At 32.7% G+C, this 60,948-nt stretch overlaps 10 protein-coding genes across 12 annotated transcripts in view; 5 read left to right on the top strand and 5 right to left on the bottom strand.

The window, feature by feature from the left end:
* Window positions 1-446: 446 nt before the first annotated feature.
* LOC100775610 (uncharacterized) lies at window positions 447-1,502 on the top strand. Its single transcript, XM_014763672.3, has one exon. The coding sequence runs from the start codon at window positions 480-482 to the stop codon at window positions 1,350-1,352; it is 873 nt and encodes a 290-aa protein (XP_014619158.1). The 5' UTR covers window positions 447-479; the 3' UTR covers window positions 1,353-1,502.
* Window positions 1,503-4,233: 2,731 nt separating this feature from the next.
* On the top strand, window positions 4,234-5,306 carry LOC100820514 (uncharacterized). The gene has a single exon (XM_003537624.3). It carries the CDS (start codon window positions 4,285-4,287, stop codon window positions 5,158-5,160), a length of 876 nt encoding a protein of 291 aa, XP_003537672.1. The 5' UTR covers window positions 4,234-4,284; the 3' UTR covers window positions 5,161-5,306.
* A 4,306-nt stretch (window positions 5,307-9,612) lies between these two features.
* LOC100816620 (uncharacterized) lies at window positions 9,613-10,794 on the top strand. The gene has a single exon (XM_003538850.5). It carries the CDS (start codon window positions 9,637-9,639, stop codon window positions 10,588-10,590), a length of 954 nt encoding a protein of 317 aa, XP_003538898.1. The 5' UTR covers window positions 9,613-9,636; the 3' UTR covers window positions 10,591-10,794.
* Window positions 10,795-13,550: 2,756 nt separating this feature from the next.
* Window positions 13,551-21,450, bottom strand: LOC100819979 (general transcription factor 3C polypeptide 5). Its single transcript, XM_003537623.5, has 14 exons — window positions 20,292-21,450; window positions 19,985-20,228; window positions 19,773-19,865; window positions 19,577-19,667; window positions 19,335-19,401; window positions 18,396-18,438; window positions 17,327-17,498; window positions 17,139-17,237; window positions 16,099-16,167; window positions 15,654-15,792; window positions 15,061-15,259; window positions 14,445-14,542; window positions 14,303-14,339; window positions 13,551-13,943 (listed from the first exon to the last, which is right to left on the bottom strand). Exons 1-14 carry the CDS (start codon window positions 20,424-20,426, stop codon window positions 13,786-13,788), a joined length of 1,644 nt encoding a protein of 547 aa, XP_003537671.1. The 5' UTR covers window positions 20,427-21,450; the 3' UTR covers window positions 13,551-13,785.
* Window positions 21,451-26,774: 5,324 nt separating this feature from the next.
* On the top strand, window positions 26,775-31,222 carry LOC100819452 (amino acid transporter protein). The gene is made up of 5 exons (NM_001354291.1): window positions 26,775-27,411; window positions 28,488-28,624; window positions 29,008-29,435; window positions 30,202-30,333; window positions 30,455-31,222. The coding sequence occupies exons 1-5, from the start codon at window positions 26,966-26,968 to the stop codon at window positions 30,941-30,943; spliced, it is 1,632 nt and encodes a 543-aa protein (NP_001341220.1). The 5' UTR covers window positions 26,775-26,965; the 3' UTR covers window positions 30,944-31,222.
* A 2,058-nt stretch (window positions 31,223-33,280) lies between these two features.
* On the bottom strand, window positions 33,281-38,912 carry LOC100818912 (protein S-acyltransferase 10). Its single transcript, XM_003537621.5, has 11 exons — window positions 38,479-38,912; window positions 38,238-38,352; window positions 37,979-38,053; window positions 37,783-37,854; window positions 37,566-37,679; window positions 37,444-37,477; window positions 36,710-36,819; window positions 35,651-35,737; window positions 34,882-34,965; window positions 34,064-34,129; window positions 33,281-33,831 (listed from the first exon to the last, which is right to left on the bottom strand). The coding sequence occupies exons 1-11, from the start codon at window positions 38,570-38,572 to the stop codon at window positions 33,657-33,659; spliced, it is 1,026 nt and encodes a 341-aa protein (XP_003537669.1). The 5' UTR covers window positions 38,573-38,912; the 3' UTR covers window positions 33,281-33,656.
* A 2,280-nt stretch (window positions 38,913-41,192) lies between these two features.
* On the bottom strand, window positions 41,193-43,077 carry LOC100818380 (Sec14p-like lipid-binding domain-containing protein). The gene is made up of 3 exons (NM_001254423.2): window positions 42,823-43,077; window positions 42,457-42,721; window positions 41,193-41,754 (listed from the first exon to the last, which is right to left on the bottom strand). Exons 1-3 carry the CDS (start codon window positions 42,944-42,946, stop codon window positions 41,532-41,534), a joined length of 612 nt encoding a protein of 203 aa, NP_001241352.1. The 5' UTR covers window positions 42,947-43,077; the 3' UTR covers window positions 41,193-41,531.
* Window positions 43,078-48,536: 5,459 nt separating this feature from the next.
* Window positions 48,537-51,537, bottom strand: LOC100817843 (uncharacterized). Its single transcript, NM_001254284.1, has 6 exons — window positions 51,160-51,537; window positions 50,787-51,043; window positions 50,560-50,672; window positions 49,710-49,857; window positions 48,866-49,003; window positions 48,537-48,760 (listed from the first exon to the last, which is right to left on the bottom strand). The coding sequence occupies exons 1-6, from the start codon at window positions 51,479-51,481 to the stop codon at window positions 48,689-48,691; spliced, it is 1,050 nt and encodes a 349-aa protein (NP_001241213.1). The 5' UTR covers window positions 51,482-51,537; the 3' UTR covers window positions 48,537-48,688.
* A 2,116-nt stretch (window positions 51,538-53,653) lies between these two features.
* On the top strand, window positions 53,654-56,690 carry LOC100499831 (senescence-associated protein). Its single transcript, NM_001249678.2, has 7 exons — window positions 53,654-54,105; window positions 54,220-54,300; window positions 54,723-54,833; window positions 54,958-55,031; window positions 55,608-55,678; window positions 55,777-55,830; window positions 56,269-56,690. The coding sequence occupies exons 1-7, from the start codon at window positions 54,014-54,016 to the stop codon at window positions 56,341-56,343; spliced, it is 558 nt and encodes a 185-aa protein (NP_001236607.2). The 5' UTR covers window positions 53,654-54,013; the 3' UTR covers window positions 56,344-56,690.
* Window positions 56,691-58,296: 1,606 nt separating this feature from the next.
* Window positions 58,297-60,948, bottom strand: part of LOC100816767 (serine/threonine-protein kinase STY17) — a 9,081-nt gene continuing 6,429 nt past the window's right edge. For 2 of the 3 annotated variants that reach the window (XM_003537617.5, XM_014763898.2), the window contains exons 11-16: window positions 60,894-60,948; window positions 60,125-60,220; window positions 59,081-59,161; window positions 58,931-58,984; window positions 58,704-58,838; window positions 58,297-58,620 (exon numbers count right to left, since the gene is read on the bottom strand). The exon at window positions 60,894-60,948 is cut by the window's right edge and continues 121 nt beyond it. In XM_003537617.5, coding sequence (XP_003537665.1) covers window positions 58,555-58,620; window positions 58,704-58,838; window positions 58,931-58,984; window positions 59,081-59,161; window positions 60,125-60,220; window positions 60,894-60,948 — 487 coding nt within the window. In that variant the 3' untranslated portion in view covers window positions 58,297-58,554. Of the gene's footprint in view, window positions 58,621-58,703; window positions 58,839-58,930; window positions 59,162-60,124; window positions 60,221-60,893 lie in introns of all 3 variants that reach the window. The other variant, XM_041006648.1, reaches the window with a different exon arrangement.

Here is a 60,948-nt window from a genome sequence, read left to right as displayed (position 1 = left end):
AGCAATCCAAAAGGCCATTTATTACACCATTTGCAGTTCTAGCTCCTTACCATTGAGACAAGCCAGGTAATGGATAGCCTTGAAGCTCAAACAACAGCATTTTTATATTTTGAAATCAAGAGGCAATGTGGCAGCAAAGGAGGCAAACTAGCTGATGACTAATGAGGGGTTTCTGATTGCCAACACTCGGAGGACATGCCAGCAATACACATCATTTTGGCATGTATTATATCACAACTAAAAGTTAACAATGTTTGGCAGAGATGTGACAAGTTCACCAAATTAATAGGAAACACATGCTGGTACCACATGCCCACGTTCATTATGAAAGGATAGCTGTGCTGTCTATTTTCTTGACCAATTAGAATGAATCATGACATGCCGTTGTTTGCACTTATATATAAAGAGAGTTAAGGACTTGATGAGAGAACAAAAACATTGAGCTTCCTTTGAAAAAGAACAAAATACAAAGAGTAACCATGGCAAACAAGTTCCATGTTCGCTCAAATAGTTTTCCCACTGGATCTCATCCTAGCACCATTACAGTAGAGGAAGAGCTGAGCAAGCTCAAAACATGGGAAGCCACTTCCACATCCACATCAAAGTCAATTGGCACTGGCTTGTCCTTGCTTCAAGACTTGCATATTGACTTGGAAGATCTTCTCAACATGGCATCAACCCAAAAGCTGATTTCCAACCATCAAGGTGAGAAATGCATGGAAGAACTACTTGATGGATCAGTGAGAATTTTGGATATCTGTGGCATCACAAGGGACACCATTTTACAAACTAAGGAAAATGTCCAATCCCTTCATTCTGCTCTTAGAAGGAGAAAGGGGGATTCAAGCATTGAAAAAATTGTAGCCGAATACAATTTCTTCTCAAAGAAGATGAAGAAGAATGCCAAGAAAATGATCTCAACTTTGAAGCAAACGGAGAGCAAATTTGTAGCATCCCCACTCTTGAATCAAGACCAACAACTTGTTGCTTTGGTTAGAGTGCTTAGGGAAGTCATTGTAATGAACATGTCTATCTTCCAATCCTTGTTAACTTTCTTGGCCGCGCCTGCTTCAAAGTCAAAGGCAACCAAATGGTTATTCGTAGCAAAATTAATGCATAAGGGAGTGATAGCATGTGAAGAGAAACAAGAGAATTCCAATGAGTTGCAATGTGTGGAAGCATCTTTAAGCACCCTTCTAAGTGATGGTACTAATGTTGAAAAGATGCAGGCTGCACGTGAAAGATTGGAAAAATTGGAGAATGCCATTGAAAGCATAGAAAATGCTTTGGAGATCGTCTTTAGGCGCATGGTTAAAACAAGAGCCTCCCTTTTGAACATCATGACTCAATAAGATTAGAGAGTCATGATTTTCTCTCCAAATCCTTCAAAGCATCCAAATTTTAGGGATCTGCTGAGGTTTGAAAAAAATTTCCTTATCAATTTGTACATGTATACAATTCAATAGTTATACAATCAAATACAATTAAATGTTTATACTCTATATTTAGATATATTTTTGTTTTTAAGTCACCTTTGCCCTTTAGAATATTCCTTTGCATTTATCGTGTTTCTCCAGCCAAACATTATAGTTACTATTTACTAAAATTGGCTGGAGAATAGTGTCTAACTAGCTAACCTCTTTACAAAATCTTCCTCAAAAGCGGAATAAAAAAGCAATGCCCCTTGACAAACCCTCCAAAACACACTACAGAATCTGATAAATACTCCCATATAGAGGATTACAGAAGAAGAAAAAAGCAATAATTGATAACATTCGAGCAATTCTAACTTGCAAAACCCCTGCATCTACACTTCTTCTACTCAACACTTTGTAACAGAAAAACCATTCATCAGATATAGCCTATCTCTTCCTTAGGACAGTCTCCCAAGCGATAATTGTTATGCATACGTAATTCGAATATTTAAATCATATAGTAATTATCTAATTTTCCTCTCTTTTATTGTTCTTGTGTTAAAACATTAGGAATTTAGCTTCTTCTGAGTTTTTATCTAATAGATGCTAAAGTTAGTTAATTTATAGTGTTTTTTATCGTATATTTTTGCAGAATAACATGGCAGGAGGCCTCAAGAGGATTGAAGAATTGGAGCAGCACGCTCAGCGCGTCAACAATCGCTCAACACGAAGAGCCAACTGGGAGGTTAGGCTTAGGATACATATGACGGCTTAGTGCGCATCTGGTAGCTTAGCCCACATCTGTCGGCTCAGCGCGCACTCACTTATGCCAATTGAACTTTGCATGTGCGCTCAGCGCCCATAGGCTTAGCATACCGTCAATGTCAAAAAATATAACTGTGTTACATTAAAAAGGGGAGAAATCAAAAGGAAGTTTTTTTGAGACCAAATAAGGAGCTAGGACATGAGAGAAGAGGGAGAACTCACTCACTTGTGAATCCTTTCCTCCATTTTCTTTCGTTCTCTTCCGTACCTCTTGTTTCCTTTTTGTATTAGTAAGTCTCTCATGACAATGAGAGACTAAATCACCCATTGTTGGGAGCTCAGCAACCAATCACTCTTAATGTAATGATTCTAGGAATTATGAGTGAAATTAGGTAATTTAGGCTATTTCACATGAGAGATCATGATTAGGGTAGGTTAGCGGATGAAGGTAATTATCGGAATAAGTTAAATAGTAAAAAATCTTTAATGTTGCGTCAAGAGTAGTTTTAGTAGACTGAATCCCAACACGTTCCGTAAGTCTGCTTCAACCGACAACTCACCCCTCGAGTGTTTATATTCTATCTCTTTAATGTACTCTACTTAATTATCTTTATTTATGTTGAATTTTACATTTTGTATCATTATTCGACCAATATCGAATTTAATTCATTAATTGCTTAAAATTGAACATATACAAACTCTGAGTAGACAAAGTACATGTGGACTCGACACTCAATCTTACTGTTTTAAAATATTACTTGAGCGAATTGATATACTTGTCAAAAAGTTAACACCAAGTAAAGAACACTACATAATTTTCATGTACACTAGTTGCCTATGCCAAACAATAGGCATACTAGCAACAGTATGTCATCCAAGACTGCAGCAGCCAATAACATAGCTCCAAACCAGCAGCATCATCTCTCACATTTATTTAAAAATATACTTATATTTGGTTATATCTTTAAAATATATGTATATGAATAAAATTATCAATTTATAAAATATTTAATAGTATATTAATTATAATTATTAATTACATTAAAGTTGAAGAAAATGATTAATAATATTTATATTTGAATAGTTTTAACCTTTCACTCGGGGCCGTTGGATCACTAAGGCCGACTTTCATCCTTGCTCTTGATGGAGATGTTATGCCTACTCAAATTTATGATATTTTTCTCTAAGTAATAATAGTGATGTAATACCAATATAAAATATATAAGTTTAAAAATAATATAAATATATAATTATTTAAATTTGAGTTTTATTTTTTATTATTATGGATTTTTTATGTTAACATGTAGTTGATTTTTGCATGTTTATAGTTAATAAATTTGTTGAAGTAGTGTGATTTTTATTAAATAAAAAATTATTTGATAAATATAATTGTTAGTTATTTTAAAATGATACTTATATTTTTAAGATATTAATTTTAATTATGTAATTATTGAAGTTTTGAGCAAATGTCACTCGTGCACACACCTAACTAATCTAATGCTATAATTTGTGCATCATTTTGTCCTTTGAATTGTAATCAACTTATCTGTCACTTGAATTATTGCACATTTACTAGTATATCTCATGAGATCAAGATCTCAACCTTGCAAAAACAACTCAATTCATGTTACTGTTCGAGCTCCTTCATATTGAGACAACTCAGTGGACATCTCTGAACCAACAAGCAGCAACAATTTTATATTTTGAAATCAAGAGGGTAAGGTGGCAGCAGAGGAGGCAAACAACAAACTTGTTGATGAATAATAAGGTTTTCTGATTACCAACACTCGAAAGACACAGTTATATACCAAAAACCCATTTTACTATCATTATGTCCTGCAGAATATCACATGTAATATCACAATGTTAGGCAGAGGTGTGACAATCTTACCTAATTCAAAGGGAATCCATGCGGGCACCACATGCTTTCTTTGCATATTGATTAATGAGCTTGTCCTTTTTTTGGCATATTAGAATGATTAATGAATTATCAATGGCCAGTTGGCCACTATATATAAAGAGATGAAGGACCTAGCTAGGTAAGAGCACAAAAACATTGAACTTTCTCAGAAAAAAAGAACAAACAAGAAAAGAGAAAGTAACCATGGCAAACATGTACCATGTTCGCTCAAATAGTTTTCCTTCTGGATCTCATCCTTGCTCCATTAGAATAGAGGAGGAGCTAAGCAAAATGAAGACATGGGAAGCCACATCCACTTCCACATCTGAGTCAATTGGCACTGGCCTATCCTTACTTGAAGATTTGTATATTTGCTTGGAAGATCTTCTCAACGTGGCATCAACGCAAAAAGTGATTTCTAACCATAAAGGTGAGAAATGCATGGAAGAATTGTTTGATGGTTCTGTGGGAATTTTGGATATCTGTGGCATCACAAGGAACACCATGTCACAAGTTAAGGAAAATGTTCAAGCCCTTCATTCTTCTCTTAGAAGGAGAAAGGGTGATTCGAGTATTGAAAAAAGTGTAGCCGAATATAACTTCCTCACAAAAAAGATGAAGAAGAATGCCAAGAAGTTGATGGCATCTTTAAAACAGATGGAAAGCAAATTTGGAGTATCCCCAATTTTGAATCAAGATCAAGACCTTGCTTCTGTGATAAAAGTTCTTAGGGAGGTCATCACAATGAACATGCTCATCTTCCAATCCCTTTTGTCTTACTTGGCTTGGCCAGCTTCAAAGTCAAAGGCAACTAAATGGTTGATGGTGGCAAGATTGATGCATAAGAAGAGGGTAATATCATGTGATGAAGAATCTCAGAATGTCAATGAGTTGCAGTGTGTTGAAGCATCTTTAAGCACCCTTCTAAGTGAAGGTACTAATGTTTCCAAGTTGCAGGGTGTGCGTGACAGATTGGAGGCTTTGGAAAACGCCATTGAAAGCCTAGAAAATGGTTTGGAGAGAATGTTTAAGCGGTTGGTCAGAACAAGAGCCAACCTTTTGAACATAATGACTCAATAGAGAGTGCTAAATTTTAATTTAGTCTCCAAATCCTGCAAAGCATCCAAATTGTAGGGTTCTGCTGAGGATGCAAAAATTGACTCATCAATTTGTACATGTATATATATACAATTCAATAGTTACACAATCAAATACAACGAAGAGTTCATAGACTATATTTTGATTTCTTCCGTTTTAAGTCACCTTTTTTCTTTTTAAGACCTTACATTTACTTATATCATGTTCTCTACCTAGACACTATAGTTACTAATATTGGCTAAAGAATAATGTCTAATAAGCAAGTGGAATAATTAATGTCTTCAGCATTATAAAGAGAAACTTAGAAAAACGATCAATTCACTAATACTTTAGGCAAGAGTTTGAAGGGAAGAAAGTAGTCAAGCACCATAATTATGTGAGGGATTTTCAAACTAATAGAAGTCCAAAAACATTAAAGAAGGATACCAATGAAAGAGGACACAATTTCAAAGCAGGGAAGACACTGCAACAGGTTGCTGAGCAGCGTAAGGGCTGCTGAACACTTATGAGCAACTTTTGTAGAAGGATTGCTTCTGTGTGTTGTGAGATGATTTTTTGTGTGATTTTTTAAATTGACTTTGTTTACCTCTGTCTTGGTATCAATTTCTTATATTGAAAAATTGTTTTGGACCATTTAGCAAGTGTATTACGATGAAATTAGCAATGGAATTGATTTCTTCAATGTTTTGCCTATTTTTAAAGGAGTTGTTACTTCATTGTTCTAATCATTCATATCAGTTTCATAAAATGAAAATTTTATATTGATAAATTAGATTAACATTTGTCCCAAAATAGATAGTTTTACCAAAAAAAAACATTATTTTTTTATTTCTTGAAAGATATGTTCAGAACTAAACACAAATCTTTAATATCTGTCTGTCTAAAATATAATTTGCGACAAAGCTTTTTCAAACAAAATATATTTGGTAAAAAATTCCTTCTAAATTTAGTTTTCATGTCCGAAATTCATGAAAAAGTGTTTAAAATATGTCTGAAAAGACATTTTTCTAGTTAGAAAAATAAAGAAAAAGAAAAGTCACATAGCATCAACTTCTAACACGAATGGTCATGGATTTGATTTTTCCTTCCTGCTAATAAAAAAATTAATAACTAATAACTAATATTTACGAAAAGAAGGAAAGAAGTGTAGGAATTTAGTGAGCTAGCAAAAGAGAAATTTCTCGAGGTTAATAATGCGAATAGCAAGGGTTAATAGTGGGAATAGTAGTTCCCATATTCTTTTTCTCCTCACATAAACCCCAACTCCTTCGGCCCATTATCGTAACTCAGTCTATGATCTATGGATTGGACTTGTGTATCACAAAGGCCCTGTATTGATCTTATGGCTATAGTTTTCACATTATTGATGCATCCTATAAATTGAAAAGTGACATAATAGAAAAAGAATTCCACAAGCAATGGTATAATTGCATCCCAATAAAAAAAAATGGCATCAAACTAGATTGACACACCAAGTCCCTATTGATCCCTGCAATATACCAAAATAATATAAATATTTCGAACAACGATCAAAAGAAGCAATAACTTACATTAAAATTATATTATTAACACAAAACACAATATTTTTATGAATATTATTTTATTCTTACGTATCACACATCGTCTATTTTATCTCCTTTTTATTGTCTTTCTCTTTGTTGTATACAAATATACTGTACAAAGACAATTTCTTTCAATATTATCAATTGTATTATTTTTTCTTGTAAGGTAAAAAAAAGAAGAATAAATTATTACTTTGGTCCCTTGACCATATATTTTTATTCAATTTGATTCATCTTTTAATAAAAGATTCAATTTAATATCTTATTTTTTAAAATGTTTCAATATAATCCTTTCCTTACTCAATTTAATTCTTTATTTTTTTAAAAATGCTTCAACACAACATTATATAGTCTCAATTGGACGAAAAAGTTACATTCAAACATATTTTAAAAATTAAGAATTAAATTAAAATTTTCATTAAAAGAAGAACCAAATTAAGTACAGTAAATAAATAGAGAGACTAAATTAGTAATTTAGGCAAAAGAAAATCAAATTATTTTGCTGTTTTGTAAAGTGTGGATAGATTGCTAGTTGTGCATGTCATCGAAGGACAATTTCTTACGAGGTGACAAGCATAGATGTGATAATTAGCAATTCATGCTGGCTTTTCGGAGCTTCTACACTGATGCGAAGGTGATGTTATGTCTAAACTCCCTAATTATTCCCCATATGTGGTCTAAAAGAAAGATTTCAAGGTCAAGTGAAAGAGAAGTAATATTTTGTTGCAGGCAGATATGAACCATTGGAGAATAATACAGTTCTAGTTACGTAGCATATTTCAGTATTAAACCAGGGTTATGCTTTGGCAAGTTAACAGTCCTCACGCCAATCTTTACATACATTAATTTTATCATTTTATTGCAATGAACCAAAAACTATGTTTAATAAAAGATATTGGCCCTTTATAAAGTGATGAGTTAAGGTTCCAATTTCATTAGAAGACACATCCACATTAGTGTCCGTCACCGTTTCGAAAACAATGTCTCTTCCGAATGATACATATACACGTGAACACGTTTTAGGTGTAACAACTAATGATGATTATTGCAATCCTTAAAAGGGAACGGCATGGAAGTGTCGCTCGTGCAATACAAAAGTATACTAATTTTTTTTGTCAATCTTTATAGCCACCACTCAATAACATGAAAGACAGAAAAAAAAAAGGTACTGAAATATATTGAATCTGAATTTGTCATATATATCTTCAATCATATAGCTCAATACAAGTCCATAAACTTTCGAAGACAATTCATAGGTATCATGCATCATGAACAGGGATTGATGAGTACATTGACGATAAAAACTTGGAGATCTTTCAAATAGCTTTAAATAAATTTTTTTCTCGCAACGAGAAGAGAAAAAAAAGAAAAGAGAGGGATAGATTAATTAGAGAAAACGAGAAAGAAAGTGATCTAAATCATTTTCTTTGAGAAAAAAGAGTTTATTAAATTGATAAATACAGTTAATTACTATAAATAATTATAGGCATGGAAGTTTGTGACGAAGTTGCAAAAACTATACATCTAATCATTCTAACATTAGTAAAAACAGAAATCAAGGCGGACCTTAAAGTATATTAAACGTGAAATCTTTTTATTTAAAAATATCTCTTTTATGCTATTGTTTTTGTATTTTAACTATAATACTACCGCTACTAGGAAAAGGTAAAAGAGCAATAGAATGAATTTGTTGCTAAATATATAAACAATTTCAGCCACAAGTAGTTCGTGATTGAATTGGTGACCAATTAGATGCCGTTGCCCAATCCTCCATCGCTAATGACTGTAGCGATCGATTTGATTGTCAGTTGCAAAAATTGTAATTTAGCTTCAGATAATAGTTGGTTGTTCATAACAAAAAATATTAGTCATTATAATTGGTTGCAAGTGATTCTTGGTTACCAATTTAGCCACCATTATAGTATTTGTTAACTAAAATTTAACCAGTCATTAAATCAATTGCTAATCAGATTATTTATTAAGATGTGAATAATGATTGACTGAATTAGCAACTGATTTTGTTTGTTGCTAAATTAGTTTTATTTTTTAATTCTTTTTATTTACATTTTTATTTATTGAATATGTCATTAGTATAAGTGAAATTACATTTGAATATTTCAAATTCTCAAATTTGAATAGTGTAAATAAAAAAAAACAAACATAATAATTAGAATATGAAATCTAATTAAAAAATAATCAGTTAAATTTCACTAAAATTAAGATATGTTTGTATAACCGTTGTAAACTTAAGTTGGCTGTAAAAGGAGATTAGCAAAGACATCTATCATCATTCATTTATTAAAAAAAATTTAAGTTTTATATTGACTAAACATAAAGTCAAATTAAAATATATAAGTGAATGATAATTCTCACCTCTTAATCTAATTCTTAGAGTTTAATTAAACATAAATTCACATTCTAATATTATAAGAAAATTAATCCACAAGTTGGATAATAAACCAAACATGTAATATAATGCCACAAATTCTCATGCATCTTAAAAATAAAAAAATTAAAGTTTAAGACAAGATAATGTTGAGTCATTCCCCACAGAAATCTCACCTAACTAGAGGATTACTAAACTGTGTTGCGCCCCAGCATGGGCCCTTCATGTGCATGATTTTGTATGGAAGTTGAGTGACTCTGCATGAGGGACGGTGAGATCAAAAAGACATCAGAGCCAATTTGGGAGGTCCACCTTACACCCTTATGTAAACACATGAGAAGACGTGACAACAACATCCAAAAACCACAAAAATATTATTATTATAACTTTAAAAACCCACAATATGGGAAAACCACACGTACATGCCTTGGTATTGGTAATAGGAGAATATATATAAGCACTCACCAGTGCCATATAACTTATAATTAAACACCCTTTCTCTTATAAGATATGAAAAGAGCAACTATGGCTTCTACCTTTTCTCCAAAACATTCTCGTGGCTATGCCATTCGATCCATAAGCTTGCCAACTAGATCACATCCAAGCACAGTTCCAATTGAAGAGGAGCTGAACAAGCTCAAATCATGGGAAACATCATCTTCCTCTGAGGTGGAGAGAATTTTCTTTGGTCTTTCAGGCCTTGCAAACTTGTACGAGTGCATGGAGGATCTTTTGAAGTTGCCACTCACCCAACAAGCACTATCTCATCACCACAACCAAAAATGGGTCGATGAGTTGCTAGACTGTCCAGTGAGATTCTTGGACATATTGGGAGAAACAAGGGATGCAATCATGCTAATGAAGGGAAATGTTAGAGACCTTCAATCAGCACTTAGAAGGAGAAAAGTTGGAGACTTGGTGATTGAAAGCCATGTTTCTTCATATTGGAGTCTCAGAAGAAACACAAGGAAACAATGCACAAAATCTCTTGTTTTGTTGAAGCACAGTACTGAAGGGTCATCATTTGGGGCCTCTTCTCCTTTGGATCTTAATCACCACCTATCAGCAGTTGTGCGGGTTCTAAGAGAAGCTAGTTTGATCACTAGCTCCATCTTTCAGTCACTAGTGGCGTTTCTTTCTTCACCAATCTTGAGGTCAAAGATTAATAATAAGTGGACATTTGTGTCAAAAGTGATGCGGAAAGGGGTGCTTCAGCTTCAATGCAACAATCAAGAGGAGAATGTGAATGAACTTGAAAAGGTGGACCTAGCACTTTGTAGAATGGTCATGGATAATGCAACCAAGGATTTTGAGGCTGAGAATATTCAATTTGCACACAAAGAGCTTGAGGCTGTGGTGGTAGTCATTGAAGGGCTTGAAAATGGATTGGATTGCTTGTTTAAGCACCTTATTAATACTCGTGTGTCCTTTCTGAATATAGTTTCTCCCTCAGGTAGAATATGATGATACACAAGTAGATGTCACAATGTCAGAGGATCTATACAAACAAATTAACCTTATTGACATTTTGTACTAGTAACCAAAGAAAGTTGTAATTGATGCAATTGTACATTTTCTTTTCTTTCTTATTCCTTGTTTATTAGCTCTGCACACATTGGTCATTTTTCTTTGGACTTGGTTTTGTTTATTGAATTTTTGTTTTATCTTTCCTACTTTATTTTTCTTCAGCATATTCATCATCTTCCGTTTTAAAAGAAAAAAACAAACACATTTGCTTGCAATCAAGGAAACAGGAACTATTAATGTAACTGGTGGTATTACTTTTTTTGCAGAATTAAGTGGAATGTATAAACTGAAGAGCGTATCAGCATGGTACTAACATACCACATGGTTAGAGTGAATGGAAATTAATATAGAAATGATATATTGAAATCATTGTAACAAGTCCCAAAAAACACTTAAGAAATCACTGAGATTGGGTAAGTGGTGAAAAAAAATTGGAAAATTTGTATGAGATTAAATTTTCAAATAGGGTATTAAAAAGAAAAGGAAAGATTGAGAAAAAGAAAAAACCTAAGAATACAAATCATTAATTAATAAACACAGTAGGACTATCATCCACACTAGTATCTGTTTTTATGCTAAAGATATTCTCTTATTTACTTTTCTAAAATTTTAGTTTATAAAAATGCTTAATTTTTTTTTCTTTTTTTTCCTCAGCTTACTGAGAAGTTTTATCTAATAGGACTTAATTATATTACTCTAGTTCTTAATTTCTACAAATAACTTGATAAGCCACCGTAGTATCTGCTTTTATGCACCCTTAGTGTTTGCAAGAATATGGACCTTTCAAGCTAAACTTCATATCCATTATAATAAAATCTTCCTTCTCATACTCTCATCCATTTCCTTTCTCTCAAACCCCGGAAACTTCATTTTCCAGTCACTTTCAGAGTGTCATTATTCAACTTATGGACTATCATCCATCCATCACCCCTTGGTCCCATCAACTACATAATTATTGCAGTTATAATTGTGCACAACTGCATGGTAAATCATTGAATCTATTTTTTTAACTGGAATAATTAAGGATAAGTTGAGCACTTAAAAAGGAGACTTGCATGTAAATTAAAAAGTTAATTTTCGTTTTTTGGCTTAGAATGAATAATTAAATTGAACTGAATTAATATTATTCCAAATATTATTCCAAATATTATCTGATTTCTCATTATGCAACTAAAATTATTAGAACAGAAGCACTAAAGAATAAAATCAGAGTGTGACAAAGTAATTACCTGACCACACACTCAGAAAAATATGATGGTTTTAGCAACATCAACATGTGTCAAATAACTGCAAAAGCACTAGCAGGGATGAATGTGACAAGACTATACCAATATGCATCTCATCAGTTAACTACAATCAGTATCTTCAACTACCAACTAGAAAGAGCGTGACTAGAAAATTATAGTGAAGTTGGGGAGGGGTTGGGAAAGGAATTGTGTGCATTTAATAAATAAGGAGTATAGAATATCTTTTTACGTGTAATCACTAGTGAGAAAGAAGAAGAAAAGAATCATTGATACTCATTTATTACAAATTTTCACACAAATATCTGCTCGCAATTAATCAGCTTTTATTTAATATCAAAGCATGACTAAGACGATATACTCGTGTCAATGGTGAATATCGTCGTTATATCATATTTATAAACTGAAGAGAGAAGTAAATGAATACCCTGTTATTTTTATTATGATAGACTTCATCTGATTAATCTCTACAACCGCTAGGCTTAATTCGGTAGGAGGGGGTTTCTTTAATGGTTACTGATCCAAAAAGACCCAATTGGGCCTCAATTTGTACAATACCCATTCAAAAACTAGTATATAATTCTGTAGATATTGTTTATATCCTTCTTCGATTAAAATTCAAGTTCTACTTGATAATTTGTCTAATAAATATTTGTATTAAAAACTATCATGCATTACCTGAATCTCTAATTTCTATTGATGAGCATGACAAAATAAAATGAACTTTACATATTCAAATTGATGTAGCTTCAAACAACTATTATTAATATTCATTAAATATTACAAAACAGAATTTAAATATTTTTTAATTCTTACGATATATCACTTTTTAGTTTTGGTCCTTGTAATTATTTTAAAGTATTTTTTATTTTATTCCTTTTTTAGTTCTAATATGTTTTATAATATTTTTTATTTATTTCATAAAAAAATATTTAGTTCATTTTGAGTTAACCCTTGAAAAAAAAAGTAGTAGAGATTAAAAGAAAAATTATTCACATGTTACAAGAAAAAACAAAAAAAAAGTATATTATAATGATTAAAACAAAAAAAAACATAATAAAATAATTTATTTTACAGAAACTATATTTAAAATAACTCTATAAAAACCATTAAAAACTAAAAATATATTTAATCTTATAAAAAAAATATCGACAATTTTTTGTCAAACATTAGTGAGATGTGACTCACTTTTATTTTTAATTGTTACAAGTATCATAAAACTTTGATCACCCGAATACTAATTTATTTCAATTTAATACAATGTTCAACATTCATTTTTTTTCCAAGTCAAAGACCATAAGTATCCTCCAACACATTGGATTAGAGACTAATTTCACTTCACTCATGGTGTATAATTATTGTTAGTCCCAGAAAATTTTACACACGGAAGAAATCGAACATAGATTATCCCACTAAATAAATTATTTCCACTCATATGAACATAACAAAATTTTAAACTATTATGTCAACCCTTTGCGCCAAGTCTTTGGATTGTTCAATGTTCAATCTAATCCTTCACAAATCATGTTTCCAACACCAAAATACATTTTAAATTTTTTTTCTCATATTTACTAATAATTATTTTCATCCTTCTGGGCAGACATCTTGAAAAACAAAATAAAAATTAAAAATAGAAAATAAAATGAAAAACGGTTTTCTTCAATCAACCATGTCCATTTCTCTTCTATTTTCCATCATCTACTTCTACTATTTTTTTCTCCCGTGTTTCTCTAATGTAATTAGAGATACTTGTTCTTATACGTAACAGTGAATACTAGGATCTATGATGATATTTAATCAACAAATCTAAAAGATGATATCTACCCTCCTATGTAACTTCTACAAATATTGACATTCCTGTGTATTTGATGACTCCAAATGCCAGAAATCATTCATCAGAGTAATTGTCCTCACTATCTTCCCCGTATATTTGATATTCTTCTTCGCTGCCATTTGCTTGCACATTGTCACAATCAATTTCATTAGGAGGGAAGTTAACAAAAAGATCCTGTAAATGAGTCCTTGAAAGATTCTCAAAGTTGATGTCTGAATATTATAAAGGAATTCAAAAGTGCCAGTTGAAAAGCCTTGATGAATGATGAAACCTGACTTTTAGGATAAAAATCCATCTTTGTTCTCTTAACACCTACTCAACCATGCATTGCCATGTGACCAGTAAATAAGTTCAATGTATGTCTAATCTAATAGCTTAACAATGTGAAACATTTTTAACTACTACATACAATATAATAAAAAAGCAGCAATGAGGAAACGTGAATTATGTTATGAATTTCCTAGTTCCATCGTCTCGTCAGAAAAATTTGTGTGATGAAATAATGATGTTTCAATCTCTATAAACTTAAAGAGTACATGACTAAATTTAGAGTTGGAATAGAAAAGGATACAGGAATCAGATGGCAGAGGCATTTCATTATCTCCAGCCTGCATGTGTCAACAACATAAGTTAAAAAATATCCAATTTAAAAGCCATTATTAACACAATCTAAACAGAAAAACATAAAAGCAGAAAGTATAGGCAAGAATTACCAAATCATGCTCTTCTTCCCATTCTTCATCACTATCATTACCCTCAGCTGCCTCCTCTTCATCTTCACCATTATCAAGTTCTTCATTCTCTTCCAAACCTGTGTTCCAGATAAAAAAAAATTATCAATAATTACTCGATTAAAATATTATTTAACAGATCAGAAAATAGTAAATTTTACTTGGAAAAGATATTAAATTTATTTTACAACAAGAACAACAACAAATCTTCCAATTGGTTCGCAATCATATTAGATAACAAATTAATTGAATAAAATGTGTTCTAATTCTAACTTCGTTAATGAATTCTGCTACTAATAGCCTTTTGAGGAAACAAAAAACTTTGCCTCGGAACTTGGAAGTAATCTGAATAGAATTCTTCCTTACAAGTTTCAATAATAAAATACTCGAAATAAATTATGTAGGGACCTCTTGAGAAATAGAAGTGTAATAAGTAATAACTAATAAGGGACTAGTAACTAGACAGAAGTTTGAAAGTGGTTTGAAATTAATGATTCTTCTTATATCATTGGCAATAATTTGTTGGCTCTATCACTATACTAAAACAATATCAATATATAGAATCGGGAAGATAAGGAAAAAATAAAAGGGAGACAACCTAAATTAGCTTGTTGGCATTCTTCTCCATCGAGCTTCATGGCATGCCTATAGCACTCCCTCTTCAATTTTTCAAACTTTAAAGTGGCAGCTCTGAGTAAATTCTCAGCACCAGGCTTGGGGAATACTGATAGATATCGCACCATAAGACGTTGTCTAATACAATTGATCATGTGTTGTGAGAACCACCCAGTTCCAGACTGCAAAAGTAGCATTTTGGATGCAACTTAGATAATGGAATTTCTTATAAGTTCAAGCATGAAAGATAAAATCAAGCAATTTTTCTGATATTTTATCTTTTGTGGCAAAAATTGCACAACAATTTTAACCTGCACAAACTTCAGAATAAAACAAGATTATATAGAATAAATCAGCTAATCCTTGATTGTTCAAGCAAAAAGGAAAAAAGAGCATTTTTGCATCACCCTTAGATAACCATTAAGGGACCTTAATGCTAGGGAATAGGAAAACTATGAAATATGTTAAACGCAGAGTAAACAGTAAAGCATGTTTGTCTTTTAAATGTGTGGGCAATATCAAGTGTGTCAACATAATAAATGAGATATTAAATAAAAATTCATATAAAAGAAGTACAGTGCAAGTTGGTCGGAAAGGAGGCTTATTTATTTCTGATTGAATATAATCATCAACAAGGTCGAAAAACTGTAAAGAAGTCTGGAACTTGTAAGGGAAAACACGAAAGGCACATATATCCTTCCATCTATGTTTTGATCTGCATGAAACAACAGCCAAAACAAATGAGAAAACAACTAAAATGGCAAGATAATAATCATATATAGTGACAATAACCAGATATGTTATATAAGCTAGAGGTCAGCAAATAAATTTAATTGAGATTGTAATAAGTTCCAGTGATCTCTTTTTTCTCTTCACTTTTGATTGTCTATATATATATTAATCTGCATTGTGATTTTCTATTTCCCCTTTCTTGTGCATGCACTTGAATGGAACTGCTTCCAAATTACAGCGAACAGCTTTCTAAACACAGTTAAGAGATAAAATGAAGAAAAAGACTTACTTATTGGCTGAATGAGCATCACAGTAACTTCGTAATGGAACAGGTACTCGATAATCAATTCTTTGATAACTGCTAAACCAAAAATATAAGCTTAGTCAAGATTGAAGATTCAGTTTTTTCAAACAATAAAAATTCACTAAAATAATTGACAGAATGAAGATTGGGTTATTAGAACCCCGGTAAAAATGTATAAATCGTTCATGTTTATTTTGTATTTACAGGTGAGTGAAGATTCAATATTTTTATATGCAAATATCGTAGGAGGCTCATGGGTGGTTGACTGGTTGGTCAAATCAGTTGTGTCTAATACTATAGTTCATAGAAAATGCCAAATAGCAACACAAGGAACCACAATCAACGTGGGAGGAGTAACAATAGCATTCATATAACAGTCAGGGATGCATTCTCATCCTCACAAACAAAAACATGAAAATAGTATTTAAAGAGCCCCATTCTTTTAATGACATTAGTTTAGGATGAAAACAACCAATGGATTCAAGCTACTTAGAGAACAAATTGAATGTTGTATGAAATAGCTGACCAAATTGCATAGAAGCATGGACCACCAGTGAGAAAAAATAGCCATTTCTTTCTAAGCCAGTGTCCAGCGAACCCATTTGCACTAACTATATTCTAATCAAGATTCAATAAACTGATTCCCCATCTTATAAACTAGTCTGAAATTTCAGCAGACAACTAACTATCCCTCACCCCAGATAAACTTAAGCCAGATGTTTCCAAAGTTCAAAATATGTCATCAACTCCCTGATTCATGGTTGATAATGATAAAAAATTAGACAGGCTTCTAAAATCATCATGATCCCCATTCTAGATCTACCTCTTTTATTGTTACAGTGTTAACTGTAAATTGAAAGGTACAAAGGAATTACATGATACCATGACATACTGGTAGTTAAATAATATTTCCAAACCGAACAATACATTAGAAATATATTATCACAGGAACCAAACACTTTTTTTAGTGCAAATGTATGACTAAAAAATCCACGAGATTATTTAGAAATTAGGAGATGACTTACATTCGAGAATTAGGATCTTTGCGTGGATCATATCCTTTCTTGATCCAAAACCTCAGAAATGGTCCACTAGAAAAGTAGTAAGAAATTCTAGATAGAAGCCTGCAAGAGAGAATGATGGTCACTGGCACCATTAGCAATTCAATTGTTGCAAGTTAAAAAAGCTAATCAGCAGAATTTACTTCAGTCACCTTCTGAGCATGCTGTGCGAAAAGCTTAAGCCCTTATCAAGCAAGAGTTCGGTAAGCGAATTTTTGGACCATATAGGCCGCTCATCAAACATTCTAGATACAACCATCTGTAACTCCCACTGATCTGAGCCTTGGGGTATGTATTCCTCCCAATTCACTTTCTTAGGAATCTGTAGGACAGCTAAGTAATACTAGAACCACAAAGTGCAATTTGGTTGCAATGTGTTTTAAGATTTTTTTTTCGTTGCAAAACCTTTGACTATGTTCAAAAAGTGAAAAAATTGTAAACACAAAGAAAACCTATAATGTTTATACAAAGTGAAAAAAAAAATTAATAGGTCCCGACGGAAAAATAGAATGAGCAGGTATTCATAGTGTGATACTAATTACTAAAAAATAGTACTAATTTGCAAGCTCTGTGTTGATATGTCAGCAATGTGTTAAAATTAATCAAGTAATCATAGTAATGATTCAAATGTAGCAATAAACAGCTTGTATAAAAATAGATTAAAACTTAGAAGTCATGAAGAGAACTTTCAGTTTTATTCCATCTCTTTATCTCTTGTTTAGGAAGAAGAAAATAGAACATTAAAGAGCAAATTAAGGAAGGAATGCAACTAATTTACTATATTATATTTAATTACAAATTAATATGTATAAATCATCCCATTAAATATAAGTTTTTCACTGACAAAAGCTACAAATTTTCTGACTCCTGGGAGAGGGTTGACGGGAAACTGTGATCCCCATGCATAATCACTAAGGCTGGCCAAAAAATGATATTTGAGCACATCTATTTTGTATACAAGTAATTCAAATAATGTTGCCAGGAAATCAGCAAATCAATGGCGAAGCTATAATTAAATTTAAAAAACTCCACATATTTAAGTATGGAATTAGATGTATACTTTGAGAGTAAATTTAAGGGGGGGGGGGGGGGGGGGGGGGGGGGAAATTAACATCCCCAGGAAGCAAAAAAACAATAAAAATAGGCATGATATAATCACATAGAACTTTCAACTTAAATACGCTTGAAATATGATGGTTCTACCACTTGAGAAAAGGATATCTTTAATGTCAAAATCAATTGCAAGAACTGGCTCCATGTCCATCTGCACACATCACATGAAAAGTTTTGCTAAAAATATTGCATGACTAATGGCATCCAGACAAAAAATAAGAATTCTTCTAATTCTTATTAAGGTATATGTCACCTAGTATCTACAGATTTTCAGAATGTGATATTTTTCATCACTGGCTGAAAATAAATGTCAAATTAACTTTTATCAACTTCAAAAATAAATTGTCATTCAATTTAAGTAACAATGTTTAACTAGAAATAGAAAAAAAATGTCAAATTTTTTAACCAATGTTGTGTCATTCCTTTGTTTGAAGCTTGACAAGGTATGAGACTTGAGTCCCACATTGGAAGTATAGAATGCTAGGGTGGGGTTTATAGGGAGTGGGTTAATGAAATAGAGACCTTCAATTTCTAGGACTTGAGAGAGTGCATTAGAACCTAAAAGAAGGATTTAGAAGTAAACAAACTGGACTCAAGTCTCAAGAACACTCCCTATAAACCCCACACTAGCATTCTATACCTACTAAACTTTGTTGTGTTCTTGAGTTTTTATTTTTATTTTTTCCTGTCCAATGTTATATTTAGTTTGGAGGGTATTTCATTCTCCTCTCTCTAGCTGTATCTTGCCTCTTTTCTCATTAATGTAGTTTATTTTCCTACCCTACACAAAAAGGTATTTACATGTTTATGATGTATGGAATTCCAGGATGATAGAAGATTGTATATTCAACAAATGGGGTAAGACAAATTAATAAAAACCTTGAATGAAGAGACTCATATTAATGATTCTGCAAACAAGTGTTGTGATTGAGAGTCAAAGAGATGCGGATCAGTCATCAACACTTATCAATGATTATTAATATGTTTTAATATACCAAAAGGATTAAATTATATCCTATTAAGAAAATTTATCTGAATTATCCTTACCTCAAAATGGGGTTGTACAACTTCCTCTGGTTTCTTTTTCGAACTCGACATGGTAGCTGGTCTTAAGCTGAAATAAGAAAATGACCAAGTCACTTCAATGTAGAGTTAACAATTGCCAGTCATATAGGACCCTGCCATAATTTTCTTCAAATGTGGAACAAATATGGTATTGTCTGCTGATTCCAGACTTCTCTCTTAAAAACGAGTATATGATCACTGAACAAGAAATGTCAGAAACTTACACTAAATTTTCTGGCACATCTTTTGGAGCGAAAATTGGAGGCACTATAATCATAACATCCTCGTGATCCAGATCCATGAAACCACCTTTATCTATGACAGAGCACAACACAAGCCACTAATTTTGTAAAAAACAGACATTAAACACATCTGAAACATGGAGTTAAAGTAACAGAAACATTGAAACAAAATATTCACCAAAATGCAGTTCTTCTAGCTCTGACCAGTTCCGCTTCTTCCTCCGGGCAACATCAGCATGAACTGGAATCACATGTTGGTAGTCCGCCATCCCTTCATCATTTAGAAACACAAAACAAACGCAACCACGTAACTTGCTTAAGAAACCGCATAAAGCTAATTAATTTATACACAAAACACCAAAAGAAAAAAACTCATTTAAAGTGTCAAACCATAAAAAAAATAAGCCTCGGGAAAACGAGCGACGATATCAGCACAAAGACTTCCCTCTTGGTCTTGCTCCCCATTTGTAGAGCTGCTAGAAGCTTCGGCATCATGAACAGGTGGTGGTGGTTTTGTCTTGGATATTTTGAGAAGCAGAGAGTTGGTGGGACGAAGCTCCCCAAATGCAGGGTGAGAATAGGGGTCTTCAGGACGGAAACGAAGCTCTAATTTGTTGGATTTGGAACAGCGAGCCTAAAAATGAACAGAAATTGGCAATGAGATGAATGAATAAAATGAAATTTGGCTAGGCTTTACCTTCTGGATGGCTTGAATTCCCCCAAGAGTATCAACAGCTCGAGAGATGGATGATGGATAAGCAGGATAGTGCACCATAAATCCTTGAGGTTCCGGTAGAACCCCTGAGATTGTGCCATCCTTTATCACTCCCATTATTACCTCTCTCTCTCTGATGGGTTAATTATTTCGTCTTCGTTGCGCTTTTTCTTTAGATTAGCGTCCTCTACTCAAGCAAAGAAACTTGGGGTTTGGGCCTTGGGGGACTGCCAAAGAATAACTTGGGTTGGGCCCCAACAGCCTCCTTTTGACAATTACTTCCTCAACCTCTCCAGATTTTATAACAATAACAATTCTAAGGTGGACCAGTGAAAAATCTGGCCCATTTTACACTACGTATTACTTTCCACTGGATATATTAGTATAATATTGGACGACTAAGATAGTTTTTTTTAATATTATTAAATAATTAAACTTTTATTGGGATAGATTAATTTACTCATTTGCCCTTTTGTAATTTTAGCAATTAAAATATTTTTAATTATTACGTATCAATTAATTAATTACACTACCTAAAAATATGTTTATATACAGTGTCTCATAAATGATGTCGTTGAATAGAGGCCAGCATCGGTTGATAGTGGAGTAATCTGTGAGGATGTTGATGCAAGATCCGTTTAAGGAAAGTGAAAGGGTATTTTGTTGAGTCTACCTGAGCATGAATTATTGCCTAAGAGAGGAACAACAAAGGAAGGAGACTTGGAGATTGGGTGGAATGGGTGAATGAGAGAAGCAGCAAGAGTTACACAACGGTGAAAGGAAAACATGTAGTGGCATAATCATTGCAGCGCACCACCATGATGGTGTGATGAGAAGTGGTGCACCACCGTTGTGTCAGCCATGGGTGGTAGCCACTGCTGATGACAGAGGACAAACGGAAAGCTTGCTTTGAGGAATGCTAAGAGATGAAAGTGGAGGGAAAGAGGATTGTCACCGTGTGCGGTTGCTACCCTTTTCAACAGCGGGTGACAACCTTGATTTAGGTTTTCAATTCCTTAATATAATAAAGTCATTGTCTTTTTATATATAAAAAAAAACCAGAAAACAACCCTTGATAGTAAATAAAATCAAGTTATCTATTTAAGACCACATGTTTTAGTGGTCCAGAGAGTGTTGGCCACTGATTTTCTTCTATTTAATCTATATTCTTTCTTTTACATTTTCATTTGTCAAAAATAATTATTATAACTAATAAATGTGGTTTCTATTTTTACATTCAATCGTTCACTATTTTTTAAGTTAAAATGTAATTTCCATCCTCTTATTTTTCAAAATTCAAAATTTTAGTCTTTATATTTTTTAATTAAGACATTTCTTTCTTCATTTTTAAAAAAATTCACAATTTTAATTTCTCATTTTTCAATTGAGATATCACTTTTAAAAAATTCATGATTAAACTCATTTTAAATGTCAATATGTATACTTGGTTAAGGTCATACATCTGTTTATTAGTCATGTGATAGATTTTTTTATATTATTTAATTTCTGATAAGTTTAATTTATATAAAAAATTAAAAAAGTAAGCAATCAATGTTTCAAACTGATTATCAACATTAAAATCACAATTTTTTTATAATTGAGGGGTGAAATTTCTCAATTTAAAAATAGAAAGACAAATCATGAATTTTTAAAAAATAAACAATAAAATGTCTCAATTAAAAAATAAATAAATTAAACTCACATATTGAAAGTAAAGAGACAAAAATTATATTTTAATTTTTTTAATGATATATCCATGTTTACTTAAAAGATAAAAAACCTGTCTTGCACGGGTACTTATAATATGGGAGGAACTAATCTCAGAAGTTTGCCAAATCGACACTCGGTTTGATAATACCTAAATATCTAGCTCTACAAACTAACAAGTGTAAAAGCAACCAAAAGAACATCAACCTCCAAACATTAGGCAATAAATGAATAACAGAGGAAGAAAAATCATATAGCAAATACAAGAATACAGGCTAAAGTTAATATCTAGCAGTCTAAGGAAACAAATTCGTCGACATACTTCTATTTTCCCACAATTAAGTCTATGTTTGGATGTCAATTGGGGAACTTAAAAATATTTTTATTTTTTCAAAATAACAAGTTCTTCTTTCTTCATTTTATATCTTAGATTTCACAAACTTGTATAAGAATTCTCAAACGTGTATTACTTTGTATTCAAATATAACCTAAACTGTGGGATGAATGAGGAAAAGAACTTTACTTCTCCAGAAACCATCAGCAACATGTCGACAAGTTACAGCATTTGAGCACGTGTATGACCTTTACTTTTCCTTGTATCTCTTCAGAGGTAGGTAATGGTTCCAAACTATATGCGTCGTACCATAGTCCATACACAAAAGAAGTTGTATAAAATTCTACCAATTCCTTCACTGAATGGATGCACTCTTTCTTGAATATTCGCCCTGTAGACTAACGAAATGTGCTTACAATATGATTGTTAGATATCCCAAAAACATAGTTGACAAATACAACAAAAACACAGATATGTATTTCAACAACCAAAAAAGAGAATCAAATTCTTTCACAAATTTATCTTTAATTATTTAAGGTGAGAATATGAAATATATAATAAAAAACATCAGGAGACTAATTTATCTGACCTTGATAAGGAATCCGTCTTCTCCATACAAGTTCATAGGTATTCTAGTTTGCCAGAATAAGATAACTACAGAAAAGACAAAACAACAGTTCTATCTAGCTATGTAGAACCAGACTATACAAACAACGTCATGGAGACAGAGGACCAGAGAGTAGGCATTTATTTTACACATGGTTAATTTAGCATAACAGAACTTCTAAGACTTATATTAGAATCAAGATGGAAATGGCAGAAGCATATTAGGCATCTCACAAGTCATTCCACTAGGCATTTATTTTTAAATCCCTCTGCACATTATTTGTACCCATTTATTCTTGACTTCGAAATTTTAAACTAGGTAAAAGGGTAGCCTGGGCTAGAATGTCTCTTCAGGGGTATTGGATTTAAATTTATCTCCTTCAAGCAAATATTTTAAGGTGTTGCTAGGTGCACCCAGCATTATTGTTGGTGCACCCAGTACTTAAGGTGAAATAACGAAAATATCCTTGATCCGTAAGTCATATAAGTTGATCGTAAAAGTCTTACGGATCAACTTGATCCGTAGAAGCCTTACAGATCAAGTTGATCCGTAAGTTTTTTACGAATCAAGTTGATCCGTAAGACTTTTATGGATCAAGTTGATCCGTATTGTTCTGTAAAAGGCTTACGGATCAACTTGATCCGTACGATTTATGAATCATCATCACACACACTCATCACAAATACGAAAAAAATACAGAGACAATTTTGGTATTTTTTAAAAATGCTGGGTGCACCTAATAACACCCATATTTTATGGGCTAGATAGATCCCATCAGTCTTTATAAGACAAAATATCTGGTTTCCTTGATTCCAATATGTCGGAGCATCAATGTGATGGAATGAAAATGTTCAAAGGTATAATACCAAACAAAAAATGTATATTGTATGGAACATAATATGTTGAACACCGGAACCACATACAATAATTAATAGTAGTAGTATGATATTTCAGGCAAATTTTTATTATATATTCCATACTTTACATTAAATCATTTAAGAATTTTTTTACGGAATTTGATTCTTTTTCTTTTTTGTTGTTGAACTGCATGTCTGTGTTGTTTTTGCCAACAATGTTTTTGGGATATGTATTATAGTAAGCACATATCTTTAATGTACATGGCGATTCTAGAAAGCGTGCATCCATTCAGCAAAGGATTTGGTAGAATTGTATACAAATTCTGCTGTGTTTGGAGTAGCACATATAGTTTGGAACCACAACCTACCTCTGAAGAGAATATATAGGAAAAGTCAAGGCCATGCATGTGCTCAAGTGCTGTAAGTCAAGATATCATTTAATTGTGAGAACATAGTAGTATGTTGATGGCTTGATGCATTCGTTTGCTTAGAGGGGTAGGTATTAACTTTAGATTATATTAGCTATATTATATGCAAGATGCAGAGCTAGAGAAAAATAATTGTGAGAATTACTTATATATTACCTATGAATTATTAGAATTAAGAGGAGTAGAAAGATGAGAGAATCTGACAGAGACAGAGTGATCAAGGGTAGTAGCATAATCTCATACGTATACCGCTAAGTTAAAATTACTATATAATTTCATGTTACAAAAATACAAATAAGAAGAAAAAATGACTATTTTCGTTTTGTTTATGGAAGCCCTAACATATCAGAAGTTAATTAAAAACTGCCAATATTTCTGTCCTCGTATGTGTGTACATTGACCACCAAAGTCAAGCCAATAACTTTTACCTTCGTCCCAAGACTAACCTATATTTAAGATTTGTATAAAAGAGTGGTCTTAATTTGAATCAAAAAATTCTTGTATTTATAATCGTTGGGTACGCTTTTAAAATATTAAGTCGTCCTATCAATAGTTGATAGAGAACTGAATCTCTTAATTAAGTATTTTTGTTGGAACATAATCTCTTTATTAAGTATGTTGATAAAGGCCTTTAAATTCTAACTAGACGTATGAAAAAGATTTTATTATATAGGAGAGACAAGCCTACTACAATACATGCATTAAAAAAAATAACTTTCGACAGTTAATTAAAGAATACTTTCAATTTATATATTTCCAAAATATCAACAGAGGACACAGACCACCTTATTATACAAATTCTCTTATCTACGCTATTGAAAAGTTATACCACTACATATCCTCTCATGTAATTGCAGAAACATGATCCCAAACATGGTACAACTTTCCATAAAGGATTTGACAAATGAAGATTTTACATCATTTTCATTTTAAAAAGCTTGGGAGTTTCGACATTCAATTCCTCCTAAATAATCAAGATATCGTACCCAACTTTTTTGCAATGTGAACTATACATGACGCCAGTCTAGGCACAATGTTTGTCTTTTTCCCAAAAATAAAAAATAAAAAATATGAAGTATTTTGACGAGAAGGAATCGAAGAAAAATCCATAGCAAGATAAATGTGTTTATACTAAGATATGTTCGGAAATTGATTAATAGCTAGCACCAATAAAATTTAACGAAAACGGTTTGACAAATATATTTCCTAGTCTTTTCCTACTTCTCAGTTGTTTTTTATACCAGTGTTTGTCCAAATTAAACAAGTGGCCAGCTCATCTATTGGTGCTAGATATATTATTATTATTATTATTATTATTATTATTATTATTATTATTATTATTATTATTATTATTATTATTATTATTATTATTATTATTATTATTATATATCTTAGTACTGTAACTTCCTTATATAATGCTGACGTGTTATTCACTACAAGAACATATAGGTACTAACAGTTTTACAAGGTAGCACACCACCACACGGTAGTTGAGAGTTGAAAGTCATATTTCAGATGCATTTGTTGACCAAGTACTCATTTGTTACATAAAATGAATATTTTAGTGCTAAACGTGGGATAAGGCACGGCGGGGCCATTTGCTATGATAAAGAAAATAACATGTAGCTAGTAATGTTAATGTCAATGCGTTACCAAAATTCTCAAACCAATAGCTTGAAAAGTATCAATTTTAAAATTGTATGCAACAAATATTAGAATTCAAATTGATTTCTCTCAAAAAAAAAAAAAAAGAGTTCAAATTGAAATACCTATTTTGTGTGAGAACATTTTTAAGAGTTGTTCTTTAATGATAGTATTTTTAGAATTCTTTTCTTTAACGAAAACATTTTTAAAGAATCTTCTTAATGTTTAATTTGTTTCAATCTATCATTCTCATTTTTATTTTTAAATTAAATTTTAATATTTAAAAAACTATAAATAATTGAAAACAACTACAATACAATTTCTTTATCATACATTTAAAATATAATTTATATATTTAAAATATTTATTTATTATGATATTAATTATGATATAACTAATATATATATCTAAAATTATTTATTCATTATAAATTTTAATTATATAACATAAACATCACACGTTAAACTAGTTGTATAATCATTTCATATTATATTAGATGGTATTTCACAACTGATTACAGATTAATTGGCAGCCAATTTTTATTGGTCAAACTCGGCGTTGAAAAATAGAGTTGAGCTCACCAGCAACTAGCTTGCTGCTTAATTAATACTGAAAATTCCCCCCACCAACCTAGGTGGCTACTTTGATATAATTTAAGCCGGTCACACAAAGCCTTCTAAAATAATGCATGCTATCATGCACTTTTCCACACACGTTTCTACAAGGTTAATTTGAGCCATAATTGGCATGCTTATTAGATTGACCATGTATGTCTCGAAAGTGATTTTATTTCCACCATGTCATTATTAATTAAATTAAAATCCTAGACAAGGACTAGTTTTATATACATGCACAAGACTGTACACACGACAAATTTATATGTTGAAAATTAGTCAAAAAAAAGTAATGCTGAATTATTGATGGTGCCCCATCTTTTCATAATTTTGTGTTGTACCACACCCACTATATATATATACATCCAAATGCTTGAGAGAAAGAACAGCACACACAAGGAGGAGACAACACAACACAAGGTGCAAAAAAACAGAAATTAAACACTACAAGTATAGGGTGAGAAAATGGGTGAAGCTAAGGAAATATGGTCTGCACCAATAACCCCTAGAACAGCTTCAGTGGTTGGAACACCTGTTGTGGCATCTCCACCTGTGTCATGTCCACCCTCTCAGCTTCACTCTCCATCTCTAACAAGGTCACCCCTCCTTCACCCTGAGGATGGAGATGCACCACGTCCTAATAAAACTTCTAAGACTCCAAAGACACCAAGAACACCAAGAACCCCAAGAACACCACTTAGAATCTCTAATTTGACTCCAAAGTTCCTCACACCTTTGGGGAGCCCTGTGAGGAAAGCTCTGAGGTTCACCAAGCTTGATCCTCAGGATGCTTGGCTTCCAATCACTGAGTCAAGGAATGGTAACAAGTACTATGCTGCTTTTCATACCCTTTGTTCTGGGATTGGAATTCAGGCCCTTGTTCTCCCTGTGGCCTTCACTTTTCTTGGTTGGTAAGTCTTCAAATATTCAAATTAATATTACATGCATCTATGTTACTTATGTTATCTTTTTATGTGTGTATACCCTCCCCATCAATCTCTTTTATTCACTTTCTGTGTTTGTATATATTAGTCAATTTTATCTCTTTATTGCTTCTCAATTAGTGTGTTTGTTTTCATGGTAAAAAGTATCAAAATCAATTTTGCTTTTCATCAAACGTGATCTTAGTAAAAATAGGAATGTTTGGTTATTGCTGAGTAAATTGATTCTGTCTCCAAAACTCAATTTAACTAAAAATGATAGATAAAAAAAAAACCCAACAACTTTTGTGTTGAGTTGAAGAGTTTACTCCAAGTTTTACATTAAACTTGTTTTCAAGGTAAAAACATCCAAATATAAATAACTTTTTTTCGAAATCACTTTTAATTACCAAAATTAATTTTGTAAGCGTCTATTCAAACACATACTTAGTTCATAATTGAATTTCAATGGGAAAGCTCAAATAGTTTTACATCTAAATTACAGCAGTAAATTAATTTTGTCTCCTTCATTTTTATTGTTTGGGATTTACAACTGTGTATTAGAATTCGTTAAATTATTTTCTAAACTTTAATCTAAATATAGTCTTACTAATTCTGATAGTTGTTGACTTGTTGTAAGTATGCCTATTTGTAATTTACTATAAAATTACAGCTAGGATACTTGCAGGTTACAACTGAACAGGTAGAATGATGGTTGGAATTATTATTAAAAACAACCATAACAACAACTTGTATGATATAAAAATGATAAAATTTTATTTTAACAGTAAGTAGTGATCATTACTAAAAACGACCATAATAACAACTTGTATAATATAAAATGATAAAACTTAATTATAATAGTAAGTGATGATAGGCTCTTATAATTGGACGTTTCTTTTCTTTACTTTTTGGGTCATTATTGAATGTTTATGTTCTAAGCTCGATTATTTGATTTCAAATAAAATAACAAATTAAAACCCATGTATTGTATTATATGGCCACGTTCTGATTTCTTTACACGGAATTGTTGAATTTTGAACTAACAATATTTTGGCGGATTGCAGGACGTGGGGAATCATAAGTATGACTCTGGCGTTCATATGGCAACTCTATACCTTATGGCTGCTGGTCAACCTTCATGAGTCGGTAGAACAAGGTGTACGCTACTGTCGATACCTTCAACTCTGCGGTGCTACCTTTGGTATAATTTCTCCACGTTTCCCCACTATATTTTCTTTTCAATTATTTAATCCTATTATTCTAAATTTGAATAATTTTCTTAACTAACTTTTTATTGTAAAATAAAATAAAAATACATTTACTTAATATGCATGTGCAAGAACGATCTGTTTAGAGAAAAAATCTTAATTTGATTTTCCCTGTGTGCAAAAAAATTTAGACCAACGCAGTCATGTACAGCGAATGGAATGATTAGATTAGTCTCTCATGCAGTAAATTGAGAGTTATTCGAAATCTCTGATCCAGCAAATTAATTTTTAAAAGTTTAAATCAAAGATGAAAAATAAAAAATGAAATGCCAAAATCATTTCCCAACTAATAAAGTGTTGGCATGATGTGTTGCAGGGGAGAAACTTGGGAAAATCCTAGCCTTGTTCCCAATATTGTACCTATCAGCAGGGACATGCACCACATTGATCATCATAGGAGGATCCACAGCAAGGACATTTTACCAAGTGGTGTGTGGTGAAACATGCACTGCCAAACCCATGACCACTGTGGAATGGTACTTGGTGTTCACCTGTGTAGCTGTGGTGCTATCACAGTTGCCAAACTTGAATTCCATTGCTGGGGTGTCACTCATTGGAGCTGTCACAGCTGTAGGGTATTGTACTGCCATTTGGGTAACCTCTGTGGCACGGGGTGCCCTAAAGGATGTGAGCTATAACCCTGTAAGGACTGGAAGCAGTATTGAAAATGCCTTTGGAGTGCTTAATGCATTGGGTATCATTGCCTTTGCTTTCAGGGGCCACAATCTCATCCTTGAAATTCAGGTATGGGAACATAATATTATGTGTTTATTTTCCTATTACCCAGTTGAATTTTATGAAATTAGTGAAAATTTGAATGTTGAATAATAAGAACAAAGAACATAATAAATTGTGGTCGATTCAACTGTTGGTTACTTGTCACTAATCAGAGTCAGGCTGAGTTACATAAGCAGCAAGAATTTGAAGTTTCTTTGCCTTATCTTTTGACTTGGTAGGGATGAAATATATGTGCATTGCTTAGTTTAATATAGTACTGCTTTCAAAGTTTCTAAGTTGACATTAAAGTTGTTGAAAAACTCAAATAGAGAGAGACCGGGTCAAGCATACAGTATTGAAGTTAGCGGATGACTTTCCTTTTTAAATTAATTAGTCGACATTGACGTTTGGAACATAGGAAAAAAAATCATGAATTCAGGATAAGTGCTGAGTAATAATCAATTTCATTAAATATAAAGACAAATGGTTAGTTGAGTTGTGACTTCAGAGTTATTACTACCATCCAAATCTCAAATTTTTCAATGGATTGAGCTGAGCTTTAGATATTTAATTGGGTTTAACTTGAGCGTTAGCAAGTCGCGGTCGCTATAGTTGTTCCTCTATCTCTTGAAGGGCTCTTTCTTTATTGAAAACATTAAATTAACTAAGTAAAAAAATATTTCTTGTTATGTGATCAATGTAAAAAATACTTCAAATCTACTATAGTAAGCTTAGTGGTGAAAAATTTAAGTAGTTTGTATTAATTAGTCTTCTTTTTATACTTTCCTTGCAGTCTACTATGCCTTCAAGCGAGAAGCATCCATCACACGTGCCCATGTGGAAAGGGGTCAAGGTTTCTTACACAATCATTGCCGCATGCTTATTTCCCATGGCCATTGGAGGCTATTGGGCTTATGGCCAATTGGTATGCATCTTATGACTCTAAAAGTTGAAAAATGAACCTAACATTAGGACCTTAATTATCTTATGGAAAAATACCATATGGTATAATATATTTAATTTATTATATGATTCAAAATTTACAGATTCCTGCAAACGGAGGAATGCTCACGGCCCTATACCAATACCATTCTCGTGATGTGTCAAGATTCGTGCTTGGATTAACAAGTTTTTTTGTAGTGGTGAATGGTTTGTGCTCGTTTCAAATCTATGGCATGCCAGCATTCGATGACATGGAATCAGGTTACACTGCAAGGATGAAGAAGCCATGCCCCTGGTGGCTTCGCGCGTTTATTCGGGTGTTCTTTGGGTTCTTGTGCTTCTTCATAGGAGTGGCTGTTCCGTTTTTGTCTCAATTGGCTGGTTTGATTGGAGGAGTGGCTTTGCCAGTGACATTCGCGTACCCATGTTTCATGTGGCTCAAGACAAAGAAGCCAAAGAAGCTTAGTCTCATGTGGTGGCTCAATTGGTTCTTGGGGACATTGGGTGTGGCTTTGAGTGCCATATTGGTTGCGGCTAGTTTATATGTTATCGTTGATACTGGTGTTAATGTGAGCTTCTTCAATCCTCAGTAGTCTCACATACAGAGTGAAAAGAAGTACTAGGAAAATGATGTTGGGAGGTAATTAATTAGTAAGAGATTTACTAAGGGTTGTCTTTCTTTTTTTTTTCTTTTTTTTTTGTTGAGAAATTCTAATTCGTAACCTCACTTTGTAGTTCTAGGTTGATTTTCCCTTAGTGACATTTTTATAAATATCACTAACTACATAAGGGGAGGGGAAGGTAAATCAAGATTGTATAAATTTTCTTGTTCTGGAAATTGAAAAATACTTAAAGAGTTTATTTGCCATATATGATATGATGAAGTCGGATATAGTATAAAAATTGAAAGCATAAAATTTAATAATATTTAGTCAATGTTTTCTGTTGCATAATATAAAATACTATACTATGTATTATATAATATGATATTATCCTGCGCCTGTCAATCCACTGTTAATATTGAATATGATAATATTGTTTTTTATTAACAAAAGCACGTAATTGAAAATATAATTCATTTGAAGCTGTTATGTTATACTAAAATTAGGAAAAATAAAAGCTCACAAGGCATAAGAGAAGAAAAACTCAACCACTATATACATTATGTTTAATATTAAAAAAACAAATGAAAGCTGCGTAAAATAATTAGAGATTATGCAATTCAAAACTATAAGAGTTCAATAAATAATTTGTAGTTTTTAATTGAGTAAATTTAATGTCTAAATTACCTTGAGAACAAAATAATATTCTATACACCTCACTCTTTTTTTGGTAATCATGAATTTTTTTTATAATCTTAATATTGATATGAAGTTATCTTCATCGAAAGCAGCAACAAATCTTTGTTGAAAATCTTAAACACACATAAGATAAATATTTATCTCCCAATAGTTATTGATTCTCTACCATTTACTCTATTATTATTTATATAATTGACACACTCAAAAGTCTTAATACTAACAAAAAATATTTTTGGACACTCTATCATTTTTAACACCTAGTGAGAGGGAGAGAAAAAATATGGACATAAAAATATGAAAGATGATTTGACGTGATAGAAAAAAAAATTAAAAAAATGTTAATTAAGTATTTAAAAAATTAGGATGTTAAAAAATCAATGCTCTTCTGGGAAAAAAAAATCATTGCTCTTATACTAATCACACACCACCAAGGCGGGAATAATTCATTTATTACTTTTTTTATACAAAAAAATAGTTTGATAAATAAACTTGTATTAATAGAATCATAATGTATTCGCTAACTTATTCTGTCAATCCAAATACAGCGGCTTAATGTGTACTTGTATACTTATCCTTATGTCATGCTCAAGCAGCCCCAATAATACAGTGGCATTGTCAAAGGCGATGAAGGGTTATTAGCAAATTTTGAAACATGCCATACAACATTTGAAAAGAGGGTACTTCAAAGGGGCAACATCACAGTTGGTCCATGTTCTAACTTCTAGTGCGATGGTGATGGCTACTAGTATCACAGACAACGTGTTCAGACGTGAAAATATATACTATTAAACCGTTAAATAATTTAATATCATTCAAATATCTTTGAAACCTAACAAACTGATGCATTTAAGAATACCACACGAGCTATCATGATGTATCAAATATTCAATGACGAGCTATCACTATACACAACTACACAAGCTGGCCGAAGACCTGTTTGTATCAATGACGAGCTATCACTATTCAATTAGATTTCACAATAACCGGAAGAACTTAAAATAACGCTGTTATATAAGTGACATTTAACAAAGACCTGTTTGTATCAAATGGAATTTCAGTAAAATTGAAAAAACAAAATACATTTACTCGCGTCACTTTGATAATCGTGTAAGTGTGTAACTCCTTACTGAGGCAAACAGGCTAAAAAACAACTTAACACACATACGAGATAGGTAACTATTTTCTCTATTTTGGCTTTTTCCTTTCTTTCAAGGCAAAATTGACATTATGATGAGCTGTATCACTCTACAATCAAATAGTAGCAAGCCCAACGCAATTTGATCGCCATCTCTTTAATGCGTGCTCGGAATGGAGTTGTAGACTCACGTATTGTTTGATTTCCTCGTCAAATTTTCATTTTGATGCAGAAGCCAATACTAGTTGCTTCACAAAATTCACATGTCTAGCTAAAAATTGTACCCAAACATGCTACAAGGTATGGAAAATTGGAAACGGAAATAGCAACCGGAAATATTTCAAGAAATGCTAATTCACAAGAGTGTCAAGTCTTTCTTTTGTCACGGTCCATTTTAATCTCACGAGTACTTAAATGCCTACAAATATAATATAAGCAAGAGTGCAAAGCTGCCACTTCAACTGCAAGCACCAGGAGTGGAGCTAGATAAGTTCTGGGGGTAAAATAACAGTGAATTCATGAGACTGTAATAAGTGTTGAGGGGGGCCAACGCCCACCATGGCATGCAACTAACTAAAATAAATTCTCTGTCTCTAGCGTTCCAGGCAGTAGTCGGTTTGATAATAGCTGGATATCCAGGTCTACAGACTAAACAGTAAAAACAAAACAACACAATAGCACTGCAACTGTACATCTAACTTGGAACTCTACCTCCAAAATTTAGGGAAAAAATGAAGAACAGAAGATGTCATGAAGCAAATTGCCTAAAGATAACACCTACCCATCTAAAGCAAAAGGGTACATCGACATACTTCTGAGTTTTCACGATTAAACTACTAGACGGAAAGACTTCTACTTGTACAAAAACCATCAACAACATCGACAAGTTACAGCATCCAAGCATGTGTACGGCCTTGATTTTTCCTCTATCTCTTCAGGGGTAGGCAATGGTTCGACTCCGTATATGGTGCTCCTTGTACAGCAGAAATTGTATAAATTTCTACGAACTCCTCTACTGAATGGATGCACTCTTTCCGGAATTCCCCTGCAGATTAGTTAGATGCGTTTATCATAGATACCCAAAAACATAGTTGGCAGATAAAAAAAAATACCAAACCCAGACATCAACCATTTAACATCAACATAGATCTTGCTAATAAATTAAAAGCCATGCAACACCCAAAAAAAGAATCACATTCTAGCAAAATGTTTTATCTAATGATTTATGGTAAAAATATGAAATAATACAAAAACATCAGGAGACTAATTTATCTAACCTTAGATAATGAATCCGTCTTCTCCTTACAAGTTCAAAGGTAGTCTGATTTGTTAAAATAAGATAACTGCAGAAAAGACAAAACAGCTGTCATATATTCTGTGTTAAACCTGGATGCTCAACCATACATTCAACATAAAGGAGAAAAAGGGCCAGAGTGTAAAAGAGAAAGAACAAGTTCAATATTTTATTATCCATATGGTTATATTGGCAAAACAGTCACACAGAACTGCTAAGATTAGATTAGATGGAAAATGAAAATAGTAGCAAACTCATTGAACAACTCAAAAACCAATGAGTCATTCCACTATGCATTCTTTATTCAAGCACTTCACACATTATTTGTAGCCATTTATTCTTAACTTGTATTATTTTGAATCGGTGAAAGGCCAAGCTGGGTAGACTGTCTTTCAAAACCTCCTAAATATCATAAATTGGGTTCTGAGGTCAGGAGTGTCAGATTTAAGTTTTACTCTTCCTTAAAGCAAATATTTTGTCATCCAGATATCTCCATTTAGTCTTCCTTAGATAGACGAAATATATGGCTTCTTGACTCCAACTTTTTGGAGCATCAAGGTGATGGAATGAAAACATTCAAAGCTATAAAACCAAAATGTATGTACAGCACATAGGACAATAATATTTCACAGTTCACACACATTAAATTAAATAAGTGGCAAAGTTAGAATTCTGGCATAGAACCCCACCCCCCCAGTTTTCTAAATAAAAAAAAATACAGCAAAGAACAGAGGAAAGACCTATATAAAAAGCAATCTTACGCTAGATACAAAAATCAGGACATAGTATTACGAAAATTACCTATGGAATAGCAGTAGGAGGAGAAGAAAGACGAGACAAACTAACAGAGTGATCAAGAGAATTATCATGATCGCATCCTGCCACCTGAGAGCATAAAAAGGTAATGATCCAATTTCAGATTACAGAAAGAAGGAGAATAGGACTTTCTTCCTTTCTGATTACGGAAGACCTCATGATAAATTTTAAATGTAAAACTGGGCCATTATGTCAAGCCTCACCTAACCTAAAGAGGGTGAGCCTTGGCACAAAGGTAAGGTTATTGGCTTTGAAAGGCTGTAATCTAATCAGAGAAATATTCTCTCCACTTGTGAGTAGGGATGTCAACAGGGCAAGGCGGGGGCGGGGAGTACTCCCCAACTCCCATTCCCCACCCCCAACTAACCCTCCGTCCCCGATCCCCGCTGTAGGGGATTTTTTTCCCATCCTCGTCCCTATGGGACCCCAAATTTTTTTTTTAAAAAAAGAAACACACAACGACAGCGTAGCTCCTCTCCAAGATCTAGCCGCGCATATCAGAGAAAGGGTGTTTAGGGTTATCACTCCAAGTCTGTGTGTTGTTGCCCCTTTTGAACGTATAAATTTGGATGGGCTTATTTTCCTTTTCCTGGTGAATCCCCGCAGGGATCCCCGTTTGCAGGTCCAAATTGACACCCCTACTTGTGAGGATCTGGCTGCATACACAAGCCAGTAACAGCCGCCCCCCCAAAAAAATTAATAATAATAATACTAGGAGTTTAAATATTTATCCTAAAGAATGAAGATATCATACCAAACCCTTGTAATGTGAGCCTTCAGGTATGAAATATACAAGACACCAGTCCAAAGGCACAATGCTGTCTCTTCAAAAAGGTACCACCTAAGCATTTTGACAGGAAGGAAGAAAAAATCATAGTGAGAGAAATATATTTAGACAAAGATATATACGAAATTAATAAAATAAGTAACTTATTTCCTTGTATAATGCTGACATATTATTGATTACAAGGAGAGCATAGCCAAAGTCTTCACAAGGTAAATAGCATTTCCTTAATAAGCCATAAAAATAATCCCATTCATAAATTTCACAAGTGTTCAAGCATAGTAAACTACAATGCTTTCACATACATAGAGGAAGCATATCAAGTGAGAATTGTTCTCATGAGAACAACTAATCTTGGTTATGCAACTATATATAGATGGTCAATATTAAAATTGAATAAAACCAATCTTAGTCTTAGCCATCTGTGTACAATTGTATGATCAAGATTTGTTGTTGTCTTGAGTGAGAACAATTCTCTCTTGAAATGCCCCCCTCCCCCCTTATCTACATATATATAGAGAGAAAAAGAGTTTATATCAACAATTTGCTTAAGATTATCTATAATCATTAAATACATCCAGTACTTAGTAGGACATATAACTCAATGGGAAAATAAAAGTGCATGAGCAGTAAAAATAAATAATGTAAGGATAACATAATTAAGTTTCTAAATATGTTTCTGAGTCCATCCACTCATTTCTTGCAGGCCTATAATTAATATTGAAATTTGAAAAAAGAAGACTAAGTGCACATTGAAACTAAAAGTGTTTGAACAAATGTCAAGATAATGAAACAAACAAAAGACATTCTACGGCTAATTAGCAGTGATTGCATTTCCAGGCCACTGATCCTTCATCTAAGTATCAAGACTAATTACAAATGAAATAATAATATCATCGAGCAAAAATTTTATTATTGGTCAAAGTGAAATTTCTTATCTAAAAAAAAGATAGCTTAGATAAAGTCTACAATAGAAAATCTTGATGCCAAAATGCAAATTTTTAGTTTCACATCTCAACATTAACTCACCAAAATTTACAGTGATTACCCTGGCCAATGCAGTTACCAAGCCAAACACAATGATGATCAAACTGAAGAACACACTTGTCACAATCATGACAATGTTTTGCTCGTGGAGGCTGCATAATGGCATCCAACAAAATAATTTATCATCAAAATCAAGAAGTTAAATTATTATAAACCAAAAGAGAGGTCTCTGGTTTTCATAATGTGCTTTAAACCTAACAGTCATGTATATAACACAGGTAAAAGGCTGTTTATGAAGTGTAGCTCAATCCATATTTTCATTATCCATGGAAATATTGCTTTCTCGTGCATCTTATACAAGCATCCAATCCAGAATGAAAAAATTGATTCAGGTATTTTTGCTGATTCAAGAATTCAGATCACAAATGTTAAAACCAAAACCCAACAATACTTTTACAGATACAAGATGTAGAGTGGCATGTGTGAAAGGCTAACAATATTATAATGATTGTATTTAATTATTCAATGATGATACTTCAAGACATGGCAGCATTAACACATAGTTTCTTACATCCTTACAGTGAATTATTATGATGCTGTACAAAATGAAATGTTGACTACTAAAACCATCAATTTTTTTTTTTTTGATCGGCCTAAAACCATCAAATGAATGCAACATCATCACCCAAAGATGCATTGAAGAAGCAAAAAAATATGAAAAGACATATACAATAGCCATAACATTTATACATAGTGTAGAATGTCATTCATAGTACCTGCTCCATATTGCAGTAGGTGCATGTCCATGTTCTGCAAGGAGAAGAAAGCCATAAATAACTTCTGAAAATTTAACCAGTAGGGCATGAAATTGGAGAAGCCACGGGACAGTCCTATCTACCTGATCGAGAAAGGATACAAGTCAGCCACCAACTTCGACCAAGATGATGAATAGCTTCCTGAACCATTTCTTGCAATCAGATTTCCCTCTGTGGAAATTACGTAGCTCCCATTTCTGCTCAAAGCCGATTGAGGCCAGAAACATAAGGTTACTTCACATGTTACTAAATCCATTTTCCTAATAACAAAATTTATACAGGAAAAGTAGGGTTGCCTACTTCGATGTTTCTGGTGCCTTTCTGTTCGCTGCACTTCTCTCGTTAACAGTCAGCATGGCTTCAAGTACATAGCTGCAAACAAAAAAAATCAGCAACAAAAAATAAACCACATCAGGTAGATACACAAGCAAAAATATCTCGGTCCCTCGTCACATTCAGTATTAATTTCATCACAAGTAAGCAAATGGTTTATTACCCTGGAGAAGAAAGAGAGGTAGCAAAGTATTGTATCAAAGTAACAACGAACAGCAGCAAGTATAAAGCAGTGTACCTGACACAAAAGCAAGCGAAAAAAATAGAAAATCAGAAAAATTATAGCAATAATCCAAAACTGCTTTGAAGCACTAACTTGTACATACATGACATGCATAATAGTATAATACACATTACACAATGCAGAAAATGCAGCTTTATTTAAAGTCACAGAAGATATAATAAAGGTAAGGAACACTCGCCACGGCTCCTTCTTAGTCCTTTCTATCAAATCCCCATCGAACAAGAAGAGCACGCCAGCATAAATCAGGTGAATCGTCACTAAGCACAACTTCAAGCACAACGAAGACCTTCGACCTGAAATTCAGGTAACAACATTTACAACGAGGTAAAAAAAAATCAGAAAAAGGAAATTAAATTCGGATAAAGCACATATTAAGCAAAAAAAAAAAATCAAAGAAAAAAGAAAGAAGAATTCCGTACCAGGATCGGCGAGGCATGGAAAAAATCGGAAGCAGCGATCCATTGGTTCCTCCCACGGGGAACGCACAGGGCGGCATATAGTGGCGATCATCATCGAATTAAAGTGAAACGAGTCGCATCGGAGATTCGCGAGTGTTTGTTTCCAGGGAAATCGATTTTCTTGGTGGAAACGAGTTTTCCCAAGAAAATGACCCGCGAGGGTGGTAAGAGCGAAAGGCGTTGTTGGAGTGTGATAAACGATAATGATTCTAATTTTAATTTTAAAAGAAAGCTACTAGTTCAATTCAACTGGCTAAACTCTGAAGAAGAAGAAGAAGAAGAAAAAAGAAGAGACGATAGAGGGTGCGCACTGCGCATCCCTCGCGTAACTTAGCAGTTAGCGCGTTCTCAAGGGCCAAGCAAAGATTGCAATTTGCAAATCTGGTGAGACTGTTAGCTGTTAGTAAACACCTAACCAAAATATTGAATAATTTGTTAACAGTGGGGGTTTTTTTTTTTTTTTGTTATTAATTGAAACGAGTTAATCTGGATCCAAACCATTCTTCAATAATATGCCTAGGATCTGATCCCAAGGACTATGAGTAATGGTTTGTTTTTTATTTTTATTTTCACCGTCCGTAAATAAGCATCCATGTGAGGACTGAAGAAAAAAATGTTAACGAATAAATTAGTAATTTGTATCATCATGTGAATAAATTAGCATAGGATTGTTGAAACTTACTGCTAATTAGTAATTTCAAGTTTCAATTTGTTAAATATTCGGATAATTTTTTTTATCATTATTCTATCTAATTCAAATAGAACTATTTATAAAAAAAAAAGTGGACGGTCTCTACTAAAAAAGCAAGTAATTTGTGGTTTTGAGTTTTTTTTTAAAATGTCTGCTTCTGTTTCAGGTGACGTATTTTACATAATAATATTTGAAGAATAATGTAAGACAAGATACTTGCCAAAAACTACATTTGTAAAATACAAATAAGTACCACTGCCTAATTTCTGGTGATGGAAGTCCTTGGCCACGTACTTTCAACTTGATTATTGTTGTTTTTTTTTTTTACAAAACTTTATGAATTTCACAAACTATTTGTTTATACTATTATAGATTACAACAAATTAGCATGAGTGATTAAAAAAATTGACCCAATATCAGTTGTTGACTTGTTGATATAAGTACAACAAGTAAGCTTTTATTCCCTTAAGTCTTCCTTTGTATTTGGGAATAGGATTCCTCCGTTGGATTAGAGGTCTTCTGCTCTAGAAAATAAAAATGTATTATGTCTTTGCTCTTGGATGAGATATGAGTTATATCACAATTACGATGAAGTCTGATTATATCATATCTTTATATTCCCATAGAAAAAAATATAATCAGTTAAGATATGGTTAACATATTGTTACAACATGATCAAGATATAGCTTAAGATATGATTAGTTATCCTAAGATTATGAATATAAAATAGGATGTTGATAGTAAATATGTTGAGGTGGGATTGGTCGGCTCACAACCTATTGGACCAAACCTGAGGATCAGTCCATTGGGCTAGACTGACACAATTTATTTAACATTTTAGAATTGAGTAAGAGATTTATAACTTTAATTTGTAATCTCATAGATAGAATTGAAGACTTTGAAAATGGATATAGATTTGTTATGTTATTTTATTTTATTTTTTACAGAAGATTTGTTATATTATTGAGAACTATGCATCTATATAGTAATTCAAATATATTTGATGAAGATCTATTCATATTTTATGTTGGTAAATCACACTTAAGATTTCAATTGTGAAATTTTCATCTAACTTGTTTGTGTGGGTGTGTAATTCCCATATTTACAATAAATATGAATCTCTAAAATATAAATCCATAAAAGACGTGTATATATGTCATGGTGATAAGATTGGGTTTATGGATTTATATTTTACTGGTACTGTTAACTATTTGTTCTGATAAGATTTTGAATAATTTCTCTTACACGTTTTCGTGTGCATATGTATGTGGGAGTTTTTTGTTTTTATTTTCCCTTTTATCTTGAGAACTACTTACAAGACTTCATGTCCTCTGGTGTTGAGTGCAAAAATTTAAAACCGACATTCTTGATGTATATGGTAATTGCCATAAAAGAATAATCCCATAAGAAGACAAATCAGACAATCCCATAAGAATTGGGTTTGAATCCGATCGATATAACATCCAAAGAAAAAGAGTGCACAAGTTAAAAAACAATAACGACTGAAAAACAAATTTGAGATTACGCTTTAAAAGATATGTTAGAAACAATACCACACTGAAGTAGGTTTAGCTACATGATGAAAATAACAAAATATATGCCAATCTTCACGACAAGTTGAGCCTTGCGTCTATTAAGTTAAGGGAACCATCAACTTTACACTCTACTTTTTACAACTATCTACAACCTCAACTTCTTTTTAGGGAAAGAGACGGATGTTCAATGTATGATTGGATTCAAGTGCAGTAACCTACTCAACCATTGCTTGTCGCCACTCAGGGTACTTGACAACTTGATGATAATAGATTAGCTCATATTGGTGGATGCTTTAAGCAAATACTTTGTAGATAGAGGAGAGTTTTAAAATTAATTCTAAGATTATAATTTATATTTTATATATGTATTCATGAGCTTTTACAATACACGAATCACAATATAGTACTAGTTAGTTTTATTCAAAGGATATTTTATTATAATGGAGAGGTTTTGGTAAGATTGAGAAGCTTTTATTGGACCTTTAAAAAAGAATAAGAAAATGTGAAGAATGGAAAGACCTATATACCTAAAGAGTATCAAAAGAATCAGCCGGTGGAATTCATTTTGAAATATCACTGAACTGAATCATCCAACGAAAACCGAAAATGCTATTGGATAAGTATTAACACATTAGCAAGACCTAAAAAAAGCTTGTTTTACTACTTTTTCTTTCTGCACAATATCAACAACCACATAGCTATGGGCCCATATAACTAACAGGGAGGCCCAATCTACCTAACGCACAAAAAACAAGAGGCGCAGATATCCTGGAGAGGAATCGGGAATCCTATGAGATGCACCTCATGGAGTAGGTGGTGACGGGTGAATCCATAGTTGGAGCACCACCGTACACTCTAGCGTGATCGCTCTCCAATCCGTAATCCATCATCGGACGGTAATCCAAATCCTCGTCGTGATCAAACACAAACTCCGGAATCTCCACTTCGTTCCTCCTCACATTCTCCCACAGATAATCAACCCTGCTCACGTACCTCAGCTTTCCATACAGCCTATCACACGCAATCAAACCCCATCAAAATCAAAACAATAAAAGAAACACACATAGTAATGAAACTTACACGCAATTAACAACTACAATAAATTTAATAGGGGTATAATTGAAATTTATAATAAAATATATCTATGTAATCCGATCACAAATTAATAAATTATTAATTCATGATAACAATTTTAGAAATCATATTATCGATGATTTAGTAATTAATTCACATTGAAAATATTTGTATATTGAAATAAAAATTAAAATTATAAATAAAAATCTTTAAATTTATTAATAAAAATTTAAAACTCAATTTAGAAATAAAAATAATAATAGATAAAAAGATAAAGATAATAATTTGAAATGATTGAGTTAGAATTTTCCAGGTTTGGCTGATAGGGTAAATATTCTTAAAAAAAATATATTAAAATGTCCAATTAATAATGAAGAGAGTGAGAGGTAGTATTTTTTAATTTGTATATTTTAATTTATAATATAAAAAAGTAATTATATCAAACCGATAAACCATGCAAGTGAGTAATTTAGAGGTGATGAGTAAATTGAGCGGAATGCATGCATTGAATAATTGCGGTGAATCACGATTTCCCAACTATTCCTGAATGATAAAATATATACTTGTGGATCTACAATTGGTTATGATGATTATTATTTGTATAATAATTGAATGAATTAGTGAAGGATGGATGAATACCCAGCGTTGAAGAGGAAACGGCCGAAGGTAGCGAGGAAAAGGCGGGCCTGCAAGCCCGGGTGAATAAAATAAACGGCTTCGAGGTTCTCCTTCACGTTCGCCGGAATCGAGTCGTAGATCCACCGGAGACCGGAGATTCCGGGAAAATTCTCGCTCCTCTGGACGCCGGTGTGCACGTACAGCACCACGAATTTCCTCTTCCCCAGCTTCGGGAAAACCTTATCCTCCAGGTACTTCTTCAGAACATCAACACTCACCAACCGCGCTGTCGTACGGCAAACAATACGTACACGACTCCCTCAGTTTGGTGCACATAAAAAAATTAATTAAGAATTAGGGATTTAATTAATTAATTAATCAATCTACCTGGGAAGAGTTTGGCGATAATGCGAAGGATCTTGCGGCCATGCTTGTCCCTGCCTTTGATCTTGAACACCTCTAATTTTTCGAGCAACTCTTCTTGTTCCACTTGGGATATGGCAGAGCACATGCTTAGTTTTAATTTTAAGAGAGAGAGAGAGAGTGGATAAAGAAGATTGATTGTGAAGTGGTGAAGTAGGGGGGGTTATAAGGGAGTGGGTGCAGGATAAGATGAGGGACAAAGAGAACGTTATTATGGACAAATATCGAGAGAAAACAAATAAGGGAAAAATAAATGGGTAAGGTAAAGGACTCAGTCAGAAGGAGGGAAAGAAAAAATGAATGAAAGTAATCAGAGCATGCTGCAGTTGCGCGGCCATAAGGTATATTCGAAAGAATCTTCCTTTCTGTGGGCCCCACGTCAGTGTCATCTGGCTTCCCTTCGCATACGCGATCCCAGCCGTACGATCCTTCATCATGGTTCATGGAGGAACCTCGCTTTGCCCGCCGTAATTATCGTTGATTATCCATATGATGGGAAAGTATTTACTATTTAACATATCTTGTCAAATATTTTAAGTTATTCTAAAAGAAGGTAAATATTAAATATTTTCAGCAATGTTAACAAGTCATCTTAGAGCATTGATTACAAAATTAAAAGGGAAAAAAATTCTTTAATATATAAAATTATGTTATTCATATTTTTTTTATTTTGTTACGATTTTCATAATAAATATTTTTTATTTTTAATTATTTAACTAATGTTATTAAGGCATGGGTGGATATTGCTCATCAAGATCCAATAATTTTTATGTTATTTATATAATTTTCTTAACGGGCGTTTGTTTTGTTAATAGAGATGTGAAGACACGAAATTCAGCACATATTCATCGCAAAAACAAGACAAGTGATGTTTCTTGGAAACGAAAGTTACGTTTGTAAAAGAAATCCAAACACGGTAAAGATGATGATAGAATAAATATTATTTTAATAAATTCTTTATCATAATTCGAACACACAATGAAAAAAAAAATATTTTAATTAATTCATAAGAATGGTGTAATGGTGAAACGACTTTGCTAATGAAACCAGAGTGGCTGTCTCGTGGTTTTACTGACTGCAATTATTGTATGTGATTGTCTCTAGCGTAAAAAATCAATCTGTTTATTTATTTAAAATTTAAGTACTTCATTAAACTAGCTTATCCTGTTTATTAGTATCTCTTATCTTCAGCTTTTGACCTTTCTTTTCCAATTTCATACGTGGTCATAACGAAAAAAATAAGTTCAAATTGTTCAATATTCAAATCTTGAAAGCAGATCTTCAACAACAACAAAAAGAAAAATCTTGAACGCAAATCATGGGTCTTGTTTCTTTTTTCCTTTTTCCGTTTTGGTAACTGAATGAAAGTGATAATCGTGTTTTGGGGTTATCCAAATATCACCAAAATTTATGTTTCTATCCCATTGATTTTTTCTTTATCTCAAAGGTAGAGTTCCCCTCTTGCTTTGAATGTCTAATTGTCCAGACCATGAATGATAGTATTTATACTTAAATCGATGATTCACTCTTTTTCTAAGTAATGAAAAAGAGGACCTAAACATGAGAGACACTCCGTGGTGTCTCTCTAAATTTTTTAAATAATAAAAAAATTAAATACAGTTAATAAAAAATAATAGAATAAAAAACTAATAATATAAAAGTAGTAGAAAGTCTAAAAAAATGTGAAGACAAAAAAAAATTACTTAAAATTATATTCTCTTCGTATATTGGTATAAATATCTTTCCTTTCACTTTTCTTGTTGTTTAGGAAAAAAAAAGTCATTGTGTACTTCAATCTCTATTTAATCTTAAATTTTAAATCTTATATTACATTAAATCGATCTTTTCTTTAATTTTTAAAACTTATTTAATGATTTTGTTAATATATAATCAGAGGATAATATTTAAAAAAATATATTAATCGTGCATCAAAATCAAGTCTATAAAACTTAAGTGGAAAAAGATGGTATAGTCTAAACACATTTTTTATAAGCTATAATTATATTTAAAAAATTACGAGATACTTATTCGAATCTCACTATAGATACTTGAGATCTTGAAATTGATGGGTGGCCATGAAAAGAAATGTAAGATAGAAAAAGTTATTTTATTTTATGCTGACTTATTATTTGGTGATTTGATATAATAATAGGAGAAATTTATCGTTTTTTTGTTTGTCTGATATTGTTAGTTTAAAAATTACTATCAGGATGAAGTTCAGTTATATGGTTGGCTATCATTTTATTTTTCTTTCATTTTTAATCCTAAATTATTCACAAGGTTATGTCTAAAATTAAATTGAATTTATATTTTAAGTTATTTTATTATTCCTATCAATTATAAAACAATTTATTAATTTATTATAAAATAGAACTTCACCCTTAATATGATTCTAACAATTAACAAATCCAGCCGATTAGATCAAAACTGAGAAGTAGTCAATATTGACATATCCAGAGCAGTGGCTCCATCATCGAGATTCCATTAAAAAAAATAAAAAAAACTCTTCGACTAATATCATTTATAGATTAATACAACTCTAACACAAACAGAGACACATAAAGATACTTAGATTCAAGTGAGAGCGCCGCCGCTGACGTATTTGAGGAGAGGCAGCAGAAGGAGGAGGGAGAAAAGGAGCAGAACTGACGTTGGTGTAATTTATTTTTTTTAACTTTAAAATGATTATGGCGCTTTAAAATCGCCAGAAGTTTTTTAATATTACTTCTTATCTAAGCAATTTTTGGAGTTTTAGCAGCCAGAAATATTATTTGCCAAAAATTATTTTCACGTCACGTTTAAACGAAAATATTTACCCTTTTATTGTATTTTAACTAATCCTGCTCTTAAGAAAAATAATTAACTTAATTAATTATATTAAATTTATCAATCATCATTTTAAAGTTATTTTTTTTATCTCTCTATCCATTAATATTTTGAGTGAGTGAGAACAGTAAAATATAGGTATATAGAAAAAATAATTAATATATTTAAAATTTAAAAAATGTCTTATAAAAATAGACAAATCAATTTTTACATAATGATCTTAGAAACAAAAAGAATAACATTAAAGACTAAAATCAAACAAAAAATAATTGAGAGACCAAAATCTACCAAATATATTAATAGAGGATTATAAACAAAAATTATTAAATAATTAATGAACTAAAAACATATTTACCCAATTTAAAATGATGATTTTATCTTAGTTTAAACAAAAATAATGCCCAAAAATTTAACTTTTATATGTATAAAGATAAAAAAATAGTAAAATTAAGCAATAAATAAAATAAATATAAATGTGACATTAAAACTAATATGTCAACTAAACATTTTAAAACAAAACAAAATCATATAAATATCCTTTAATGAAAATTTTCCTCAATATTTGGAAGAAGAAAAAAGTAACAATATTCTTTTAGGATTTTATTTGTATAATATTTTCTTGCTTTATATGACGGAGGCCCTGTCGAGTGGCAAGTGGCAAGTCAAGCATTATAGAAAGTTAAAATCTTCTAATTTTCATGAGGGAGACAGAATAATTCATTTGGATAAAATAATTTGTATCTGAAATGAGTTTTTTTACTTAACTTTTGCCACCCTATGTATGTTTTCCAGCAGCTCACAGTTTGCTTCTACTTTCATCCTCGATTATTCATGAGATTTTATCATCTAACACCTTTATACATTGAGAGAGAGGTTGAAATAAGAATTATTCTAGAGAAATGAAAACTATAAATATAAATTAATAAACTATCAAGATTAAAAGAAAAATATTTTTTTAAAAATGATCATATGATCAGTGAATAATTTTTAATTTTAATTATCTGTGTATAGTAATGTACCAAAAAGAAACTCATATTTAAAGTTTTCACGTTATTAAAATGAGAAGTGTTATCATCTAATATGACCGACTCTCTATATAGGTCATGAATAACTGGATATTAGACTGTTTTTTTTCTTTGTTTAGCAAAAAATGATGAAATGAGGAATAATAGAGATGTTTTGGAAAGCAAAAACAGGGAATTCCCACGTCCTTGGACCTTAGGCAGGTGGAACAAAGTAAAAGTTGTAAAAGTCCCACAATGAAAACAGATGCAGGGTCTGTGTTTATATAAAGGAGAGGCTTCTGAGAATACAACCAAGGCACGTATATTGTCGGTTGAAGACTATTTCCAAACCGTTCTTAGGCTTTTTTTTTTTTAAGGATTCATGTGGTGTTGTAAGGACTTTATAATTTTCAATAATTTTTAGCTCCACATCTTGGTTTAGTATTTTTTTTCTATAAAAAAAAGTAAATTGTGTGTTTCGCAATGTTATAAGAAAAAGTTAACTTTATATATTAAGTATATTTACCTTCATGGATTTTATTTTATTTTTTTATAGATAAACGATCCTTATCATATTTAATATTTGCTCTTAAGTATAATTATATATTTAAATTTTACCTTGATTATATAAATTTTAGATTAATAATTAAGAATTAATGTTTTTTTTCTTAACCCTCTAGTTCATCAAGAGAAAGAAGTCTTGACTAATCTAGATCGATCTTAAACAGGAGGTAAATAAAATATGGTAAAAAATTGTTTCTGTTAAGAATCAAATGATTTATTTTTAATTTTAACATATTAATCACTTATGTCCAATTACTTGATTAATAATTTAATATATATCAAATATTGAGTGTAAATTAAAATAAAAATACAATTAAAAGAGTAAATTTAGATTTATAATAAAATGGAAAAATATTATGAACTCCTCAATGGATAAAAAAAACTATTAACTCTACGATTCCTCTTAGATTATTAACTCTTTTTTTTCTTCTTTTGCATAACTTGCACCTTTTTTTTTTGGAGGCGAATTGCTCGTCGTATTTATTTATTACTTTTTACTCGATCTAAAAGTATTGTTAAATTTCTTTGTCAAATGTTTACATAATTTTTTAACTTTTTTTTTTTGTTAAAAAACATTAATGATTTTTTTTGCTGAAACATTAATGATTTTTTATAGTGATCTTCTACGAGTTAAATGAAAAATAAAATAAATAATTTGTTTTATATTAATGTATTTAAAAATACATTTTTTATACGGGCTAATCATCAAAAGTCAAATTGAATTAAAAAAAGTTGTATTCATATTAAGATTTAAGTGGATATCATTATTGAAATAGTAAAAATAAATAAAAATTCTAATTTTTTTGAACCATATGAATTGAAGTAGGGGATATTTTGTTTTGTCCAAGCACCAGCATGAGTTAGGGTGTGTGTTTGATTTAATTATTTTTTGCATTCAAATGCACATTGAACACAATTTTGCTGAGGAGAAGTTTTGACGTTTAATGTATTATTATTATATATCGTACTAATGTAACAATGTTAAACAAAAGCTTATTATATTAGATAAAAGGAAAGCTTTGCACTTGTAACCATATAAAAATTCTCAAAAAAATATGGTAACCATCTATATAAGATAAGAACGGTTTTTCAGTAAGTTTATGTGAGAGAAAAAAACATACAGCGAGTATTTTTATCTTATACATCTTTTGTACTTGAGACAAAAAAAAAAATGTGATTTAGTGGATAACAAGATTTACGTTTTTGTTCCGTGTTGTCCAATTTCTTTTGTGTTGTCCCATAAGTTTTTTTTTTTTAAAAAAAAATCAAATGTAAATCAAGTAGTTTGTGTTGTCTTGTCCCTTAAATATATGCAAATTAAACGGATCCATAACGTCACATACGCCTACAGAGGACAAACGACTCATCTATAAGCTGTACAATAATGTATGTGCTACTACAAATTCTACAATGCTACATTTGTTGCTCAATCAGCCTTAAGGTTGAACAGATTCTTCGTAACCAGAAACTTGAGCCAGCTCCGATAATTCTACCTCACCACTTAGAACCTGCAGGAAAAGCCAATGCCAAATGCACTTAGAACGAAACAAATTTGGATAGAAAAAAGAGGGTGCATAGTTATAAATTATAAGCACAGCTTACTGCCTGTTTACCTGGCCATTAATAATCCACGTTGGGAAACCTTCTAGTTTGGCATCTATGCATGCCTTGATCATTTTAGTTCCTCTCCGAAATCCGTCGGGAAAGCATTCCACATAGTCCAACTGCTTGGCTGCCTCGCGCCCAAACATCTGTATCAGCAGGTTCAAGTGAACAATTATCTTGAAGACATGTTAGACAATAAACTGTAGCAAGCAAAGCTTGTGAACTGTTCATTCTGGACATTATCAAGCATAGAAAAATAGGTTGAAAAATTAAAATTTAGTATGTTAGAATGCAGCAATAATGGGGAAAGTTTTCATGAAGAAATAAACCATGATATTTTTGAATCCATTGACAACTAATCCTGAAACCAGGGTGAAGATCTTCCCGAGTAGTTATATGATAGTGAGTTCTTCATTGACGATTACATTACTAAGGAGGCATTTCATTCACAGATAATTTTTTTAGTTCTGCGAATATTTTTTTCATGGAATATAACATGAAAATGTTATTCCTGGGTATTATTAAAAAATGTGTTTGGTTAACTATTAAAATTGATTGAGAATATTTTTTATATTCCCAGGAATAATTAAAATGTGTTTGGTTGAATTATTTTTTCTTGGAAATATATATTATAATTATTAAAATTTCCTTACTGAGTAACCCATTAACTGACTATCTGACCCCTAATTAGTTAACTAACTCCATTTATTCTACTAATTATGTAACTATGGGGGTTACCTATCAATTTCTCTATCAACTACAATTTTAAGAACCAACAACACGGATTATGATGATTTATGTTCCATTCAGTCTGGCTAAAAACTTTGAAAGGGATTATAAGTGACAACATACCTCTTTTTGTTCCTGACAGTGAGAACACCAGAAAGCACCATACATTTTAGCTCCTATGGAGTGCAAATGCCTTGCTAGAGATAGTGCGAAAGGGCTTGACGGAGTTGTAATCTCAGTTGCAAAATATGGAAGATCATTTTCAGCCAGGCTGTTAATAAAAGTAGACAACAAAAAAGTTGAGGATTTCAAATTGTAAGTTGCAAGCATAAGCATTCACCATGGTTTCATCTCCAATGGGACTAGGAAAAATCAAAATAAACAAACATATAATCATCCAAGGTTTATTTGAAAGAATAAACCTAGCCTTCAAACAAAAATTCTACCAGTAACCACCAAGTAAACAAAGCACCCTTTTTCTTACAGGTCCACATTATACTGTTATAACATTATACAAATTACATTGTCATACACAAGGGCTGCTACTTCCGTTTGCTATGTACTTGTGCCGAAATCCTAATCTGCTGGCTTTGGTCACATGACACACAGGAAGGCTGTGCAAAATTGTTTCACATAGGTCCTGTCTACTTAAACACAAAAAAAAACTGAAACATCTAAGAAAAAAGAACCACTAAGGAAACATTGGCCATGACCTGAAAGTCAAAGTATAATTGTATGGGAAAAAAAGGCATACACCAAACAACGAAATGTTGGCAGACAGCAAGCAAAGGCAATAGAAAATGACAATTAGAGATTAGTTTTTCATCTAGTTTTGTTCAAGCCTGTGAAATGGCATTGATTGATACGTGATAGCACAATTACACATTTGTTCCACATCTCACAAACAAATGGAATACTCAAATTAAAAGTGATCTAAAGGTCCTAAGCAAGTTGCACAAAAAGTAACGTTCACCTTGAGGAGGCAGATTTTGAATTGCTATAGGATGCGTTCAGCGAGAGAATCACTAAGCTAGCAACAAGCAGTTGCAGACCCAGTTGTTTAGACACCTCTTGCAATCCAATATCCTATCACATAAATTTCAAAAAAAGAAGAAGAAAGAAAGTGCCAATTAGGCAATAACACGGAAAAGAAGCATAAACACACAAGATTTTAAAAAAAGGTTAACATAACTAACCTACCTTGAGTGTAACAAAGAACAAGGTGAAGGACAAGAAAGCCGAAAGTAAGCAGTAGGAGCAAGACGAGTCAGAGAATCTGGTGGTTAGAATGTACAAAAAATACGCACTAGCAGCTGCCATGGAGGTTGTGGCTCCAAGCAACACTGCTTCAGCAGTTGGTTTCTCAATCCCAAAACGAAAATTCTTCGAAGCCAATTGAACACCAAGTGCAGCAACCAAGCCATACGCAGCCATCCCAATCAGAGGAAGAGGAATACCTAAAAATTGCAAAACGACCGTGCCGTTCATAACACATTCCAATAGCGCTTACTTACAATTCAATTAGTTATAGCACATTTCGGTAAAAAAAAAAAAAAAGACAAAGAAGCGATACCGAAAACGAGGGCGTAATCACTGTCGAGTATTTTAGAGCAGGTGCCGCCGCCGACGGGGCAAAAGGCGTCTGCGCCGGTGAGTTTAAGGTAAGTGAGGTACGAGGTTTCGAGGAATCCGACGCCGGCGACACCGGCGATCAACTTGTGAGTCCAGTCGAAGGGAGGAGGCGGGGCGGTTTCCGGCTCCAAAGAGGAGCATTTGAGAGGCGGCAACAACCCGATCCGGTTCGGAGAACGGTGGTGGCGAATCGGAGCTCCGCCAATGGAAACACGAGAAGACGACGGTAGTGACAGCGTTGCGAGGGTAAAGGTAGTAGCCATGAGAAAGCTTTAACCGTCTCTGGCAACTTCGCTTACCATCCCATTCATTCCCTTCCTTCAAAGTCACAGAAGAGTCAAAGCAAAATTGTCAATGGTGTCATGTGGATCATTTGATTGGGCCAGTTCGTTGGTCTTGATGAGACTAATGGGGCTGATGCTAGGTGCACCCAGCATTATTGCTGGTGCACCCAGCACTTAATTGTAAAAGTGGAAAATACCCCTGCATATTTTAAAAAGTTTTGTGCACCAGCAGCCTTTTCTTCTTCCGCTACTCCTTCTTCCGTGACTCCTTCTTCTGCGACTGTGTGCACCCAGCATCAACCTCCTTTTTTCACGCCTTCTTCTTCAGCTTTGTTTTGGTCTTCTGCAGCTTCGCTCTTCAGCATCCTCTTCTCCCTTCGCGATGCGTCCGTTGGTGTCTTCTTCTTTAGCTCATTGGCATTGTTGAGGTAAGCCCTCTTCTCCCTCCCCGTTGTTTGGTTTTCCATTGTTGGTGGTGCTGTGTAGTGCTTAGGGTATAGTTGATCCACGTATGTCTTATACTTGATCTGCAGTAGTGATAGGGTAGGGATGTAGATGATTCGCATAGGTTGTAGATGATCCGCAATTGGTATGATTGATCAAAGCTTAATACGGATCAACTTGATCCGCATGAAGCTTGCGGATCAACTTGATCCGTAACTCACATACGGATCAAGTTGATCTGTATGTACCTTATTTTAAAAAAAAAGTGTAAATGAGTATTTTCTATTTTTAAAAATGTTTGTTATTAGGATGTAGGGTTATTGTTGATGGTTTAGGGATACTGATGATTGTTTAGTGTTATTGTTGAGGATTTTAATTGTATTATGTTTGAATTTTTTGAACTAGTTGATATTGGTTTTAGATATTTTAGTTTACTAAGTTAAAATGCAAAATGACAATAAAAACAAAGTAATAATTAAATAAAAAATTACTTAAATAAAGGGTACAATTCCAAAATCCATATAAGCTTACGGATAAGTTGATCCGTAAGGTTTTTACAGATCAAGTTGATCCGTATGCTTAATATCAACATACGGATCAACTTAATCCGTATCAACCTTGCAGATCAACTTGATCCATACGATTTATGAACCACTCTCTCACGCACATCCAGCACAAATGCGTACCTCGTATGCCGTCGATGATGAACCAACCGCCGCAACAATAAACACCGACACCTTCACCGAAGCAACCAATCGCAAAAAAACAAATAAAAAATGGCGAAGCACTACACACCAAAGAGAGAAAACGAAGAAGAAGCATTGTGCTAACATTTTTGCACAAAAAAACAGCTTCTGAAAGAAGACAGTGGAGGGCAGTTTTGGCATTTTCAAAAAATGCTGGGTACACCAGCAATAATGCTGGTGCTCCTAGCATGTCCCAACTAATGGACCTCGTTTAAATAAAGCCCATGTAACTGTTCGTATGGGCCATTTTTTCGTGGAGCAAAAATATCTAGGCCCAATAAAGATAAGTTCCTTACGAAGTGGGGATGTGGTGCCACGTGTAGAAGAATCTCTCCAACCAAATCCGATGGGCTTTCTGAGGTGGGAACCTTATCCATGACCTCATAGTCGTGGGTGGTGGGTCAGGACTCTCCAAGTCTGTTACTTATCCGTACGTAAATACCAGACATTACGTGTCATCTGACAAGATTCTATCCAAAACAGAAAATGCACCACTCATTTATACAATCGTAAAAATACGTATCGTGTATTTTAATTTACAGATTTAGTGTCATTTTTTTCGGAGAAACAGATTTCTTTGACAAACGAGGTTATTATCTTATACAAAAAAAATAGAGCGATAATACAAGAAAATAACCCGTGATAAAATCATTATCAGTGAAGGATTACCTACGTGATTTATTTGATACTACATCGTTAAACGCATATAAAATCTTACTTGTCTTATTTTTTATACACTGCATATCCTACACTAACGAGTAAAACAAAATGAGCAAGTCTAAGAAAATAAATCAATTTATGTGTAATAATGGAGTTGGATTTATCTTAACAAAGAACAGGAAGAAGAATCTTGAACAGAGTTGATTGCGTGGTCGCCCATTACTGGTCGTAACGAATGATTACGATGTCATTGTCTCCTTTATGTTATATTATAAGTCTTCTAATACTTTTAAGAGACAGTATAACAAAATCTTACAATATTTTCTGAATCTATGATAGTATTATTTTCTTTTTTTTTTTATCTTGCTTAATCACATCAATCATTTTATTTCGCACTTCTTTCTTTTCATATTATTAGACAAAATTCTCATATTTTTTAATTTAACATAAATACCTCTAGAATATTTGCAACCAAAAAAATAAAATATAATAAATAAATGTAGAGGATATCATGCACCCTTTCAAATATTTGGCTTGGGAGCGGCAACCTTACGCACTCGATCATCAATATTAAAGCTAACCACTCGTTTGCATTGGGTAGTATATATCATTCTAAGAAGTAAGAATCTCAGCAACACCAATTAGACAATAAACAGCGACGATGAAAGCAATGACAGCAACGACAACGTTTGATGTCTCTGCCGCTTGCTTCCGTGCCCCTCCTTCTTGTTCACCGAATCCATGCCACACCAGGTCAACTAATTTTACAATTTTCTTCTATACTAATAGCACCATGCTATTTCTCTCTCTCTCTCTCTCTCTTTTTCTTTTTTTCTTTATAAAACTTTGTAGTGTTCATACGTGCAGTTTTTCAGTTATAAACTCCCTGAATCCTCACAAGGGACGACGGATAAGCGTTGCTGTTCCACCTAAGTTTCCAAGCTTCCGGTAAGCGTGAAGAAAGTGTTAGTCATGAATCATGATGATTCATAAGCTTCTAGAAACGAGTGTTTTGTTTTTTCTCCTTCTGTGGGTGGAATTAAATTATTAGATTGAAGTATGGAACATAACGTAATAAAGTTATCATCTCAATGTTTTCGTGATTAAAAAAAAAAAAGATCCATTACCCTGAATAGAATCAGAAGATAAGCATAATATGGATCATATTCTAATCGTGGTAGGCTGCTAACGTGCTAAAGTCTAAACTACTCTAAACAATATTATTATATTTCATTCCATTTTACTTAACTTCTTTTTTTTTAAAATCTCTTTTCATCAATTCAAACGTAGCTTGTGACACGAGTAGTGATTAGTAATTTAGTAATAGTATGTGGTAACTAGCGTGATGTGAATGGATGGTGTAATTGAAGGAGGGAAGCAGCTCTGCAGGGGAATTTGGAGGCTGTTAGAGTCCCAACTTCGGTGCCTGTGCGTGTAGCATACGAACTTCTTCTAGCTGGTCATCGATATTTGGATGTAAGGTAAGAGATTAAATATTAATTACTACCACCACTAACGTATACATAACAGCACAGAGTTATTTTTGGAATCATTTTGTAGAATCAGCCAAAACCTTATCTCTTCTTCCCCCTGTTTTGTGTGCAGGACTCCAGAAGAGTTCAATGCTGGACACGCTCCTGGCGCAATTAACATACCTTATATGTTCAGAGTTGGATCAGGTTTTATTTCAATTCTCAAATAGTACATTAAATTATAATCATCTCAGTGATACTGTGGTAGTCATAGCGGTAGCTGCTTTGTTGATTCCAAATGCCAAAGTTACCTCCAAAAACAAAAATAGCTACCTGATATAGTTCTTTAGACTTGGAGTCTTCTATTAATTTATTGACATTTTGGTTTGAGATAATATTTTCTGGTTTCTATTTTCAAAAATTTATATAGAAAATATTCAAAATATTTTTTATTATTTTCTATTTTCACTGTTTTGTATATAACTACTTGCCAAGGCATTTTATTTTCACTATCTTGTGCATCCAATGAATCCAACCCAATTGATAGTTTCAACTTCAAGATTATGCAATAGTGACGCTCAATTTTCCCTATCCTTGAAATGCAATTACTTTTGTCGAAAGTTCAAACTAAAATATCAATAGTTGTTACTTGCAAGAGAGGATTGCATATTTCGTGTTAAAACTAATACTCTAATATGGTAAAGTTATATACAAGAGTCTTGTAGTCCTATGTAATTTTTATTTTGTCTAATTTGTTAATATATTCTCCATTCATGTATTCAGGGATGACAAAGAATAGCAACTTTATTAGAGAGGTGTCTTCAAATTTTAGGAAAGAAGATGAAATTATTGTTGTGAGTGCCTATCTTCATAAAACTCTTGTTGAGTCATTAAATTCTCTGTTATTTTTAGCACTCCTTCTTAATTCAGATGTTGGCTTCTGGTTTCACAGGGGTGTGAGCTTGGTAAAAGATCTATGATGGCCGCAAGTGACTTGCTAGCTGCTGTAAGTATTTTTTTTTTCTTCAATGCCTTAATTTTGGAGTCGAAAACAAGCATCCTGGTTTGTTTGATAGTCTAAATCAAGTTTTATTTTTTCCACATCAAGACGTCTTTCACTACTAGCTGTATACAAACTACATTGACTATTTCAGCCTTCATGTTCCTCTTTCAATGCTTTAGAAACAATGGAATAAGGTTGCTCTAAATTAACTTGTTTTTAAAGTCAGTTTTGTTATTCAATTTGAAGTGCAACAAGATCTTAAACCATTGAAATTTATGGATGAGTACAACCTTACCTACTCACTTTAAAGATGATATAGAAGAATTTCTTCTTCTTTTTTTCTTGGCATTCATGTTTCCTAAGAATAGTTTGATACCTTACCATCTTGAAAAAATTGAGCTCAAAGACTGGTATAGTGACAAAAATTTATTGATTCTGCAGGGGTTCACTGGACTCACAGACATGGCTGGTGGTTATGCTGCATGGACACAAAATGGACTTCCAACAGAACTATGAAGTGTTTCTTTTGGAACTGCAGCTGTAAATAGAATAAGTTTTGGGAGGAGTCCCATGCATGCAAATGCAGAAGCACTTCACCAAGACAGTGACAATCTGATACTGGAACATGTAAATGCAGAAAGAGCGGGGGGGGCAGTCTCCCAGATTTCTTATGCAGACTTAATGTCTCCCACTCTAACTAGTACCTTATCCAATTCAACAATAAATAATGAAAATAAAATGTTAATATTTATCCAACTTTGCAAAGAAACTCTTTTTCTTGGCTCGATGTGTTGTTAATGATGCCCTTCCTTCCCTCCAATTCAAATAATGATATACTAATGAAAAATTGCCTAGCCAAAACTGAATTCAACTCAAGTTGATATCAAGTTTTTTTCCCCCAAAGAGAAAATTGTTGTGATTCATAAATCATAAAAGAGTTTCACGGCTGTGTCCACTAACCAGTCTTCACTCTTCAACCCTGAACCATGAGCTGTAAGATTATATTGAGAAGTGTCGAGTAAAGTTTGGGATTTATCAAAGTTAATAGGACTCAGCAGCTCTCAGTTTCAGCGCAGTTTATTAGGGGAATGGATAGATGATGGCTTGGAGATGGTCGATATGACTAGTTGTTACAGATTTGAGAATGGTGATGGTTCATAGATGTTAAAGATGGTATCGGGAAATGGAGACCAAAACTTTTTGGTACAGTATCTAAAAAACAGATTTTATAAAAAATGAAAAAAAAAATATTACAGTTAAGAAAAAAATTATATGTTTGAATAATACACAGATAAATCACTCGAACGGATCAAATTATCCCGTCACCTTATAAATAAGTTGCACTCAAACAATGCAGCTTGAATTAATCTTTATTTGAAATTTATTTTATAAATAAAGATAAAAGAATGAATTAAAAGGATGTTATGAAGCTAATAACTATCTACATAACCTAAAAGACTACCATTAAAGCTATAAAGAGAATAAAGATAAACATTCATATTTTGTTATTGATACCTAAAGCTATAGAAGGGATACAATTTTATAACCTAGTTGCCATTATTAATGACCCTACATGTATCATCATTATAATTTAGTAAATTAGACGTAAATGCTAAGTAACATAGATAACATTCTTATGCAAAAGGTTATATTTTTAGTTTAATAAAAATCATTTATCAAGATAACTTTTGTAAAATGTAATTTTATCTATTTCTACTTTTTTTTACATAATCTGAAACTTTTTTACCACCACCACAAAAACATCCTTTCTCCTTCTTTTTTAATCTTCTCCAGTTCTCTTTCTTTGAAAAACATCCTTCTCACTCTTTCATCCTTTGAAAAGCATCCTCTCTCTATAACAAGCAGCTTAGCCATTGATGTTCTTCAAAAACTTTAAAGTCGAACTACTTCTGATATTCCTTAGTTCGTTGCTTTCACAAAGGTCAGGAATTGGAGAGAACTAATACACAAAAGTATCATAAATTAGTACTAATTCACGATTCGTTAGGGTGAAAAGCAAGTTCTGTCTCAATGGTCATTATCACTTGTTGACAAGAGAAGAGTTTGAGTAAATACTAAATAGTATGTAATTTTTTTACAAAATTTAGTTAGCCATATATAATAGTTCTATTTTTTTTTTTTACCATACTTACCTTAAAAGTTAAAAGTTATAACTAACAGTGATTTTTTATTATTTGACAATATAAAAGTTCTCGAAGTCTAATGCAAATTGACTGAGCACAATCTTAAAACAAAATTATATGTTGTCATTAAAGAAAATGATGACAACTTGTGTCTTAATACTTATGGAATCAAATGGCATAATAACATACCAATTTTATTACAAATAAACCTTGTACATCTCAGGTCTCATCATATAACGCCTCTACTAGTCAACTTCAGGGGTTTGGGTGCAGGGGAGTACACCGAAAAAGATCCCATTCAAAAAGCATGGAATACAATAGTCAATTACCAAAGAATTAATGGGTGAATGATACCTTCAATTTTCGACTTTCGCTAAACTTGAATCCATCCTATTCACAGGCGAATAAGTTGACAGACAAATGGGAGAAAGACGCAGATTGTAACAGAAATTTAAGGCAAACACAATACAACGGAATCTTTCAAGAGTATTATAAACAACGAACTCAATAGATATTTAGTCAGAGTCTGACTACTATACAGGACAAAAAGGCTATACTGTCGCGTAATACTCTTATATCAATATCAATGATGGGCCCGTCTAAGAGCTGAGAGAAAGCCATGGGATGCTTTATCTTTGTGATCATTGACCTGGTAGAAGAAAAAAAATGAAACTGAAAATTGCTTAACAGGTCCAACTTTGAGTTGGTTTTTAAATTGCAGTAATAGTTTACCTCTTTTGCTATCTGCTGAAGAATTTCTATTACTTCAGAGAAATTTGGTCTCTGCGTTGGATCTTGTTGCCAGCACCGCTGAAGAAGTTCAGAAAGTCTTGGGTGTGTATTTTTGGGAATTGTAGGCCGTAGGCCCTAATAGCAATTTAAGCCACATAGAATCATCATGCATAGACAAGAAATTGTTTAACAACGAAATTATTTGCAAAAAGAAAACGAATAGAAACCTTCTGCACCACGCCAACTGCTGCTTGTAATGGAGTCAAGCAAGAGTAAGGCAGCTGATTACAAAAAATAGTATATACAATGAGATAAGATTGGTAGGGAATAAATGATAAAGCACCAAAGCCCACACTGCCTGGCATGAAAGTACTCACTTCTCCAGTTAAAAGCTCCCAAAGAGCTATTCCAAAACTGAAAACATCTGCCTTCTGGTCATATGGTTTGTGTTCAATGACCTTCAAGTAAAATTTAAATCAATAGAAAAAAGGGATCTCAGGAATAATAAATAGCCGACTTTTACAATAAAATCAGCAAAGCAAATATGATGATAATGTAACCACTTTCAAGTTCAAATATTAAAGGCATTTTTTATGAAGATGAAAATAAGAATGGAACTGAGGAATAAGCATCAAAGCACTGAGGAATGCTTTGTAAGGATATATATATATATATATAGCCTATGAAGCACAGACACCCCAGCCCCTTACCGTGTCCGGTGTTCGACGCGCGTCCATGTCAGTGTCCGACACCGACACGACACCCGTACTACGTTCTATATTTTGGACATTACAGGTGTCTACATGTCCGTGTTCGTGTCGTGTCCGGTGTCGGTGCTTCATAGTATATAGCCAAGAAAGAATTTAAAAAAGACAACCTTTTCATCTATCTTTTTTAATCTTCATTTTGAAATATCAAAGTAAAAGATATAGAATTGAAATAAAATCACAAGTTAAATACTCAAACAATAGAAATTCAATATCAATGAGACAAAATTGACATCAACAAGATATAACTTCAATATAACAATGACAAAATATTAACATCAACCCAACCCAGTATATTTTTACTAGTTTAAAATTCTGCTCCACTATGGACAAAGATATTTAAATGGTAACCAAGAAATTAACTCAAGTTGATCAACTTCTCAAGCATTGATTGACCTGGAACTGGATTCCACCTAGGATGTTTTTCTTACACTTAAGGTCACCTACCCTTTCACCACATGACCAAAAATAAAAAATAAAAACCACTGTTCTCCGTTTTCCCTGTCCACCATCTTATTTCTCACTTTTCAAACAGGTAGAACATAAATGTGTACCATAAACAAATACTGATCCTGAATTTGTATTGCACCATGATCAATGATGTCACCAAAAAAATCAATCAGGAAGAAACATGAAGTCCAAGAAAATCCATACCTCAGGAGCCATCCAACGGTATGTTCCAGTTTCAGCTGTCATCACTCCAGACTGAGTTTGCACCCTGGCAACCCCAAAATCAGCAACCTTGACCACCTGTTGAAGAACAAGATATTTCAGTGATGCTTTCCTCTCATGCTCTGTACGTAAGCTCATATTTTACTGTAGACTAACAAGAGTCCAGCATCACACAATTACCCATCTTAAACTTATTTATACAAATTATAGTGGTTCTCGTGATTCAAGATGACAAATAATTTTCGTTCATAAATGAATATAGGACCAAATATATGTGGAGTGAAGACTAGTATGAATGAGTCATTTGGGAGAGATAAGCACAAGGCAAGTAGCCTTTTAGATTCAAGCATTTGGCTCCTCTAAAGTGATGTAATTGTACCCTAGAAGTTGAAGTGCAGTTATAGCTGTTCATTTGAAAAACAATGGCTGAGATATGTGCATGCATTTTATCACAATTTCAACCATTGATTTTTTAATCAATTACTATGACTGTTCTTTATTCATTAAAGTGTACCCCCTTACTTTAAAGGAGTTAAATCCCAAATTAAACATATCAAGCCTTCAACAGGTAAACTAATCTCTTTTCTTCTGGGGCAAGCATCAAAGATTAAGAGTATCATGGAATCTCACGATAATGAAGAAGTAAATTCTATTATAAAACTTAAAATTATACACAGCAGAAAAACATAGACCAATAACACTCAAAATGCAGCAGGCAGTATCAATGTGTGCATTCATGGAATCCTCTTACTTCATTTTCATCCATCAGAAGATTGGCAGTCTTGAGGTCCCTGTGAATTATATTA

This window comes from Glycine max, chromosome 11 (assembly GCF_000004515.6).
Source record: "Glycine max cultivar Williams 82 chromosome 11, Glycine_max_v4.0, whole genome shotgun sequence".
NCBI lineage: Eukaryota > Viridiplantae > Streptophyta > Magnoliopsida > Fabales > Fabaceae > Glycine > Glycine max.
This window is presented reverse-complemented; position numbering and strand designations above follow the sequence as displayed.

What these genes read in the sequence shown, in the direction of transcription:
- LOC100818912 (XM_003537621.5), bottom strand. Translation starts at nt 38,572, where the DNA reads ATGATGATCGCCACTATATGCCGCCCTGTGCGTTCCCCGTGGGAGGAA. An exon ending in TCCATGCCTCGCCGATCCTG is followed by an intron (nt 38,353 to 38,478) that starts GTACGGAATTCT and finishes CCTGAATTTCAG; the next exon opens with GTCGAAGGTCTTCGTTGTGC. An exon ending in AGGACTAAGAAGGAGCCGTG is followed by an intron (nt 38,054 to 38,237) that starts GCGAGTGTTCCT and finishes CTTTTGTGTCAG; the next exon opens with GTACACTGCTTTATACTTGC.
- LOC100817843 (NM_001254284.1), bottom strand. Translation starts at nt 51,481, where the DNA reads ATGGCTACTACCTTTACCCTCGCAACGCTGTCACTACCGTCGTCTTCT. An exon ending in TGTTCTTTGTTACACTCAAG is followed by an intron (nt 50,673 to 50,786) that starts GTAGGTTAGTTA and finishes TTTATGTGATAG; the next exon opens with GATATTGGATTGCAAGAGGT. An exon ending in ACTGTCAGGAACAAAAAGAG is followed by an intron (nt 49,004 to 49,709) that starts GTATGTTGTCAC and finishes CTGCTGATACAG; the next exon opens with ATGTTTGGGCGCGAGGCAGC.
- LOC100775610 (XM_014763672.3), top strand. Translation starts at nt 480, where the DNA reads ATGGCAAACAAGTTCCATGTTCGCTCAAATAGTTTTCCCACTGGATCT.
- LOC100499831 (NM_001249678.2), top strand. Translation starts at nt 54,014, where the DNA reads ATGAAAGCAATGACAGCAACGACAACGTTTGATGTCTCTGCCGCTTGC. An exon ending in CATCGATATTTGGATGTAAG is followed by an intron (nt 54,834 to 54,957) that starts GTAAGAGATTAA and finishes TTTTGTGTGCAG; the next exon opens with GACTCCAGAAGAGTTCAATG. An exon ending in CAAGTGACTTGCTAGCTGCT is followed by an intron (nt 55,831 to 56,268) that starts GTAAGTATTTTT and finishes TTGATTCTGCAG; the next exon opens with GGGTTCACTGGACTCACAGA.
- LOC100819452 (NM_001354291.1), top strand. Translation starts at nt 26,966, where the DNA reads ATGGGTGAAGCTAAGGAAATATGGTCTGCACCAATAACCCCTAGAACA. An exon ending in GCCTTCACTTTTCTTGGTTG is followed by an intron (nt 27,412 to 28,487) that starts GTAAGTCTTCAA and finishes GGCGGATTGCAG; the next exon opens with GACGTGGGGAATCATAAGTA. An exon ending in ATTGGGCTTATGGCCAATTG is followed by an intron (nt 30,334 to 30,454) that starts GTATGCATCTTA and finishes CAAAATTTACAG; the next exon opens with ATTCCTGCAAACGGAGGAAT.
- LOC100819979 (XM_003537623.5), bottom strand. Translation starts at nt 20,426, where the DNA reads ATGGGAGTGATAAAGGATGGCACAATCTCAGGGGTTCTACCGGAACCT. An exon ending in TCGCACAGCATGCTCAGAAG is followed by an intron (nt 17,238 to 17,326) that starts GTGACTGAAGTA and finishes TCTCTCTTGCAG; the next exon opens with GCTTCTATCTAGAATTTCTT. An exon ending in GGGAAGAAGAGCATGATTTG is followed by an intron (nt 14,340 to 14,444) that starts GTAATTCTTGCC and finishes TGACACATGCAG; the next exon opens with GCTGGAGATAATGAAATGCC.
- LOC100820514 (XM_003537624.3), top strand. Translation starts at nt 4,285, where the DNA reads ATGGCAAACATGTACCATGTTCGCTCAAATAGTTTTCCTTCTGGATCT.
- LOC100818380 (NM_001254423.2), bottom strand. Translation starts at nt 42,946, where the DNA reads ATGTGCTCTGCCATATCCCAAGTGGAACAAGAAGAGTTGCTCGAAAAA. An exon ending in TATCGCCAAACTCTTCCCAG is followed by an intron (nt 42,722 to 42,822) that starts GTAGATTGATTA and finishes GCCGTACGACAG; the next exon opens with CGCGGTTGGTGAGTGTTGAT. An exon ending in CGTTTCCTCTTCAACGCTGG is followed by an intron (nt 41,755 to 42,456) that starts GTATTCATCCAT and finishes TGCGTGTGATAG; the next exon opens with GCTGTATGGAAAGCTGAGGT.
- LOC100816620 (XM_003538850.5), top strand. Translation starts at nt 9,637, where the DNA reads ATGAAAAGAGCAACTATGGCTTCTACCTTTTCTCCAAAACATTCTCGT.